At 43.3% G+C, this 72,089-nt stretch overlaps 3 protein-coding genes, 5 non-coding genes and 1 pseudogene across 9 annotated transcripts in view; 4 read left to right on the top strand and 5 right to left on the bottom strand.

Annotated features, from left to right (window-relative positions):
* Positions 1-8,581, bottom strand: part of efhd1 (EF-hand domain family, member D1) — a 16,670-nt gene extending 8,089 nt beyond the window's left edge. Inside the window, 2 exon segments of the mRNA NM_001146454.1 lie at positions 61-208; positions 8,202-8,581. Coding sequence (NP_001139926.1) covers positions 61-208; positions 8,202-8,509 — 456 coding nt within the window. The 5' untranslated portion in view covers positions 8,510-8,581.
* Positions 8,582-8,937: 356 nt separating this feature from the next.
* trnag-ucc (transfer RNA glycine (anticodon UCC)) lies at positions 8,938-9,009 on the bottom strand. The gene has a single exon. It is a non-coding gene; the product is annotated as a tRNA-Gly (tRNA).
* An 11,251-nt stretch (positions 9,010-20,260) lies between these two features.
* On the top strand, positions 20,261-20,332 carry trnaw-cca (transfer RNA tryptophan (anticodon CCA)). Its single transcript has one exon. It is a non-coding gene; the product is annotated as a tRNA-Trp (tRNA).
* Positions 20,333-20,563: 231 nt separating this feature from the next.
* trnap-agg (transfer RNA proline (anticodon AGG)) lies at positions 20,564-20,635 on the bottom strand. The gene has a single exon. It is a non-coding gene; the product is annotated as a tRNA-Pro (tRNA).
* Positions 20,636-28,405: 7,770 nt separating this feature from the next.
* On the top strand, positions 28,406-28,477 carry trnap-ugg (transfer RNA proline (anticodon UGG)). The gene has a single exon. It is a non-coding gene; the product is annotated as a tRNA-Pro (tRNA).
* Positions 28,478-31,678: 3,201 nt separating this feature from the next.
* trnai-aau (transfer RNA isoleucine (anticodon AAU)) lies at positions 31,679-31,752 on the bottom strand. Its single transcript has one exon. It is a non-coding gene; the product is annotated as a tRNA-Ile (tRNA).
* A 1,445-nt stretch (positions 31,753-33,197) lies between these two features.
* LOC106613174 (uncharacterized) lies at positions 33,198-34,844 on the top strand. The gene has a single exon (XM_014215168.2). It carries the CDS (start codon positions 33,439-33,441, stop codon positions 34,222-34,224), a length of 786 nt encoding a protein of 261 aa, XP_014070643.2. The 5' UTR covers positions 33,198-33,438; the 3' UTR covers positions 34,225-34,844.
* A 12-nt stretch (positions 34,845-34,856) lies between these two features.
* On the top strand, positions 34,857-37,050 carry LOC106613158 (uncharacterized protein K02A2.6-like; annotated as a pseudogene).
* Positions 37,051-37,716: 666 nt separating this feature from the next.
* Positions 37,717-67,851, bottom strand: LOC106613164 (ephexin-1). 2 transcript variants are annotated; one of them, XR_006771218.1, is made up of 16 exons: positions 67,370-67,851; positions 60,977-61,091; positions 60,195-60,563; positions 59,393-59,478; positions 57,932-58,167; positions 57,330-57,490; positions 56,957-57,109; positions 52,233-52,362; positions 51,993-52,067; positions 43,364-43,453; positions 42,885-43,048; positions 42,535-42,693; positions 42,323-42,402; positions 39,560-39,663; positions 38,957-39,379; positions 37,717-38,744 (listed from the first exon to the last, which is right to left on the bottom strand). XR_006771218.1 is itself a non-coding variant. In XM_045724737.1 (15 exons), the coding sequence occupies exons 1-15, from the start codon at positions 67,569-67,571 to the stop codon at positions 39,128-39,130; spliced, it is 2,373 nt and encodes a 790-aa protein (XP_045580693.1). In that variant the 5' UTR covers positions 67,572-67,849; the 3' UTR covers positions 37,717-39,127. The 2 variants fall into 2 exon arrangements, 1 of the variants encoding a protein (XP_045580693.1); XM_045724737.1 differs by having other exon boundaries at positions 37,717-39,378; positions 39,562-39,663; positions 67,370-67,849.
* Between the last annotated feature and the right edge of the window lie 4,238 nt (positions 67,852-72,089).

The raw sequence follows: 72,089 nt of genomic DNA, 5'->3' as shown, positions 1-72,089 counted from the left end.
AACAGGCCTGGTCAGGCATTGACTCACTCAGGCACACACACAGGGACACTACACACACACCTCTCTGTAGCTCAGCTTGCTGTCGAAGTCCTCATCCACCTCCCTGATCATGTTCTTGAGGCCCAGGTGGGTCTGAGGAGCTCCCAGCTTCTCCATCATCAGCTTCAACTCCATCAGGTCTATGAAGCCGTCCTTACCACTGTCAAACCTACAGAGAGAGGAGGGTAGATCAATGAACTTACATTATAACATCACAACTTTATGAAGCCCTCCTTACCACTGTCAAACCTACAGAGAGAAGAGGGTAGATCAATTAACTTACATTATAACATCCCAACTTTATGAAGCCCTCCTTACCACTGTCAAACCTACAGAGAGGTGTGTCTACATACAGCCAGGGAGTGAGGAAGGTACAAAAGACATTACACTACCTCACATTCAATTACCAGGAGAGGAAACATGTCAAGTCTGTCATAAAGGACAAAAGCGATGGCCATAGATAGTTATATAGCCAACAACTAGAGGTGTTTCTCATGGTCAGGTCAAATGCTCAGAAAAACCTCCCGGATCTAGTAAGATATTTGCCAAACCTTTTCTAAGTTCAGCCTTTTCTAAGTTCGGTCCGATGTCAGGAATAGTGATGCGAGTGGTTGACACTAACCAGACAGCTACCTTTGCTTGACTGACACACACAAACACCAACTTTCCCTGATCAATCACAGTTAAACACAACACACTCATTTGTCATCAGACAAACAACAGATGAATCAAGGCTTTTGGGGATCCTAGATAAACAGATCCAGGGAGTAATTGAAAAACAAAGAGAGATGACTGAGTGAGATAGAGATAGAGCAGAAGTGTGTGTGTGTGTGTGTGTGTGTGTGTGTGTGTGTGTGTGTGTGTGTGTGTGTGTGTAGGGGGGGCGGGTTGCAAGGAGTCTGTCTGTCTGTCTGTCTATCTGACACAGGAAGTATTTATAGATCCTTTCACACAGCTGGTCGAGAGGCACTGGATCTGGGTGTGAGTGAGGAAACACACTCTCCCTCTCTCACACAGACAGACACACACACACACTCACTCAAACACACACACACACACACGTGTGCTCCTATCTGCCGACGCCTGAATGGTAGGAGTGTAATCTGGTCAGACCAGAGACCAAAAAGAGAGAGGTCATTTTTTCAGGCTAACTCTTCAAAAGTCCAGAGGAACTAAACCCCCTCCCTTCAAAACAACCTGATTTAGGACTATTAACTTCCTAACAATCAGCCTAAAGATATCATCATCTCATATCATCATCTCAGTAGCACAAAGGACCACTGATTCGAACCCCACCCATCACTTTAAAGAGAAACCTTTCTTTGCTTACGCCTAACACCCATCCCAAAATAAATCACTGATACTGATGAAACCCCCAATGAAACACGTGTTGTCCTGTTGAACATCAATCTACACCCACCCAATACTGTTACCCACCCAACACTGTAACCCACCCAACACTGTTACCCACCCAACACTGTTACCCACCCAACACTGTTACCCACCCAACACTGTAACCCACCCAACACTGTAACCCACCCAACACTGTTACCCACCCAACACTGTAACCCACCCAACACTGTTACCCACCCAACACTGTTACCCACCCAACACTGTTACCCACCCAATACTGTAACCCACCCAACACTGTAACCCACCCAACACTGTTACCCACCCAACACTGTTACCCACACAACACTGTTACCCACCCAACACTGTAACCCACACAACACTGTAACCCACACAACACTGTAACCCACCCAACACTGTTACCCACCCAACACTGTTACCCACCCAACACTGTAACCCACCCAACACTGTTACCCACCCAACACTGTAACCCACCCAACACTGTTACCCACCCAACACTGTTACCCACCCAACACTGTAACCCACACAACACTGTTACCCACCCAACACTGTAACCCACCCAACACTGTTACCCACCCAACACTGTAACCCACCCAACACTGTTACCCACCCAACACTGTAACCCACCCAACACTGTTACCCACCCAACACTGTAACCCACCCAACACTTTAATTCCTGTTCATGTCCCTGTAATTCAGCACGCTTGACCTTTCACCATATTCATTCCCATCAAACACAAGCACACGCGCGCACACACACATTTCCTGCCGTCTGTGTTCAAGGACAGCTGGTTCCGTTTGGTCCTCCACAGCTGACCAGTATGACAACTGTTCACAGTAACTGATGACCACAGAGCAGCTTAGCAACTGTCACCTGTACATACAGGACTCACTCCACAGCTTAGTGACAGGTCCTAGTCCAGCTCCTCAGCGGGGCAAGTCAGTATCTCACAACAACAACATGTTATGCTGAAAGAACAGAAAACCTGCCTAGTCAGAGGCAGAACTATGATCATTAAAATACTACTCTGGGCTACTATTACCACCCCAGCTTTCTACCACAATCTACCGACCAAGAGTCTGACGAAAGCTTTGACGTAACATAGATAATGAAAGGCTGTCTGGCTATCAAAAAACTCAAAAGTGAAATGTTGCAAGAAAACAACAGTGTTGTGGAATGTCTTCCGTTGTAAGGGAGTGGTGCCACAGCTACGGTCCATGGTCAGGACTTATTGTCCCACAGCTAACTTCCTGCAGTATGGTAATTATAGATACCAAGGCTTTTGGCATGGACAAGGTATTTTTTGATCTTTCTCCCTCTCTCTCTCTACTCCCTCTCCCTCTCTCTCTCCCCCTCTTTCCATCTCCCTCTCACCATATCTCTCCCCTTCTCTCTCTCTCCCTCTCGCTCTCCCCCCTCTCTCTCACCATCTCTGTCCCCATCTCTCTCTCTCTCTCTCGCTCTCTCTCTCTCTCTCTCTCTCAGCAGGAGTGTATTCAGGTCACTCCTGCTGCTATAGGGTGTTCTAGTGTCTGAGTGAAGGTGGAGCAGGTAAGAGCTGGCTGATAGAGCTACTTCCTCATCTCTAATGCAGCCTGTTTTAGACAAGCGTCAGGCTAGTGCACGTGTCTGTGCATTTTCACCCCGGACACAGAGATACTTGTGGACTCTAAGGGAGAAAACAGAGAAATTTGTGAAAAAGCCATCCCTCAGAAATCACAGTGACTAACGCATTACCATCAGAGGCTGTTTTTCGATCAGTGACTCGATCAAAAGTCAGAATTGTGACTACACTCTCAGAAAAAAAGGGTTCCAAAAGGGTTCATCTGTTGTCCCCATAGGATAACCATTTGTGGTTCCAGGTAGAACTATTTTGTGTTCCATGTAGAACCCTCTGTGTAAAGGGTTCTATATAGAACTCAAAGGGATTCTACCTAGAACCAAAAAGGGTTCTCCTTCCTATGGGGAAAGCTGAAGAACCCTTTTATAGGTTCTTGATAGCACCTATTTTTCTAAGAGTGTAGTGTTGATGATGAGTATGAGTTATGCAGAGTTAAAAGGCAGGGAAGGGTTAAAGCCTCTGGAATGCAGAGAAAGTGGGTGAGTGAGTGGGGCAGGTGCAGCATCAGGGAAGAGAGAGAGGGTGAGGAGGGTAGGTACAGCATCAGGGAAGAGAGAGAGGGTGAGGAGGGTAGGTACAGCATCAGGGAAGAGAGAGAGGGTGAGGAGGGTAGGTACAGCATCAGGGAAGAGAGAGAGGGTGAGGAGGGTAGGTACAGCATCAGGGAAGAGAGAGAGGGTGAGGAGGGCAGGTGCAGCATCAGGGAAGAGAGAGAGGGTGAGGAGGGCAGGTGCAGCATCAGGGAAGAGAGAGAGGGTGAGGAGGGCAGGTACAGCATCAGGGAAGAGAGAGAGGGTGAGGAGGGTAGGTACAGCATCAGGGAAGAGAGAGAGGGTGAGGAGGGTAGGTACAGCATCAGGGAAGAGAGAGAGGGTGAGGAGGGTAGGTACAGCATCAGGGAAGAGAGAGAGGGTGAGGAGGGTAGGTACAGCATCAGGGAAGAGAGAGAGGGTGAGGAGGGTAGGTACAGCATCAGGGAAGAGAGAGAGGGTGAGGAGGGTAGGTACAGCATCAGGGAAGAGAGAGAGGGTGAGGAGGGTAGGTACAGCATCAGGGAAGAGAGACAGGGTGAGGAGGGTAGGTACAGCATCAGGGAAGAGAGACAGGGTGAGGAGGGTAGGTACAGCATCAGGGAAGAGAGAGAGGGTGAGGAGGGTAGGTACAGCATCAGGGAAGAGAGAGAGGGTGAGGAGGGTAGACCAAAAGATGATGGGGTGAGGCAGAGTGTAAAGGGGTGAGAGAAGAGGGATAATTTAGTATGGAATGGCCCGGCCCTGCCATCAATCTAGCCTACCCCCGCTTAGAACATTCCAAAGTGCCCCCTCCCTGGCCCTCATTCCAACTAGGCTCTGCCACCACGACTGCATCCAAGCAAACTTTAGGACACAGACAGACTGGCCACTGTCTAATCAGTGTGCCCCCGCTGAGCATGTGTCTCACCCACATCTAGGTTACCCACCAGTGGCTAGGTCAGAGGGTCAAGTACCCTGCATGCAAAGCTAAGGACAGCAGGGGGAGATGAAAGACGGCTTGGGTAGATAAAGGAAGGAGTGTCCACTCAGAAAATAATGAGTCAGGCAAAGACAGCACACCTGACCTCTCCGCTTCAGCCAATGAAAAGCCTACAGAGAAATGATAGGATATACTAAGGAAATGGACGTTTTGCAGCACTTCAACTCACTGTGGTCTAATTAATCATCAAGGTCTGAGCTTTGCACTGAAACCAAACTCTAAAGCATTGACAGTCTATACTTATGACACTTACGACACGGGTGGGTAATGCAGCCACACGTGTCTGTCATGGGTGGGTAATGCTGCAACACGTGTCTATCCTGAATGGGTAATGCTGCAACATGTGTCTATCATGGGTGTGTAATGCTGCAACACGTGTCTATCCTGAATGGGTAATGCTGCAACACGTGTCTATCCTGAATGGGTAATGCTGCAACACGTGTCTTTCCTGAATGGGTAATGCTGCAACACGTGTCTATCATGGGTGTGTAATGCTGCAACACATGTCAATCACGGACATATGTCTAGGAAGTGCCCCAGTGATGGCTATAGGAGAGATGGATAAAACCTGCCCCAGGCAGAACAGCTTGAGAGCCGTAGAGAGAAGAAGGAGAGAGGGGGCAAAAGCGATGGAGATAGAGGACACATTCAACCAACAGAATAGAGAATCTGGGGCAGTGGGTGTGTGGAGAAAGAGAGAGAGAGACGGAGAGAGAGAGAGAGAGAGAGAGAGACATGTTTAAAAAATGTTTCTTCATAAGCGCATCTAAGTGCATGTTTGTCAATGTGAGGCGTGTTCAAGTAAATGCACTCAATCAACCTAACGTCCTCCTAAAGAAAAAGGTTGATACCAAGCGCCCCTCCTCTGTGACCCATATCCCCCTCTACTTACTGAGTCTTCCATTCCAACTGTGCTGAGAGCTAAATTAGGCCAAACTCAAATGTAAAACTCAAGTTTAAATAAATAGTCCTGGAAAAACTGCAGTGTCACTGCATCAACCAACCAATCAATATCCTTCTCTACATTGTTTTCACACGCACCTGTAGCTACAAAGCCACAGATTAACTGGAACAAAAGTATTAAATGTCCTCAAGTTCAATGTCTCCAACAGAAATGCAAGTAGCCTCCCCTATAGCTCTGAAGTAGTCTCCCCTATAGCTCTGAAGTAGTCTCCCCTATAGCTCTGAAGTAGCCTCCCCTATAGCTCTGAAGTAGTCTCCCCTATAGCTCTGAAGTAGCCTCCCCTATAGCTCTGAAGTAGCCTCCCCTATAGCTCTGAAGTAGTCTCCCCTATAGCTCTGAAGTAGTCTCCCCTATAGCTCTGAAGTAGCCTCCCCTATAGCTCTGAAGTAGCCTCCCCTATAGCTCTGAAGTAGCCTCCCCTATAGCTCTGAAGTAGTCTCCCCTATAGCTCTGAAGTAGTCTCCCCTATAGCTCTGAAGTAGCCTCCCCTATAGCTCTGAAGTAGTCTCCCCTATAGCTCTGAAGTAGCCTCCCCTATAGCTCTGAAGTAGCCTCCCCTATAGCTCTGAAGTAGTCTCCCCTATAGCTCTGAAGTAGCCTCCCCTATAGCTCTGAAGTAGCCTCCCCTATAGCTCTGAAGTAGCCTCCCCTATAGCGCTGAAGTAGTCTCCCCTATAGCGCTGAAGTAGCCTCCCCTATAGCTCTGAAGTAGCCTCCCCTATAGCTCTGAAGTAGCCTCCCCTATAGCTCTGAAGTAGCCTCCCCTATAGCTCTGAAGTAGCCTCCCCTATAGCTCTGAAGTAGTCTCCCCTATAGCTCTGAAGTAGTCTCCCCTATAGCGCTGAGCAAATACAGTACATGGACACTACTAGGCTGTCCAGTCTCAATCTCCCCTCTCTCCCTCACCAGAGAAACACTGTATACAGTAAAGTCTACTCTCGTCAGTGGTCTCCCCCTCACACACACACACAAAGATGCCATTATCGCACAGGAGAGGGGGTGTCACTGGGGACCCAGTGTTTGAGAAGAGTGGCCCTTGTCCCTCCAGTGAAAAAAGACTGTTGCACAATGACTGTACAGTTCCATTGGCCCAGGAGAAAACATTATTCTGGCCTGGTACAGAGGATGTCAGTAAAGCCCAGTATAGCCCCATATCCACCCCACTGGGTCCACAAATTTCCTAAAGGGTTGGTGCTGCAGAGACTGGAGTGACAAAGCAGCCTCTAGACACACACGCACACACACACACACACACACACACACACACACACACACACACACACACACACACACACACACACACACACACACACACACACACACACACACACACACACACACACACACACACACACACACACACACACACACACACCAGGTTATTACAGTACGTAGTCTATGAGAGGATTAAATGAGAGGTAGAGAAAAAAGGGGGATTTGCCCTATACAATAATAACACTAGGCTAGCAACCTAGAGATTAATTATTGTCATGTAAGCTACATAGGGCCATGTATTATTCATATCTATTCATGGCAGAAATGGAAAGTGTTGAAGGCTAGATGAAGACCATTCAGTCTGAAGTTCCACAACAATTTAACTCCACAAGCAGTAGACAGAGGTCACTCAGCAATCTCAGTTCACCTTGTCAATTCTGTGTTCAGTAAGTTGTCTCTGACATAATATATAGGTGTCCTCTCTTTATCACAGTGATCTGAATCAATCCCTCATGCCCACTCAATACCTTGCCTGGATGTGACTAGCCTACAACATGCATAGTGGAGTCCAGGGAACAAAATAACACTTTTAGGCTTTTTCTTATTATGAAAAGGCTATTTATGTTAGATTAATAATATTTTATACAAACAACATAGATAAACTACATTTCTAAGACATACCAGTTTTACAATTCAACCGAAAGTGGTGGGAGTAAAATATTACAATTGACACAGTATCCGGGATGAAACGTAACAGGTTGCAGAGTTAAATGTAACACCGTCTTCAATGGTAAAAATGAAGGGCATTAAAAAAGTATTATTTGAAACTGATATTTTGATGATAATACACAAAAATGTAAAATAAATATTTCCATTTGATCTTTTAGGCATGTCACATTGACCAAAAAGGAGTAGCCAAAATGAATATATTTATATAAAGATCTTTTTAGCATTCAAAAGTCTGAATTTGACTTTCACTTTTTTTTTCTAAGGTATTATCTTAATTGTACTGCTAAACTTTATATAAAGAAGTGACATTTTATATAATTATGTGAATGTGTATAAATATTATGTACGATTTTAAGTACTGTGTTACATAAAAACACCTCCCACAAAATACAATAACAATTATTGTCATCAACTATACCAATCAAAAGACTCCATCTTACTGATAAAAGTATACATGTTTAAATACATGGAGAATGGTTCCACAGGCCTATTATCAAAAAAAGAGAGGCGGCAAGTATACACACTAAGCATGCATAAACACATTTCATAACATCTTTCTAAATAGTTTCTAATTTGAGTTATTAAACTGTTACAGTACAACTGATCCGCTGTTACTTTGTTCCCCAGTCTCCCCTACAGACAAAACTAAGGACACCTCTTTATCAAGTCAAGTCACAACATAGGCTATAACCATTGCCACAAGAATGATATTAGAATGATATTCAAATAAAAATAAATGATTAGCCTACCGTTTGAAAATGTTCTCCATGTCTTTGATCTGTTTGCGGGAGAATTCTTTGAATTCCGTGTAGGGGTTGAATACCTTGGCTTGCTTGGGCGCCGCGTTCCCATCGTTGATGTCAAGTCTCCGGGTGAGTTTCGCCGTGAGTTCGGATGTGGCATTATTGACAATGACCACCACCGCTTTTTCCTGCGGCTCAGGGACAGAGTCGCTCGGTTTCACCGGGGTCTCCTCTGGTGCACACGGGTTGAATTTGGGAGCCTGCTCTGCGGCCATCCTGGGCTGCAGTTTCCTCGCCAATTCGTCCGATGCCATGGTGCGTAGGATACTTTTTGACTTGATGCGATGGAAGCGTGTGCCTAGCACTCAGGGTGGTCAGCTGTGTCTGTCAGCTCGTGACTCAGAGCTCCTCTCACCCTGGACAGTTTCGAGGAGGCGGAGCACTACCGAGCATCAGCATCAAACATAAATGCAGCTAGCTATATTACAGCATCTGAAACCAACCACAGACGAGCCCAAACAAATAAGAGCATGAAAGGAGCATAAAAGGTGCAACACGAGCAGTCAAGTTGTTGTTCAATGAACTGCTAGATGGATAATTGTTTTGATTTTAGCTAGTATTTGAGAGACATTCTTGGTATGTTACTTGGTCTACCTTTTTATCGAACCTAATTATTATAGTGGTAAAGCAGGTACTAAAATGTAACCTCCATCAAAAAAGGAACGACGGAGGAAGAAATATCTGCGTTAGCCGGGAATCGAACCCGGGTCAACTGCTTGGAAGGCAGCTATGCTCACCACTATACCACCAACGCTCAACGGTTACAGAAGGAATCCTTTCTAACTTCATAGACGCATTGGAGTTGATCTGAACATAACTTCGTGGTTGCCATTATTGTTTACATGTTATATGCTCAAATAGCACGACTCCCATTACTGAAATAGCGGAGATATAATGTCAGTCAAACAAATGTGGGCTGGATTTGACAAACAAAACAGTAACGTTAGCCACATTAATAGCGAGGACCGGCTAAAATAGCCATGGCAGAGCGAACTCGCTAAATCTCAGCCTGCCAAGAAAGATGTATGATCTAGCTGAATGAAGAAAGGTCATCATCTCCTTCCATGTTCTGTGCAAAACAAACCAACATGCATGACAGGAAAATGTGCCCCTTGCCTCCCGCCTATATGTACTGGAGTAATAGCTTAATGAAAATGTACCATTAGATCTAAACTAGATGCCCTCAATCTCACACAAATTATCAAGGAACCTACCAGGTACAACCCTAAATCCGTAACCATGGGCACCCTCTTAGATATCATCCTGACCAACTTGCCCACTAAATACACCTCTGCTGTCTTCAACCAGGATCTCAGTGATCACTGCCTCATTGCCTGTGTACGTAATAGGTCTGCGGTCAAACTACCACCACTCATCACTGTCAAATGCTCCCTAAAACACTTCAGCGAGCAGGCCTTTCTAATCGACCTGGCCCAGGTATCCTGGAAGGATATTGACCTCATCCTGTCAGTAGAGGATGCCTGGTTGCTCTTTAAAAGCCCCATAAAAAAAATGTAGAACTAAGAACAGATATAGACCTTGGTTCACCCCAGACTTGACTGCTCTTGACCAGCACAAAAACATCCTGTGGCGTTCTGCATTAGCATCGAATAGCCCCCGCGATATGAAACTTTTCAGGGAAGTCAGGAACCAATATACACAGTCAGTTAGGAAAGCTAAGGCTAGCTTTTTCAAACATAAATTTGCATCCTGTAGCACTAATTCCAAAAAGTTTTAAAGTATCCGGGTAAATACTTCTCAGATAGAGTTCAGTGTGTCAAATCTGAGGGCCTGTTGTCCGGACCTTTGGCAGTCTCTATGGGGGTACCACAGGGTTCAATTCTCGGGCCGACTCTTTTCTCTGTATATATCAATGATGTCGCTCTTGCTGCGGGGATTCCCTGATCCACCTCTACGCAGACGCTGACACTACACATCCAAGTATATCAGACCAAATTATGAAAGACAAGAATTGTACTTTTGAATTCCGTAAAGTCAGTGTGGAAGAGGTGAAAACATGATTGTTGTCTATCAACAATGACAAGCCACCAGGGTCTGACAATCTAGATGGAAAATTACTGAGGATAATAGCAGACGATATTGCCACTCCTATTTTCCACATCTTCAATTTTAGCCTATTAGAGAGTATGTGCCCTCAGGCCTGGAGGGAAGCTAAAGTCATTCCGCTACCCAAGAATAGTGAAGCCCCCTTTACTGGCTCAAATAGCCGACCAATCGGCCTGTTACCAAACCTTAGTAAACTTCTGGATTTTTTTTGTTGACCAGATACAATGCTATTTTACAGTAAACAAATGGACAACAGGATTTCAGCATGCATAGAGGGAAGGACACACAACAAGCAGGGGCGAAAATCTGATATCAACTTTGGAGGGGACAATTACATGAAATTTTCTCAAGAGCAATTCCTGAGGGGGACACCAAAAGTAGTGCTGTAACACATAGCCTACATTGTAATATGGTAAATGTATATTGAGGAACCAAAGAAATAAGGTGTTTGCCGTACTCCTAACTACCGGTACCCAAAACTACACAACTAATCACAACAGCAATACCATTGCCTTTAACAAATCTTAGTTCAGTCACCAGTTTAAGTTGAGAGTGGGGGTATCCATGGCATTTTCCAATTATGTTCCTATTTTACACGTAAAAAACATTGAGAACCTTTCATAATGTTGCCAAACAAAGACTCAACAAACTTACCTGAGACTCCCTGTCTCTGCCAGTCTGTCCCTGCATATCTGTCCCCAACTCTGCTGTCTGTGTGCCATCTGTTGCCTGCTCTGCCTAATGACATCATTGTGAAACATTTTCATTAGAATTTAATTTCTTTCTTATGAACATTTTATCAACTAGTCTTTGAGATATTAGGCTACTAGGGTTCTTACTTTGCGTTTTGGTGTACTGAAAAATAATCTGTCTGTCTTTTATTTTTCTGCCATTTTTCTACCTGGCTGGCTGGCTACACACACACACAGTGTGTAGGTTATTTACAGTAGGAGATGGGCTTCTATCATCTTATCTTTTATCATTCTATTTGGGCTTCGATCTAAAAGGTAGGAAGCAAATGTGAAACGGATTAAAATGACAAGAGTTGACAGCTGTATGAGTTCACCATTTACACAACATATGCTGCAACCTTTTGTAATTTTAATAGTTTGTTTCATATTGGCTGGCTTCCAACAATAGCTGAATTTGCAAAGCTAGCGAGCACCAATTCCGTTTCAATGGTGTTTGCTATAATCTTTGCTACCCGGGTTAAATAAAGGTGAAATAAAATAAATAAATAAAAGTTCCCTTGCGACAATTTAGCTTTTGCAACGAGACCATTAAATATATTTAAGACAATGGTAGAAGAGAGTGTAGTTCTGTTCAGTTTGGACTTCATTTTATCGCTAACCTTATCACAGGGACTTTGAAGCACTAACTTACATCATCTGCATGCTGATCTTGGAATAAATTGACGATAGCAAAGATTCCATCTTTGACGAGGCCACATAAATGGAATAATTACTAGCTAGCTTAATAGTTAATATTTGCCCGCTAGCTCTGCATATTCAGCTAGTGTGTGTGCGCAATTGACTGGATTAACCTCACGTCAGTTACGTTCATTGAGTGCCTTTCAGACAGTGGATAACACCCCTCTGTTACCTTGCCAACTAAGGAACTGGCAGTGGATCAAACCATTGTGAGGCAAAGGGTGGGGGGGGTCGCAATCTTTTGAAACTTAAAAAACGCGCTATTAAGTGTCTATAATCAGCACAATTGCTTTCATTGCGTATTATTAATATTATTTAAATTACATAGTTATGTTTCAGTGATATATTGGGGGGGACAAATCATATTTTTCCCAGGATGGGGGGGTCGTGTCCCCCCCGTCCCCCCCGGGATTTCCGCCCCTGACAACAAGCATAGCACTTACACAAATGACTGATGATTGGCCTAGAGAAATTGATGATAAAATTATTGTGGGGACTGTCTTGTTAGACTTCAGTGCAGCTTTTGACATTATTGATCATAGTCTGCTGCTGGAAAAATGTATGTGTTATGGCTTTACACCCCCTGCTATAATGTGGATAAAGAGTTATTTGTCTAACAGAACACAGAGGGTCACGTCCTGGCCAGTATAAGGGTTAATTGTTATTGTAGTTTGGTCAGGACGTGGCAGAGGGTATTTGTTTTATGTGGTTCGGGGTGGTGTTTTGGTAAAAGGGCGTTTGATTTAGTATTTCCGGGTTTTTGGGTTATGATCTATGTTTATGTAATTCTATGTTTAGTCTAGGTAGTCTATTTCTATGTAGAGTTAATTGGGGTGGACTTCCAATTGAAGGCAGCTGTGTGGTGTTGCCTTTGATTGGAAGTCCTATATTAGTTGGGTGTGTTTGTCTGTGTGTTTGTGGGAGATTGTTCTGAGTTTAGCCTTGTCAGACTGTGTGTTGAGCGTTCGTTCTCTTTTGTTATTTTGGTGTTCATTTTGGAGTTAATAAACCTCTAGATGAGCTTACATATACCTGCTGCGTTTTGGTCCTCCTTAACCAACGACAACCGTGACAGAATCTCCCACCAAACCAGGACCAAGCAGCAGAGGAACGAGGAGGAAGGATGGACATGGGCCGAGTTAAGGAGGAGCGTTTCCAGGGTGATGGAAGAGTTTAGGAAATTCGAGAGACAGCCCCAATAATTTTTTTGGGGGGGCACAAGGGCAGTTTTGCGGGGCAAGAATGGAGCCCCAGGCCAGCTCCCCGCACTAGCCTAAAGGTACGTGTTCCCAGTCTGGTACGTCCAGTACCAGCACCACGCACCAGGCTTCAAGTGCGTCATCCCAGTCCGATGTCGCCAGGGCTGCCCGCCAGTCAACAGTTGCCAGAGCTGCCCACCAGTCAACAGTCGCCAGAGCTGCGCGCCAGTCGTACGTCGCCAGAGCTGCGCGCCAGTCGTACGTCGCCAGAGCTGCGCGCCAGTCGTACGTCGCCAGAGCTGCCCGCCAGTCGTACGTCGCCAGAGCTGCCCGCCAGTCGTACGTCGCCAGAGCGGCCCGCCAGTCGTACGTCGCCAGAGCGGCCCGCCAGTCGTACGTCGCCAGAGCGACCCGCCAGTCGTACGTCGCCCGAGCGGCCCGACTGCCCCGAGCTGCCAGAGCGGCCCGAGCTGCCAGAGCGGCCCGACTGCCTGGAATGGCCAGAGCCACCTCCAGATATAGGTGGGTTGGGGAGGGAGGGTGTAGCACAGTGCCGTCGTTGACGGCAGCCACCCTCCCTTCCCTCCCTTTAGTAGGGGGGAATTTTGTTTTTGTTGTTTGGGGTTGTTGTTTTTTTTGTTTTAAGGTGCTTCCGGGGTTATCACCTTTAAGGGGGGGTACTGTCACGTCCTGGCCAGTATAAGGGTTAATTGTTATTGTAGTTTGGTCAGGACGTGGCAGAGGGTATTTGTTTTATGTGGTTCGGGGTGGTGTTTTGGTAAAAGGGCGTTTGATTTAGTATTTCCGGGTTTTTGGGTTAAGATCTACGTTTATGTAATTCTATGTTTAGTCTAGGTAGTCTGTTTCTATGTTTGGTTAATTGGGGTGGACTTCCAATTGAAGGCAGCTATGTGGTGTTGCCTTTGATTGGAAGTCCTATATTAGTTGGGTGTGTTTGTCTGTGTGTTTGTGGGAGATTGTTCTGAGTTTAGCCTTGTGCCTTGCCAGACTGTGTGTTGATCGTTTGTTCTCTTTTGTTATTTTGGTGTTTATTTTGGAGTTAATAAACCTCAAGATGAGCTTACATATACCTGCTGCGTTTTGGTCCTCCTTAACCAACGACAACCGTGACACAGAGGGTGCTCTTTAATGGAAGCCTATCAAATATAATCCAGTAAGAATCAGGAATTGCCCAGGGTAGCTGTTTAGGCCCCTTGCTTTTTTCAATTTTTGCTAACAACATGCCACTGACTTTGAGTAAAGCCGAGTTTCTATGTCTGCAGATGACTCAACACTATACACGTCAGCTACTACAGCGACTGAAATGACTGCAACACTCAAGAAAGAGCTGCATTTTGTTTCAGAGTGGGTGGCAAGGAATGTTAGCCCTAAATATTTCTAAAACTAAAAGCATTGTATTTGGAACAAAACACTCACTAAGCCCTAAACCTCAACTAAATCTTGTTGAGATGACTAAACTGCTTGGAGTAACACTAGCTTGTAAACTGTCATGGTCAAAACATATTGATGCAGTAGTAGCTAAGATGGGGAGATGTCTGTATAATAAAGCGATGCTCTGCCTTCAGAACAACACTATCAACAAGGCAGGTCCTACAGGCCCTAGTTTTGTCGCACCTTGACTACTGTTCAGTCGTGTGGTCAGGTGCCACAAAAAAGGACTTAGGAAAATTACAATTGGCTCAGAACAGGGCAGCACTGCTGGCCCTTGGATGAACACAGAGAGCTAATATTAATCATATGCACGTCAATCTCTCCTGGCTGAAAGTGGAGAGATTGATTTTCATCACTACTTTTATTTATGAGAGGTATTGACATGTTGAATGCACCGAGCTGTCTGTCTAAACTACTGGCACACAGCTCGGACACCCATGCATACCCCACAAGACATGCCAGAAGAGGTTTCTTCACAGTCCCTGAGTCCAGAACAGACTATGGGAGGCACACAGTACTACATAGAGCCACATGGAACTCTATTCCACATCAAGTAACTGCAAAACCTGGACCCATACAAATCTGCTGGGCTAGACAATCTGGACTCTCTCTTTCTAAAACTATCCACCGCCATTGTTGCAACCCCTATTACCAGCCTGTTCAACCTCTCTTGCGTATCGTCCGAGATCCCAAAAGATTGTAAAGCTGCCGCAGTCATCCCCCTCTCCAAAGGGGGTGACACTCTAGACCCAAACTGCTATAGACCTATATCTATCCTGCCCTGCCTCTCTAAAGTCTTCGAAAGCCAAGTTAATAAACAGATTACTGACCATTTTGAATCCCACCGTACCTTCTCCGCTGTGCAATCTGGTTTCCGAACCGGTCATGGGTGCACCTCAGACACGCTCAATGTACTATACGATATCATAACCGCCATCGATAAAAGACAGTACTGTGCAGTCGTATTCATCAACCTGGCCAAGGCTTTCGACTCTGTCAATCACCGTATTCTTATCGGCAGATTCAATAGCCTTGGTTTCTCTAATGACTGCCTCGCCTGGTTCACTAACTACTTCTCAGACAGAGTTAAGTGTGTCATATCGGAGGGCCTGTTGTCCGGACCTCTGGCGGTCTCTATGGGGGTACCACAGGGTTCAATTCTTGGGCCAACTCTTTTCTCTGTATATATCAATGATGTCGCTCTTGCTGCGGGTGATTCCTTGATCCACCTCTACGCAGACGACACCATTCTGTATACTTCTGGCCCTTCCTTGGACACTGTGCTAACTAACCTCCAAACGAGCCTTAATGCCATACAACACTCCTTCCGTGGCCTCCAACTGCTCTTAAACACTAGTAAAACCAAATGCATGCTTTTCAATCATTCGCTGCCCACACCCGCCCGCCCGACTAGCATCACCACCCTGGACGGTTCTGACCTAGAATATGTGGACAACTATAAATACCTAGGTTTCTGGCTAGACTGTAAACTCTCCTTCCAGACTCATATTAAACATCTCCAATCCAAAATCAAATCTAGAATCGTCTTTCTATTTCACAACAAAGCCTCCTTCACTCACGCCGCCAAACTTACCCTAGTAAAACTGACTATCCTACCGATCCTCGACTTCGGGCAATGTCATCTACAAAATAGCTTCCAATACTCTACTCAGCAAACTGGATGCAGTCTATTACAGTCCCATCCGTTTTGTTATCAAATCACCTTATACCACCCACCACTGCGACCTGTATGCTCTAGTCGGCTGGCCCTCGCTACATATTCATCGCCAGACCCACCGGCTCCAGGTCATCTATAAGTCTATGCTAGGTAAAGCTCCGCCTTATCTCAGTTCACTGGTCACGATAACAACACCCACCCATAGCACATGTTCCAGCAGGTATATCTCACTGATCATCCCCAAAGCCAACACCTCATTTGGTCGCCTTTCCTTCCAGTTCTCTGATGCCAATGACTGGAACGAATTGCAAAAATCGCTGAAGCTGGAGACTTATATTTCCCTCACCAACTTTAAACATCAGCTATCTGAGCAGCTAACCGATCGCTGCAGCTGTACATAGTCCATCTGTAAATAGCCCACCCAATCTACCTACCTCATCCCCATACTGTTTTTATTTACTTTTCTGCTCTTTTGCACACCGGTACCTCTACTTGCACATCATCATCTGCTCATTTATCACTCCAGTGTTAATCTGCTAAATTGTAATTCTTCGCTACTATGGCCTATTTATTGCCTTACCTCCTCATGCCTTTTGCACACACTGTATATAGACTTTATTTTATTTCTACTGTGTCACTGACTTGTTTATTGTGTTATTGGCTTGTTTATTCTTTATTCCATGTTATTCCATGTGTAACTCTGTGTTGTTGTTTGTGTCACACTGCTTTGCTTTATCTTGGCCAGGTCGCAGTTGTAAATGATAATTTGTTCTCAACTAGCCTACCTGGTTAAATAAAGGTGAAATAAAAAAATAAAAATAAAAAAACTGACGCAAGCAGTAAAATTACATTTAAAAAACACCTTGTGGAACAGTGGGGACTGTGAAGCAACACAAACATTGGCACAGACACATGCACACACACACAGACACACACACACACACACACACACACACACACACACACACACACACACACACGATAACATACGCACTATACATACATATGGATGTACTGTAGATATGTGGTAGTGGTGGAGTAGGGGCCTGAGGGAACACAGTGTGTTGGGAAATCTGTGAATGTATTGTAATGTTTTAAAATTGTATAAACTGCCTTAATTTTGCTGGACCCCAGGAAGAGTAGCTGCTGCTTTGGCAGCAGCTAATGGGGATCCATAATAAATACAAATACTTCACAATTTTGCTAGTGTAATCACATTTTAAATCTGATAAGACTACTTCTGTCTTTGAAAATGAATGAAATGAGGCTATGTACACTGCTCAAAAAAATAAAGGGAACACTTAAACAACACAATGTAACTCCAAGTCAATCACACTTCTGTGAAATCAAACTGTCCACTTAGGAAGCAACACTGATTGACAATAAATTTCACATGCTGTTGTGCAAATGGAATAGACAACAGGTGGAGATTATAGGCAATTAGCAAGACACCCCCAATAAAGGAGTGGTTCTGCAGGTGGGGACCACAGACCACTTCTCAGTTCCTATGCTTCCTGGCTGATGTTTTGGTCACTTTTGAATGCTGGCGGTGCTTTCACTCTAGTGGTAGCATGAGACGGAGTCTACAACACACACAAGTGGCTCAGGTAGTGCAGCTCATCCAGGATGGCACATCAATGCGAGCTGTGGCAAGAAAGTTTGCTGTTTCTGTCAGCGTAGTGTCCAGAGCATGGAGGCGCTACCAGGAGACAGGCCAGTACATCAGGAGACGTGGAGGAGGCCGTAGGAGGGCAACAACCCAGCAGCAGGACCGCTACCTCCGCCTTTGTGCAAGGAGGAGCAGGAGAAGCACTGCCAGAGCCCTGCAAAATGACCTCCAACAGGCCACAAATGTGCATGTGTCTGCTCAAACGGTCAGAAACAGACTCCATGAGGGTGGTATGAGGGCCCGACTTCCACAGGTGGGGGTTGTGCTTACAGCTCAACACCATGCAGGACGTTTGGCATTTGCCAGAGAACACCAAGATTGGCAAATTCGCCACTGGCGCCCTGTGCTCTTCACAGATGAAAGCAGGTTCACACTGAGCACGTGACAGACGTGACAGAGTCTGGAGACGCCGTGGAGAACGTTCTGCTGCCTGCAACATCCTCCAGCATGACCGGTTTGGCGGTGGGTCAGTCATGGTGTGGGGTGGCATTTCTTTGGGGGGCCGCACAGCCCTCCATGTGCTCACCAGAGGTAGCCTGACTGCCATTAGGTACCGAGATGAAATCCTCAGACCCCTTGTGAGACCATATGCTGGTGCGGTTGGCCCTGGGTTCCTCCTAATGCAAGAGAATGCTAGACCTCATGTGGCTGGAGTGTGTCAGCAGTTCCTGCAAGAGGAAGGCATTGATGCTATGGACTGGCCCGCCCGTTCCCCAGACCTGAATCCAATTGAGCACATCTGGGACATCATGTCTCGCTCCATCCACCAACGCCACGTTGCACCACAGACTGTCCAGGAGTTGGTGGATGCTTTAGTCCAGGTCTGGGAGGAGATCCCTCAGGAGACCATCCGCCACCTCATCAGGAGCATGCCCAGGCATTGTAGGGAGGTCATACAGGCACGTGGAGGCCACACACACTACTGAGCCTCATTTTGACTTGTTTTAAGGACATTACATCAAAGTTGGATCAGCCTGTAGTGTGGTTTTCCACTTTAATTTTGAGTGTGACTCCAAATCAAGACCTCCATGGGTTGATGAATTGGATTTCCATTGATTATTTTTGTGTGATTTTGTTGTCAGCACATTCAACTATGTAAAGAAAAAATTATTTAATAAGATTATTTCTTTCATTCAGATCTAGGATGTGTTGTTTAAGTGTTCCCTTTATTTTTTTGAGCAGTATATTTTTGCAGCCATTCATGGACAGTTTTGAATAAGTCATACAAATAAGCATTGGATATTAAATGCTCCAGGAATCAAATGTAATTTTTGACATTCACGCTAGGCAGAGATGGTAGGGGGACTCACAACTGATTGTGGAATCATATTTTGTCTATGTAGAGTAATATGATGTCAATGATCTTCAACTTGATATTCATTACATTTTTCTTGAAGGTTGGGTGATTTTGAGAAATTAATTGTTATAACAAGAACATTTTCAAACACTAAGCACTCACTTGATCAGGGGTAGGAGGATTTTCTTTCAGGCCTATTTTAAAGAGATTACAAAATGTTTGTGTCCTTACCTTGAAAGCAATCTATGATTTGGTTACCCTCTACCATCAACTATTAATATACAAAAAAATCCTGTGCAGAACACCTGTTGCATACAACTTCCTACCTGAGAACAGACCTCAATCCCTGCTACCCACTGTTTCTAGCGTTTGCCTCTTTTTTTAAAATGTAGCCTTTATTTAACTAGGAAAGTCAGTTAAGAACAAATTCTTATTTACAATGATGGCCTACCAAAAGGCAAAGGGCCTCCTGCGGGGACAGGGACTGGGATTAAACACACATCAGGACAAGAGAGACACCACAACACTACATAAAGAGAGACCTAAGACAACAACATAGCACGGCAGCAACACATGACAACACAGCATGGTAGCAGGACAACATGACAACAACATGGTAGCGACACAACATGGCAGCAGCACAAAACATTGTACAAACATGATTGGGCACAGACAACAGCACAAAGGGCAAGAAGGTAGAAACAACAATACATCATGCGAAGCAGCCACAACTGTCAGTAAGAATGTCCATCATTGAGTCTTTGAATGAAGAGATGAGATAAAACGATCCAGTTTGAGTGTTTTTTTGCAGCACGTTCCAGTCGCTAGCTGCTGTGAACTGGAAAGAGGAGTGACCCAGGGATGTGTGTGCTTTGGGGACCTTGAACAAAATGTGACTGTCGTGTGTTGCGGCAGAACGGGTGTAGTATATGGAGGATGAGGGCTGCTGTAGGTATTTCAGATTGGGGCTAGCTCATTTCATTACTGTCTGAATGTAGTGTCAAAAAAATATGAGCATACTTAAAATGTCATCCCTCCAAAATCTCAATGTAACAAGTAGTTGATTTTTGAGTGTTCATTTAATGTTCAAAGCATCCTGAATACACCTCACCTGTGGATTTTATTTTTTTACTTTCCTGCCATGTTACATCTACTACCTAGAGCATTGCAACCAACGTAGCGAAATAGAGACATTTTCGACCAATATAACAGAGACCTCGTGGCGCAACGGTAGCGCGTCTGACTCCAGATCAGAAGGTTGCGTGTTCAAATCACGTCGGGGTCAATCATTTTCTTAGTATGTGTTGTCTTTGTATAAACTCCGGCTAGCTAGATTGTAAACTACCGTTATTCCTAGGTTTCTCTTTGAAAGCTAAATGAGAAGAGAGCGCTATCCGCCACCCACCTTGTAAAATAAAAACACATTTATACAACAGCGTTCGACTGTGTTTATAGTTGTAGATCTGCATGCTTTTCATGGCAAAATATTTATTTAGTATATTTATTTACAAGAAACGGGCTCGTCCGGGATTTGAACCCGGGACCTCTCGCACCCTAAGCGAGAATCATACCCCTAGACCAACGAGCCATGAATAAGAAGGAAATATTTAGCTTTATACGTAAAATCAGTACTGCAGGGCTCATCAATTATATGGCAGAGGAACATTAACGCAACATGTAACAATTTCAACGATATTACTGAGTTACAGTTCATATAAGGAAATCAGTCAATTTAAATAAATTCATTAGGCCCTAATCTATGGATTTCACGTGATTGGGCAGGGGCACAGCCATGGGTGGGCCAGGGAGGGCATAGGTCAACCCACTCGGGAGCCAGGCCGACCCACTGGGCATTTAGGCCCAGCCTATCAGAATTTGTTTTTCCCCACAAAAGGGCTTTATTACAGACAGAAGTACTCCTCAAACTATATAATTTGACTGTCCTGGCTTTTCATTTACTATTTTATTTCTACCTTTATTCATATACTGTCCATATTGTCCAGTGATGTAGTGCAATTTTTTTGGTGAGCGTTACAAACATATATTTTTTTAATGTCATAATTTCTCAATAGCATATTGCATATCATTGTATAACAACATTTTCCTATGCTCAGTGCCCACACATATTGTTAGAAAATGTCTCAATCAGTTTCATGGGAATATGTACTTAGATCTACTTTAACTACTGTTTTGTGGGCGAATTAAAGCAGATGGTGTTAACAAACTTTGAGCCTTCGTTGTAGGCCTATTTTGTTTCAATCAAAACTTATCCTGCTTGGACTGCTTTTTGATGCAACATATTATAGGCACACTATGCTACAGTAGCCTTTATAGTAATACATTTGGTTCTGTTATGTAAAATACTAATTAGCCTAATTATTATGTGATCTTGTGAGACATTGATTTTGCTTTGATCTAACTTTACTAAAATAGCACCATTGTGAGATGTGGTTATCTTCTATTTGTAATAATAATAATAATAAGTGATGAGTAGGAATCCAGGACCTCTATACCGGGCAGGCAGAGGAAGGCCCTAAAAATTGCCAAAGACTCCAGCCACCCTAGTATTAGACTGTTCTCCCTGCTACCGCACAGCAAGTGGTACCGGAGCGCCAAGTCTAGGTCCAAAATGCTTTTAACAGTTTCTACCCCCAAGCTATAAGACTGCTGGGAGCCATATAAGCTAGAACCACCACTGCCCCTGTATATATAGCCTCGCTATTGTTATTTTATTGTGTTAATTTTTTTACTTTAGTTTATTTAGTAAATATTTTATTAACTCTTATTTTTCTTAAAGCTGCATTGTTGATTAAGGGCTTGTAAGTAAGCATTTCACGGTATTCAGGGCATGTGACAAATACAATTAGATTTTATTTAAGCGATTTTAGCACCTTTTGTATCGTGTTGGTGAAAGGACTGAACCATATCAAAGTGGTCACATATCGTTCTGGGGTTCCACTGCGCAAGAGGGGTCCCGTGAAGTTTTATAAACATCAAGGCAGACACGCAGTGACTTTGGATCCTAGATCTCGTTTGTGTGATGATAAGGTTCATGTGGTGGATCAGTTTGTCTGCATACGCAATAGAGGTGGTGCTTTTCTATAAGCTAAACACTAGGGCGAGTTCAAGAGCGTCGTAGGCCTAAATTATCCCCAAGACCAACAAACTGTTTTGAGGACAGTCGTTTTAACCCCTGGTAGAGTTTTCTGTCTGTGGCTGTTCTTGTTACGTCGGATTTGGCCTGCTCAATGTGGTCAAGCCTCAGTCATCATCATGAATCATGCTGAAAATATGAAGAAAAATAGTGAAAAGAAATTATAGATAAAACGTATCAGTGCTCATCGGCCATTGGACATAAAATGTCACGCCTGCTCCCGCTCCCCCTCTCTGGCGCTTGAGGACGCCAGGCTGCCGTTCATTACCATCATTACGCACAGCTGCGCAATATTGGATTCACCTGGACTCTATTACTTTGTTGATTATCCCCTCTATATCTGTCTGCTCCTCTGTTTGTTCCGTGTCAGCATCGATGTCGTTATTTTCCCCCTGTCCAAACGCTGTTCCTGTTCTGTTTCATGTCCGTTGTTTATTAAATGTTCTCCCTGTACCTGCTTCTCGTCTCCAGCGTCGATCCTTACAATAAAAATTACAAAACATGTTGGAAATCGCAAATTCAACAATGAGTGGTTTGGAAGGAATCAGTGACAGTGGCTAACTGCAAGCATTGCAAACAATTACTAGCCTGCTATTCTGTGGAGTGGCTGTGTGGTCCCAAATCTGGGATTAAATGTCTCTTTTCCATGTTTATAATGATAAACATTCAACATTGGCCATGCTGTCAATGAAGCACGATTGGTGCCGCGCTCAAAACAGCTGTTAACTCGGAACTACGAAAACTTGACTTCAGTGAGTTCAAGACAACAGGAAATTCTGGAAAAAATTTGCTCCGACTGGGAAATATGTTTTGAACGGTCAACAAACTCGGAATTGTAAATTGGGAACTCTGGCCTCTTTCTAGAGCTACGACCTGAAGATCAATGACGTCATCATGATTCAAACTTGTTTTTTTCAGAGTTCCCAGTTGTCTTGAAAGCACCATAAATGCAGAGAATGCCAGACTTTGATGACAAAATTTGCCCATGAAGGACAACCTTCCTGTTCAAGTGAGCACAGCACAACGGTGAGTTCAAAAATGTCTTGTATGCTGCTGCATAAATGATGTAATATACCAGGGAGATATGTATACTGTAGCTAAGAAAGTAATAATTAGTGTATGTTGTGTAGTAAGCTGTTAGTAGCCCATGTGCCGCACCCTAATAATTTGGTCTATTTACCCCTCTTAATTTCGCCTACTGTTCTGACTTGGTGGGGCACATATAGCCTATAACCTGTTTTAGAGAAATGTAATTTTGTAAGAGCTTTCATTATCTACTTAGACTTGGTGTATAGGGAGAATATTGTAAGAACGGCCCATATTCTGAATTCTGACGCTGTACATTTAAAAAGTGCTAAACAAATAGTTATATTGACTACGGCCGTCCTAGCTCGCTCATTAATGCCTTAAATCAAAATTACGTATTGCCTCTTATCCACTTATCGTCCCCTTATGCCATAGTTTGTACATCCCAATTGTCATTAGAAACCACATTTGTTTAAGCAAGTCAGCCAAATCAGCTATGTTTTTTTTTTAAGGCAGTAAATGAGGCTGAATGAACTGTTTCGCTGCCAGACAAGGCTCCGCTGATAGCCATGTGTAGCAGTGGTAAGATGTTGGGACTGCAGTTCGGACAGCTTTATGTAGGCCGTTTGTCACCGTTATAGTGCAAATTATGTTTTCTTTAGTTTTGTGTTGTGTAGTGGCTTTGCTGGCATGCATCCCACTTTTATTTTTTGATTTTTTTTGCCCACCAAGATTTACATCGCCACTACATGAAGGCCTGATTCACACAGTCTCCTCTGAACAGTTGATGTTGAGATGTATCTGTTACTTGAACTCTTTGAAGCATTTATTTGGTCTGCAGTCTGAGTTGCAATTAACACTAATGAACTTATCCTGTGCAGCAGAGGTAACTCTGGGTCTTCCGTTCCTGTGGTGGTCCTCATCAGAGCTAGTTTCATCATAGACCTTGATGGTTTTTGCTAATGCACTTTTTTGCTAACGCACAAAGCGCTTGAAATGTTCCACTTTGACTGACCTTCTTGTCTTAAAGTAATGATGGACTGTCATTTTTATTTGCTTATTTGAGCTGTTCTTGCCATAATATGGGCTTGGTCTTTTACCAAATAGGGCTATCTTCTGTATACCACCCCTACCTTGTCACAACTGACTGGCTCAAATGCATTAAAGAAGGAAAGAAATTTCACAAATGGACTTTTAACAAGGCACACCTGTTAATTGAAATGCATTCCAGGTGACTACCTCACGAAGCTGGTTGAGAGAATGCCAAGAGTTTGCAAAGCTGTCATCACGGCAAAGGGTGGCTACTTTGAAAAATCTCAAATCTAAAATATATTTTGATTTGTTTAACACTTTTTTGGTTATACATGATTCCATATGAGTTATTTGATCGTTTTGATGTCTTCACTACTATTCTACAATGTAGAAAATAGTAAAAATAAAGAAAAACCCTTGGATGAGTAGGGTGTGTCCAAACTTTTGACTGGTACAGTACATATTTTTTTGTATTGATTAAGGTATTTGATTGGGGAATACATTTTTATGACGGGGAACTACAAAGCACTCCATAATACACACACACGCAAACAAACACTTACACACACTTTGTTTGTACTTGGACGGGGCCATGTACCGTCCAAGTATAACCAACTCTTATAACCAACTCTTGACTTGTTTGAATTATTTGTATCTAGTTATCATATATTCATTTTCTTTAACTCTTTAATTGTTTGTAGTTTGCATGTTTCAGTAATGATTAATATAGTTAAATAGTCGTAAATCTCTACTTGATTTAGCTTTTGGTATATTTGGAATTTTTATATATATTCTGTATTTCCACTGAAGAAAGCAATAATTCATTAACACAATACTGCAAATAAATGGACATACCTACAGTGAGGGAAAAAAGTATTTGATCCCCTGCTGATTTTGTACGTTTGCCCACTGACAAAGAAATGATCAGTCTATAATTTTAATGGTAGGTTTATTTGAACAGTGAGAGACAGAATAACAACAAAAAAATCCAGAAAACCGCATGTCAAAAATGTATGAAATTATTTGCATTTTAATGAGGGAAATAAGTATTTGACCCCTCTGCAAAACATGACTTAGTACTTGGTGGCAAAACCCTTGTTGGCAATCACAGAGGTCAGACATTTCTTGTAGTTGGCCACCAGGTTTGCACACATCTCAGGAGGGACTTTGTCCCACTCCTCTTTGCAGATCTTCTCCAAGTCATTAAGGTTTCGAGGCTGACGTTTGGCAACTCGAATCTTCAGCTCCCTCCACAGATTTTCTATGGGATTAAGGTCTGGAGACTGGCTAGGCCACTCCAGGACCTTAATGTGCTTATTTTTGAGCCACTCCTTTGTTGCCTTGGCCGTGTGTTTTGGGTCATTGTCATGCTGGAATACCCATCCACGACCCATTTTCAATGCCCTGGCTGAGGGAAGGAGGTTCTCACCCAAGATTTGACGGTACATGGCCCCGTCCATCGTCCCTTTGATGCGGTGAAGTTGTCCTGTCCCCTTAGCAGAAAAACACCCCCAAAGCATAATGTTTCCACCTCCATGTTTGACGGTGTGGATGGTGTTCTTGAGATCATAGGCAGCATTCCCCCTCCTCCAAACACGGCAAGTTGAGTTGATGCCAAAGAGCTCCATTTGGTCTCATCTGACCAGAACACTTTCACCCAGTTGTCCTCTGAATCATTCAGATGTTCATTGGCAAACTTCAGACGGGCATGTATATGTGCTTTCTTGAGCAGGGGGACCTTGCGGGCCCTGCAGGATTGTTCAAATAAACCTACCATTAAAATGATAGACTGATCATTTCTTTTGTCAGTGGGCAAATGAACAAAATCAGCAGGGGATCAAATACTTTTTTCCCTCACTGTATACCCGTAGTATGTGCTCTGTCTATGCACACTAGGTAAGACCTGGGCGGACCACCCCTTGTATTTTGGTTAGCGTGCCAGGTGACAGTAAGAATAGATAAGTAGTGGGTAGGTAGGTAAGGGGGCTCTTTAACTTTTACTTTCTTTGCTTTAGTTCCATCCAGCCACTTTTCCCCACATTACCGTGTTAAGAAAATAAATTCCCAGTAAACGGTAATATTCTCTGCCTCTGTCATCCTTACCCGCACCTACAATCACATACCTTTTTCACATCACAGGGAGTTGAGTGTAGCAGGGTTTTGCGTTCCCTCCTCCAAGAGGGGCACGTAAACAATAGCCTTAAAAGTGTGCTGCTGAAAGGCCAAGCAGTACCCTTCCTAAGGAGGGCTGGTTCCGACAGATAGAAGGCGAATGAAGGCATTCACATGTAAATACATTCATGATTTCAAACGTGTGGCAGTTTGTGTGCAAAGTATATGATTACTGTGAGAATAGTTTCTAAAATGTATAAACGACAAGTGCCTCTTTCTCTCTTTTTATCTCTCTCCATGTCACTGCATAAAAACCCACCATATTGTGTCAGTCCGTTAGGGACCTTTTTCTCATGTATTAAATGTGTATGTTATCCTGTTTATTATTTAGTTAGCTAGTAAATAAATAATTAAACCAATTTGTGTAGTACTGAATCATAAGTAAGGCTGGGTTTTTTGCAGATCCAAGGAGGTTATGACTGTTCAGAATGATGATATGATAAGTGGTTATAATTAATACGATGACTGTTTTATGGATGTGATTGATAAAGACCTTTAGAGTTTAATTCGGGAGATGGTAACTCTAAACAATCGCTCTCATGGTGGCCCAAATTCCTAATGAGTTAGTAGTTACATGATTAATTTAATTGGGTAACAATTAAACATAGTTGGTTGATTAGATAAATAACAGTCATCAGATTAATGAAAGTAAAGTCACGACAGTTAGTTTACACTTATTTACATTTTACATTTTAGTCATTTAGCAGACGCTCTTATCCAGAGCGACTTACAGTAGTGAATGCATACATTTCATACATTTTTTTTTTTTTCTGTGCTGGCCCCCCGTGGGAATCAAACCCACAACCCTGGTGTTGCAAACACCATGCTCTACCAACTGAGCTACAGGGACTTCCAAAGCCGTTTCATGATTATTACGTTCGTGTGAATCATGTTATATACTTAGGCTATTGTAACAAGGTATATGCCAGCTTTGTAGGCCTACTGCCTCTGCCCAGAGGAATACTAGGCTTTCATGGCAATGGCCGTTAGAGCTCACTTTACCACGTATGAGCCCTGGTTAGAGTCCCTCTTGTAGATTTCACTTTCTTCTGCTACATGTGTTGGGTTCACGTCCAGCTCACATCTAGTTATGTGATCTAGTGGTGGGAAGCATTGTGTTTTTCAACATTGTGTTGGGTGTAATTACATTCATATATCTAGTGAACAATGGATAAGCAACAATGGGTGTGATGGATAGAAGTGGTCACTACAAGTGTGATCAAGCCTTACATCAAAGTTGCCTGAAGCTGAATGAAAAGTGGCCAGTGTTTCAGAAGAAAATCCTCGGTGACTGTCTAATTTACATAAGTTAACTTACTACTTTGCACCAAAAACACAAACATTCTACACATTTACAAACTACACTATATACAGTTGAAGTCAGAAGTTTACATACAACTTGGTCAAATACATTTAAAATCTGTTTTTTACAATTCCTAACATTTAATCTTAGCAAAAATTCCCTGTTTTAGGTCAGTTAGGATCACCACTTTATTTTAAGAATGTGAAATGTCAGAATAATAGTAGAGAGAATGATTTATTAAATAAAGATAAAGTAATGTGACACTAACTAGCAAGTCTGCTAGCAGGAACGCCCCGAATTACGGGCTGCAGTTGAGTACTATTGGCATTTTCAACCTAAATTCCGTCTACCCTGATAAACGAATGTGGCGAGGTCGAGCAGGCGTCTTTTTATGCCTGGTAGGTTAGGTTACTATGGCAGTGACAGTTACACCAAATATAATTGAAATATACATTGCAGAACGTTTAGAAACTCTGGAATATCTTCCATCTTGAGCTTGCTACGTGCCACCAGGCGATAGATACATTTCTGTTGTTTCTCCCTATCAGCGATACAATCGCGTTTTGTGTTGTACTGGCCATACCGAGGAGGCATTTCGATTATTTTACGCATTTTGTAAAATATTCTATATCAATGTTTCAAAATGTGGATTATGTAGGTGGCAATGAAGTGGCTCGTTGGTCTAGGGGTATGATTCTCGCTTTGGGTGCGAGAGGTCCCGGGTTCAAATCCCGGACGAGCCCTGAATTTTGAGATTTTATATTTTTTCCGGTCAGATCAAGTCACATTTTATTGGTCGCAGATGTTAGCAGATGTTATAGCGACTGTAGCGAAATGCTTGTGTTCCTATCTCCAATAATGCTGTAATATCTAACAATTCACAACAATACACACAATTCTAAAAGTAAAATAATGAAATTAAGACATAAAAAAAAGGAGGAGGAGCAATGTCAGAATTCAGACTATCTATCTATATATACACACACATGTATATGTGATGGGATTTTCGTAACAAAAAGTACATACATTTATGCACTCACTGCTGTAAGTCACTCTGCTAAATGACAAATGTAAATGTAAATTTATGGACAGTATGTGGATAGAATATTTAGAATGACAGCACACAGTCCTCGGGAGCGTTCTGTACACAATTTGCATGTCGGCCAAGGTTACAGCAGTAATGTATACATTTGGGATATTGTATTATTATTTATTTTACCTTTATTTAACTAGGCAAGTCAGTTAAGAACAAATTCTTATTTAAAATTACGGCCTACCAAAAGGCAAAAGGCCTCCTGCGGGGACAGGGACTGGGATTAAACACACATGAGGCCCAGAGAGACAACACAACACTACATAAAGAGAGACCTAAGACAACAACATAGCACGGCAGCAACACATGACAACACAGCAACATAACATGACAACAACATGGTAGCAACACAACATGGTAGCAGCACAAAACAGGGTACAAACATTATTGGGCACAGAAAACAGCACAAAGGGCAAGAGCATTGGTGGCAAATCTGATGGCCGAATGGTAAAGAACATCTAGCCGCTCGAGAGCACCCTTACCTGCCGATCTATAAATTACGTCTACGTAATCTAGCATGTGTTGTAACGTTTGCTAACCATCTATCATTAATCAAATCAAATCAAATGTATTTATATAGCCCTTCTTACATCAGCTGATATATCAAAGTGCTGTACAGAAACCCAGCCTAAAACCCCAAACAGCAAGCAATGCAGGTGTGGAAGCACGCTGGCTAGGAAAAACTCCCTAGAAAGGCCATTACCTAGGAAGAAACCTAGAGAGGAACCAGGTTATGAGGGGTGGCCAGTCCTCTTCTGGCTGTGCCGGGTGGAGATTATAACAGAACATGGCGAAGATGTTCAAATGTTCATAAATGACCAGCATTAATGTGAAGACTGTTATATCAAATCAATTCTCTGTGTAATTATTACCTGATTAAACTTATCACGTAAACAGTAATTAACTAGGAATTCGGGGCACCATGGGAAAATGTTGTTTAAAGAGTCACTATTTCCCGAATTTAACTCTCTTCAGATATTTTCATATCTTATCGATTACAGTCACTTATTAATGTATTATTACCTCATCAGTCATATTCTGAATGTCGCAAACCTATGGATATCTGCACGAACCCTAGCATAAATTATGAATCAACGATATACAAAGTGGCTTAATTATTTATTTACTAACTAACAAAATAATCACACAGAATTACATAAACACACACAGGATAGGTTATAAATTGGTTACTAGCATGATGCAAAGAAAAGTCCCTAGTATACGAAACCGATATGACGGCTTGGTAGACAAAGGAAAGGGTTGGGGACAGTGTACCGAGAGAAGGACAGTGTACCGTCTAGCCATACTCCCAAGTACTTGTATGAAGTGACTACCTCAATCTCTAAACCCTCAGAGACAGTAATCACATCTGTGGGGAGAGGGGCATTCTTCTTACCAAACCACATGACCTTTGTTTTGGAGGTGTTCAGAAGAAGGTTAAGGGCAGAGAAAGCTTGTTGGACACTAAGAAAGCTTTGTTGTAGAGCACAATATTGCTTAGAATCAAGGGCAACAGTGACATCATTGAGGACCTTTAAGGTTGCAGTGACACCTCCATAACCTGAGCAACTACCAGATTGCATACCAGAAATAATATTATAGACATCAAGAAAGCCAGTCAGTTGATTATTTACATATTTTTCCCACCCTTTTGATAAACGGCAAAATAGAAATAGGCCTATCACAGTTAGGATCAGCTAGAGCTCCCTCTTTAAATAAAGGACGGACCATGGCTGCCTTCCAGGCAATGGGAACCTCCCCAGAGAGGACAGACAAGTTAAAAAGGTCAGAATTAGGATTGGCAGAGCCAGCAACCTTAAAGAAGAAAGGGTGTAAACCATCTGACCCAGATGTTTTTTTGGGGTCAAGTTTAAGGAGCTCCTTTAGCACCTGGACTCAGTGACCGCCTGCAGGGAGGACCTTTGTAGCGGAGCAGGGGAAAAGAGGGAGGAGCATCGGGGCTAGTCGCATTAGAAGGACTGGAGATGAGGAAATGTTGGACGGGCAAGGAGGCATGGCTGAGTCAAATAGGAATCCTGACTTAATGAAGTGGTGATTAAAGAGCTCAGCCATTTCCTTCTTGTCAGTAACAACCACATCATCAACTTTAAGGGACATGGGCAGCTGTGAGGAGGAGGGTTTATTCTCCAGGTCTTTAAATCGTTTTCCAGAACTTCTTGGGGTTAGACCCACAGAGAGAGAACTGCTCCTTAAAGTAACTCACTTTGGCCTTCCGGATAGCCTGAGTGCACTTAATTCTCATTTGCCTGAATGAGGGCCAGTCAGCCTGAGAATGTGTGCCGAGCCTTTCACCAAATGCAATTCTTGAGGTGGAGTAACCCTGCAAGATCACGGTCAAACCAGGGGCTGAACCTGTTTTTAATTCTCATTTTCTTTATGGGGGCGTGTTTGTTAACAATACCACTGAAAATATCAAAAAAGAAAGTCCAAGCATCTTCGACAGAATCAAGCTGATTCTATACCAATTTACAGAGGCCAGGTCATGAAGGAAGGCTTGCTCATTAAAGTTTTTTAGCAAGCCTCTAAGACAAATCAGGACTGGCCGTTTCACTGAGCAGCCATTATGAACACACGCTTTAGGACTTGGTCAGGTGGTTTAAGCATGTCCCAGTTTAGGTCACCTAGCAGGACAAATTCAGATTTAGTGTGATCTAGCTAGTACTCTCACTGAATCATATTGATTGTACAGATTGTAAAATTATTTGATGATTTGGTTAATACATACACAGTTAGCCTACCCTTGTTCTCATTGTCTTTAAACGGCCGAGATGGGTACTTCATTAAATGACCTCTGACGATGGTAAAAACTAGAATCTGTGGTAAAAGGTTCTGGCCAGTACGGGTATCGAACCCGCGACCTTCGCGTTATTAGCACGACGCTCTAACCAACTGAGCTAACCGGCCTTCTACACCTCACCTGTTGTACAGAATATAGTGATAATACGTACAACTACTGGAGCGTAGTTCTCACTAACTTGTTCACCACTATCTAGGTTTCCACCCAATAGGCAACAGATTTCCATACGTATATTCAAAAATCCGCCTATGTGCATTTTCACACAGAGGTTTCCATCAAATTGAGTTGTTGCAGATAAGAGATACTTCACTACATTCCCAAAGAAAAGTATTTTTATTCCATACATTTTCCCTGACACCAAAAAGTATTTGTTACATTTTGAATGCTTAGCAGGACAGAAAATTGTCCAATTCACACACTTATTTATCAAGAGAAAGGGGGATATCTAGTCATTTGTACAACTGAATGCCTTCAACTGAAATGTGTCTTCCGCATTTAACCCAACCCCTCTGAATCAGAGAGGTTTTCGAGGACATCCACGTCTTCAGCGCCCAGGGAACAGTGGGTTAACTGCCTTGCTCAGGGGCAGAACAACAGATTTTTACCTTGTCAGCTCTGGGATTCAATGGGGTTGCTGGCCCAATGCTCTAACTATTAAGCTACCTGTCACCCCCATCCCTGGTCATCCCTACCAGTGTTGCCAACTCCTCAGTAAGGAAAGTAGCTATTAGCTGTCCTAAAAGTCGCTAAATGACGTCATCGCCTAATTTACATAATTGGCAATGTGCATGTAATTTTATTTTTATTTCACCTTTATTTAACCAGGTAGGCAAGTTGAGAACAAGTTCTCATTTACAATTGCGACCTGGCCAAGATAAAGCAAAGCAGTTCGACACATACAACAACACAGAATTACACATGGAGTAAAACAAACATACAGTCAATAATACAGTAGAAAAATAAGTCTATATACAATGTGAGCAAATGAGGTGAGATAAGGGAGGTAGAGGCAAAAAAGGCCATGGTGGCAAAATAAATACAATATAGCAAGTAAAACACTGGAATGGTAGATTTGTAGTGGAAGAAAGTGCAAAGTAGAAATAGAAATAATGGGGTGCAAAGGAGCTAAATAAATAAATACAGTAGGGGAAGAGGTAGTTGTTTGGGCTAAATTATAGATGGGCTATGTACAGGTGCAGTGATCTGTGAGCTGCTCTGACAGCTGGTGCTTAAAGCTAATGAGGGAGATGTGTTTCCACTTAATTGTGACGGACGCTGTAGGAGAAAGGAAAAACGTTGTGGGAGAGACAAAAAGTGAGTAAAAAACACCCTAAATATGTTTAGAACTACAAATGAACTTTCTTCTGTCGATTCTTGGGTTTTTTTATGTCACAACTCCAACCCTCCTCCTTTATCCGGGCTTGGGACCGGCAAAAGTGACCCAAAAGAGACACTCTGGCGGAGTGTAATAATTACATGGTTATTATTGGCATTGACCGTGACCTTTCCCCTTTGATGATGTCATCACTAAGAGTCAGATCTATGCAATGTGATTCTACCACCGGTTGAGTGGGCTATATAGTTCTGCTATTTTTGTACCGTTTGTACCTGGCTGTACACCTTTTAGTTATTGGGTTGAAAGTAAAGGAAAGTCATATTGAAATGCGTGTGGGCATTCCTTGTCAAGTTACTACATCTTTTTGGCGACGAGGATAAAACTTTATCAACTTGTACAGGGCGAGGTGCTAGCTAGCTAAGAAACAGTGGAGGTAGTCAGTTAGCCAGCTAGCTTAATGAGCGACGGAGAGCAGGTGCCGCTGGACGGAAACGCCGACGGGGACAATCAGCAGCAAGTGAAAATCTCTAACGAGGATCAAGGACAAGTTGGCGTTATAATGGCAATGTTTGGGACTATCACTGAGTTTGTGGAAGAGAACGAGGACTGGACGGAATATGTGGAAAGGTTGGGACACTTTTTCTTGGCAAATGGAATCACAGATGAGGCTAAACAGCGCTCTATTCTCTTGAGTGTGTGTGGGGCTAAAACCTACAAGCTTATGAGGAATTTGGCTACACCACGGAGACCGGGAGAAATTCCTTTTGGGGATCTAGTTGCTCTCGTTCAGACTCACCACAATCCAAAGCCTTCAGTGATTGTCCAGAGGTTCAAGTTTAACTGCCATTTTCGGAAAACAGGTCACTCTGTTGCTAACTTTGTTGCTGAATTACGTGAACTCTCTGAACATTGTGAGTTTGGGGCTATGTTAGAGGACATGCTCCGTGACAGATTAGTCTGTGGCATTAATGAGGACAGCATACAGCGCCGGTTGCTGGGGGAAGCCACACTGACTTTCAAGAGAGCATTGGAACTATCTCAAGGGATGGAGATGGCCGCTAGTAATGTGAAAAATATTCAAAAGGCCAACAGTGGAAGTTGTGCAGTGCATCAGGTGACAAAAGAGGTGGCAGGAAAAAGGGAAAAGCAGTGGAATGTTTCAGATGTGGAGGAACACATTATGGTATCAACTGTAAGTTCATGGAGACTGTCTGTCACAATTGCAACAAAAAGGGACATTTAGCTAAAAAATGCAGGGGTCCTAGGAGCAAGCCAGAGGGTGGGCGGACTGGGCTGGGCAAGTTCACAGCACCAAAGCCTCAGTCAGCAGCGCACCACCTAGAGAGCACAGAGGAGGAGGAAGAGCATTGTTCCTACAACATGTTTAATGTGAGTGAGCCGTGCGCAGAGCCTATCTATGCTACAGTGGAGGTAGATGGAAAGCAGATGAGGATGGAGGTTGACACGGGGGCCTCTGCCTCTGTCATAAGTGAGGAGACCTACAAACAAATCTGGGGCTCAAGACAGGCTTCTGCCCTCACACCGGCAGGGATCAGACTGCGTACGTACACCGGGGAGACCATACCATTACTGGGGGCTCTAGAGGTGGACATTGCATACAACAGCCAGGAAGCAAGAGCACGGCTCCTGGTGGTGAAAGGGAATGGGCCTAGTTTACTAGGGCGTGACTGGCTAAACAAAATACAACTGAACTGGGGTGAGATAAAACACACCCGAGTGACTGAGGATGTCATTCAAAAGTACCCAGAGATTTTCAAAGATGAACTGGGCACACTGCAGGGCACTGCAGTTAAGCTGTTTGTGGATCCTCAGGCCGATCCTCGCTTTTTCAAGCCCAGGACAGTGCCTTACGCCATGAAAAAGAAAGTGGAAGATGAGTTGGAGCGGCTGCAGGAAGCAAACGTCATTACTCTCATTCAGTTCTCCCGCTGGGCAGCTCCTATCGTTCCCGTTCTGAAAAGTGACGGCACGGTGCGTATATGTCGGGACTACAAACTCACCATCAACAGGGCCTCTAAGCTAGACGCTTACCCGCTGCCGCGGGTGGAGGACTTGTTCGCGACACTGGCAGGAGGCAAGACGTTCTCAAAGCTTGACATGAGTCACGCCTACCAACAGCTCCTCCTGGACGAGGACTCAAAAGAGTATGTCACAGTCAACACGCACAAAGGCTTGTTCAGATACAACCGCTTGGTTTTCGGAGTGGCGTCCAGCCCAGCCATTTTCCAGAGGACAATGGACAATCTGCTGCAGGGGATCCCTCATGTAGCAGTGTACCTGGATGACATCCTGGATACAGGGGAGACGGAGGAGGAGCACCTCCACCATCTGGACCAGGTGTTAAAGAGATTATCTGAGGCAGGGCTGCACCTGAAGCATAGCAAGTGCACATTCCAAGCACAGAGTGTGACATACCTAGGTCACAAGATCACAGCGCAGGGTCTGTGTCCTGTGGAGGACAAAGTCAGGGCAATCAAGGATGCTCCAAACCCCAAGAATGGGTCAGAGCTCAGGTCGTTCCTGGGCATGGTGAACTACTATGGGGCCAGCACAAGAGAAAGCTTTCAAGGAAGTGAAAGCACTACTACAATCAGCACAACTTCTGGTTCATTTTGACCAAGACAAAGAGATCATCCTGTCATGTGACGCCTCGCCCTATGGCGTCGGGGCAGTACTCTCTCATCAGATGGAGGACGGGTCAGAGAAACCCATTGGATTTGCATCACGTACGCTGACGAGTGCTGAGAAGGGTTATTTACAGTTAGACAAGGAAGGTCTGGCCATAGTCTTTGCTGTGAAACGCTTCCATCAGTACCTCTACGGTCGTCATTTCACCATATGCGCTGACCACAAACCACAAGCCTTTTTAGTGAATCAAGATGCATTCCGCCCATGGCTTCAGCAAGGATACAGCGCTGGGCCCTGACACTGTCAGCTTACCAGTACACTATAGTGTATAGAGCGGTGAAGGACAATGCAAACGCAGACTCGCTCAGCCGTCTCCCGCTACCAGAGATGCCTGCCACAACTGTGGTGCCTCCCGAGACAATTTTCCTAATGGAGAGATTGTGAAATTTACCTGTGAATGCCAAAGAGATCAAACAGTGGACAGACTGGGCTCCTATCCTGCCCCAAGTGAAAAGATTCCTGATGCAGGGTTGGCCTCCTGTCATAGAGGATGATGGACTAAGACCTTATGCAAAGCGCAAAACTGAGCTGAGTGTGCAGGATGGCTGCATATTCTGGGGGTCCAGAGTGGTTGTTCCACCCCCTGGCCGTGCACAAGTCATGGATGAGGTCCATGAGGCTCACCCGGGTGCCTCTCAGATGAAAAGTTTAGCCAGATCTTACATCTGGTGGCCTAACATGGATCAGGAGGTAGAAGACAAAGTTAAATCATGTTCTGAGTGCCAGATCAACCAGAAGATGGCGCCGTCCGCGCCACTACATCTGTGGGAGTGGCCTGACCGCCCATGGTCCAGGCTGCACATAGACTTTGCAGGCCCTTTCATGGGTCACATGTTCCTTGTCATGGTGGACGCGCACTACAAGTGGCTGGAGGCGCACATCATGAGCAACATCACAGCGACCACAACCATCGAAAAGCTTCGGCAGGTGTTTGCAACCCATGGTCTGCCGGACTCTCTGGTGTCCAACAACGCAACAACGTTTACCTGTGACTTGTTCCAAGAATTAATGCGGAGAAACGGGTGAAACGGATGAAAAACTCACTACCTCTGGAAGTAACGTTAGCACAAAAACTGTTAGTCGGGAGCTTCATGAAATGGGTTTCCATGGCAGAGCAGCCGCACACAAGCCTAAGATCATGATGCTCAATGCCAAGCGTTGGCTGGAGTGGTGTAAAACTTGCCGTCATTGGACTCTGGAGCAGTGGAAATGTGTTCTCTGGGGTGATTAATTACGCTTCACCTTCTGGTAGTCTGACAGGCGAATCTGGGTTTGTCGGATGCCAGGAGAACGCTTCCTACCCAAATGCATAGTGCCAACTGTAAAGTTTGGTGGAGGAGGAATAATAGTCTGGGGCTGTTTTTCATGGTTCGGGCTAGGCAGCATACAGTGACATTCTAGATGATTCTGTGCTTCCAACTTTGGGGCAACAGTTTGGGGAAGACCCTTTCCCGTCCATACAGAAATGGTTTGAGATCGGTGTGGAGGAACTTGACTGGCCTGCACAGAGACCTGACCTCATCTCCATCGAACACCTTTGGGATGAATTAGAACACCGACTGTGAGCCAGGCCTAATCGCCCAACATCAGTGCTCGACCTCACTAATGTTATTATGGCTGAATGGAAGCAAATCCCCGCAACAATGTTCCAACATCTAGTGGAAAGCCTTCCCAGAAGAGTGGAGGCTGTTATAACAGCAAAGGGGGACCAACTCCATATTAATGCTCACAATTTTGGAATGAGATGTTCGACAAGCAGGTGTCCACATACTTTTTGTTCATGTAGTGTATATATAGTAATGCTCAATTTTTCAAGTAGTATGTTAAAAGATGGTTTAATGTTTATAAAATGTTTTGTAAACATGAATATTGTGTCAGCAAGACAGGGTTCTTATTCACCACCTGATAACCTTTATGCTGGTTAAATCACATCTCCATATTACCAGGAATTCATTCAGAGATTAACCTAAATCAGGGTTTAACACGTGGGTTAAATACCAGTCAAACCAGTTATCAGCAATGTCCATTTGAATTTCAGATTTAGATTTTATTAACAATAAATTACTTCTTACATAATTAAATTACACAATGTTTCAGTAATTATATATTGAACATTCAAGGCATACAGTATGTACACGTTCACATACTCATCATACACACACGTTTTGTCACTCGCATGCCATTCCAGTGCTGTCGGTGTGCTGGCCCATTCTGTGCAGATGCTTCAGGACCAGGTGTCTGTGGAGGGTTTTTGACGTTGGAGAAGTTGTGCAGCATTTACCCAAGTGTGTGTGTGTGTGCGTGCGTATGTCAGTGTGCATGTGTAAGTGGCATATCAGTATTGGCAAGGGAACTGGCCCCAAGAACACGTCCACTGATTAAGCAAGGCCTGTGAATCTGTAGGGCTCGTCTTCTCCAGTCAATTACCTCCAGCCCAATACTGAGCACTCTGTCATGTGATTGTTCTATTTACTGTACAGAATCATGAAACATTCACGGTTAATTTCCATTCAGTGCTGGTGGGCGGATTTTAAAACGTGCTTCTTGTATGGTTTCAATAGAGGAGTTGCTCTTTACAAAGGGGTGGATCGTCAAGCCATTGTTCTGGGGGAATTAAATCTCTAACAAAGAAGCTCTTCAAAAAAAATTTACAAAAATTGGCCCATGCAGTTGAGGCAAGGTTATGATATATTCACATGTTACCATCCCCTTGAGAACTGTTTCTGTGGTTTTCTTCTCCCATCACATGCATAGCTCCTGTTCCACCGGAGCCTTGTTTTACAGTTAGACTGTTATTGCTGAATCATTCCACTGGAAGTAGTGTAAGACATGCAGTGCGTTGGAGTTATGGAAGGAGTACTCTGATCGTAGGACCCTAAACCCTGGAGCCTGGGACCCTAAACCCTGGAGCCTAGGACCCTAAACCCTGGAGCCTAGAACCCTAAACCCTGGAGCCTAGGACCCTAAACCCTGGACCCTAGGACCCTAAACCCTGGAGCCTAGGACCCTAAACCATGGAGCCTGGGACCCTAAAACCTGGCACACCAAAACCACCTGCGAAAGGGAAACAGTTAATAGGAAATAATGTCTCTGATCTGATCGTAGGACCCTAAACCCTGGAGCCTGGGACCCTAAACCCTGGAGCCTAGGACCCTAAACCCTGGAGCCTAGGACCCTTAACCCTGGAGCCTAGGACCCTAAACCCTGGAGCCTAGGACCCTAAACCCTGGAGCCTGGGACCCTAAAACCTGGCACACCAAAACCACCTGAGAAAGGGAAACAGTTAATAGGAAATAATGTCATTGCATGATGCCACTTTCTTCCAATGCAATCCCATGCTCACATCACATGATCTCTGTCATTTGATCCATGTGGTCCAGTAAAATTGATGCCAGGGGGTTCCAACCAATCACTTTCAGGGTGGAATATCATGTGCTTCACTGTTCCTCCTCTGACTGGTCAGTCCAGGTACCGAAGAAATTTGAAACTTTGGGAGTTTTGGGGGTGCGTCTGCCACCCCTGGAGCCCAGCCTGGCCCCTGAGGAAGCGCCCCCTTCCTGGGCCAGGTGGATCCTCTGGCACTCCCTGAGGTTCTGGGCCCGCACTTCCTGGTTCTTGATCTCCTCTACTACCCGACAGGGGAACCAGCCCTTCTCTCCATCATGGAGCCTCTCACCCATCATCCAGTCTGAGGGGGCGAGAGGAGCAAGAGAGAGAGAGAGAAGGGAGAGAGAGGGAAGAGTGGAAGAGGAGTGTAGGTAAAGAAAGAAAGGGAGTAAAGGGAGAGATATTAACTAACAGGCAGCCTATTGAATCTGCACTAGAGATCCTAGTACTAAGATCTCTCAGGAGATATGTTGTCTGGTCTCACCATCTGTCCTCTCCAGGATGTTCAACACGTCAGCCATCTCAATGGACAGCTCATCTGGCTCTTGAGACGAGTATGACTGAATACACTGGACCTGAGGAGAGGCTGACCACACACGCACGCACACACACATTAATAACATATACACTACCGTTCAAAAGTTTGGGGTCACTTAGAAATGTCCTTGTTTTTGAAAGAAAAGCTCCTTTTTTTGTCCATTAAAATAACATCAAATTGATCAGAAATACAGTGTAGACATTTTTAATGTTGTAAATGACTATTGTAGATGTAAACGGCTGATTTTGAATGGAATATCTACATAGGTGTACAGAGACCCATTATCAGCAACCATCACTCCTGTGTTCCAATGGCACGTTGTGTTAGCTAATCCAAGTTTATCATTTTTAAAGGCGAATTGATCATTAGAAAACCGTTTTGCAATTATTTTAGCACAGCTGGAAACTGTTGTTCTGATTAGAAGCAATAAAACTGGCCTTCTTTAGACTAGTTGAGTATCTGAAGCATCAGCATTTGTGGGTTCAAGTACAGGCTCAAAATGGCAAGAAACAAAGCACTTTCTTCTGAAACTCATCAGTCTATTCTTGTTCTGAGAAATGAAGGCTATTCCATGCGAGAAATTTCCAAGAAACTGAAGATCTCGTACAACGCTGTGTACTACTCCCTTCACAGAACAGCGCAAACTGGTTCTAACCAGAATAGAAAGAGGAGTGGGAGGCCCCGGTGCAGAACTGAGCAAGAGGACAAGTACATTAGAGTGTCTAGTTTGAGAAACAGACGCCTCTTTAGTCCTCAACTGGCAGCTTCATTAAATAGTACCCGCAAAACACCAGTCTTAATGTCAACAGTGAAGAGGCGACTCCGGGATGCTGGCCTTCTTGGCAGAGTTGCAAAGAAACAGCCATATCTCAGACTGGCCAATAAAAAGAAAAGATTAAGATGGGCAAAAGAATACAGACACTGGACAGACGTAGATGGGGAAAAAAGTGTTATTGACAGTCGAATCTAAGTTTGAGGTGTTCGGATCACAAAGAAGAACATTCGTGAGACGCAGAAAAAATGAAAAGATGCTGGAGAAGTGCTTGACGCCATCTGTCAAGCATGGTGGAGGCAATGTGATGGTCTGGGGGTGCTTTGGTGGTGGTTAAGTGGGAGATTTGAACAGGGTAAAAGGGATCTTGAAGAAGGAAGGCTATCACTCCATTTTGCAATGCCATGCCATGGACGGCGCTTAATTGAAGCCAATTTCCTCCTACAGCAGGACAATGACCCAAAGCACAGCTCCAAACTATGCAAGTACTATTTAGGGAAGAAGCAGTCAGCTGGTATTCTGTCTATAATGGAGTAGCCAGCACAGTCACCGGAACTCAACCCTATTGAGCTGTTGTGGGAGCAGCTTGACCGTATGGTACATAAGAAGTGCCCAACAAGCCAATCCAACTTGTGGGAGGTGCTTCAGGAAGCATGGGGTGAAATCTCTTCAGATTACCTCAACAAATTGACAACTGGAATGCCAAAGGTCTGCAAGGCTGCAATTTCTGCAAATGGAGGATTCTTTGACAAAAGCAAAGTTTGAAGGACACAATTATTATTTCAATTAAAAATCATTATTTATAACCTTGTCAACATCTTGACTATATTTCCTATTCATTTTGCAACTACTTTCATGTATGTTTTCATGGAGAACAAGGACATTTCTTAGACTTGAATTCCAGTGTTTACTCAATGCTGATGAGTTCCTAGGTACGACTCATCTTCCTCACACCCTCGTTGCACTCCTTCACAATCTGACATATGCACAAATAAACCATTATATAAGGAACCTATCCCAACACTCCCTTGGAATTCTATATAGGCAGTTAAAGACATGCTCCGTAACTTTGGCGACTAGTATGTATTTTTTAAATCTCCCGCTTTGGGCTGGATGTATCAATGTGTAGTTTATGTAAGGGATAATCAACGAGGGTAATGCGTTCAATGGAAAATAATGAACGACGTAGAAGGTGTGTTCGGAACTGACCTACAGAGTTGCATTATTTTCCAGAGAACGCAAAGAGCCCCGAGTTGATTATCCCTTTTATACCATGGCTATAATTTAGCACATTTGCCACTAGAAATGTGTTCAAAATCCACTGAAGTAGCTAGCAAGTTTACTAGATACAGTTGAAGTCGGAAGTTTACATACACTTACGTTGGAGTCATTAAAACTCGTTTTTCAACCACTCCACAAATTTCTTGTTAACAAACTATTGTTTTGGCAAGTCGGTAGGACATCTACTTTGTGCATGACACAAGTCATTTTCCAACAATTGTTTACAGACAGATTATTTAACTTAGAATTCACTGTATCACAATTCCAGTGGGTCAGAAGTTTACATACACTAAGTTGACTGTGCCTGTAAACAGCTTGGAAAATTCCTGAAAATGATGTCATGGCTTTAGAAGCTTCTGATAGGCTAATTGACATCATTTGAGTCAATTGGAGGTGTACCTGTGGATGTATTTCAAGGCCTACCTTCAAACTCACTGCCTCTTTGCTTGACATCATGAGAAACCCTTGTCAACGTCTTGACTGCATTTCCTATTCATTTTGCAACTCATTTCTTGGAAAACAAAGACATTTCTAAGTGACCCCAAACTTTTGAATGGTAGTGTATACCACCTGTTATTTGGTACCTAAAAGTTCAGCTGTGAGTAGTGGATGTCATCTCTTTGTTGGTGTGTGTCATCTTTGTGTACGTCTCACCTGGTTGGTGGGCGCTGGTGGACATGAATCGCGTGCGGCGGTTTGGCGTGAGAGCACAGATCCAGCGCAGCTTATCACTCCTGGCAGCAGCACACAGGCACACGTGGGAGATTGTTCATAATGGATCAATGACATATAGAGAAGTACTGAGTACACTAGGTGCCGAGGGGGCTTGAGACTCATATATAATGCTGTTAGTTGTAGTCACTCACATGCTGGAGGTCTTGAGCATGTAGTTGGCATGCCTCTCCTCCTGGTTTTCTAGAAGTTTCAGGTTAAACACGTTAGCCAGCATCTGACCCTGGTCTTCCATGTCCTCAGTCCTCAGCATGGCCCGCGTGCACGAGTCCAGCACCTGGAACTTCTCACCACTGATGAAGACACACACATATACAAAGCCTCATGTGACAAAGGGCAGTTTGGCAGGTAGTAGATTTCAAAACTGCCTGTATACAAAATGATGTGTTGGGGGGGCAATAGAAAGTCCCAGACTGAAAGTGGGTGTGCACTGCGACCCCCAATGACCACTAGCTGTCTCTGTGTGATGATGTCATGTGCTGACCTGGAGCTGCGCTTGGTGATGAGCAGCAGGTTGTTGAAGAGGAACAGGTAGACAGGGTGGTGGAGCTTCTTACTCCGCATGGTCCTAGTGCTCTTTGGCCCGGTCATCTGCTGCACCTCACCCTTCTTCAGCAGCCAGCGGGAGTGGGAGATCACCGGCACCGACTGGAGGGAGAGGGTCACAGGTTCAACTCAGGGTTATTATAGATCATAGAGATCACTTTTTTACATCAGTTTTTTTGCTGTTGAAATGCCAACATTTCGGTCTATCGACCTCCTTAAAGGAATCAAACAAGCAATCAAATCAAATTTCATAGTTCACATACATATATTTAGCAGATGTTACTGAGGGTGTAGCCAAATGCTTGGAACCTAACTGAGATAGATAACCTTTGACCACGTCTGTTTGTGCCAGTCTGGCAATTTCACTGACTATACAGAATATTGACATGCTGTCACATGACTGGCGACTGCAGGTACCTTAGACTTGAACTCCAGTGTTTTCTCAATGCTGATGAGTTCCTCTGTACGACTCATCTTCCTCACACCCTCGTTGCACTCCTTCACAATCTGACAATCGGGCAAACAAACCATTATATAAGGAACACATCCCAACACTCCCTTGGAATTGTATATAGGCAGTTAAAGACATGCTCTGGAACTTTGGTGACTAGTAAGTATTTTTTAAATCTCCTGCTTTGGGCTGGATGTGTCAATGTGTAGTTTATGTAAGGGATAATCAACGAGGGTAATGCACTCTATGGAAAATAATGAACGATGTAGAAGGTGTGTTCGGAACTGACCTACAGAGTTGCATTATTTTCCAGAGAACTCTAAGAGCCCCGAGTTGAATATCCCTTATACCAAGGCTATAATTTAACACATTTGCCACTAGAAATGTGTTCATTTGCCAATAGAAATGTGTTCAACATCCACTGAAGTAGCTAGCAAGTTTACTAGATACAGTTTAAGTCGGAAGTTTACATACAATTACGTTGGAGTCATTAAAACTCATTTTTCAACCACTCCACAAATTTCTTGTTAAAACTTTTTAGTGACGGGCCAGTATTCGGAAATTCGGATGAATGACGTGCCCAAATTAAACTGCCTACTACTTGGGCTCAGAATGTAGGATGTGCATATTATTAGTAGATTTGGATAGAAACACTCTGAAGTTTCTAGAACTGTTTGAATGATGTCTGTGAGTATAACAGAACTCATATGGCAGGCAAAAACCTGAGAGAAAATCCAACCAGGAAGTGGTTTGTAGTTTTTCAAGACTGGGCCGTTTCAGTATACAGTGACTTAGGGTTCATTTTGCACTTCCTAAGGCTTCCACTAGATGTCAACAGTCTTTAGAAAGTTGTTTGAGGCTTCTATGGTGAACAGAGAGCGAACAAAGGAAGTTGGAAGTTGTTGACTCAGGAGTGGACATGAGTTCATTGGCGTGCATTCACGTGAGAGTTAGCTGTGTTCCATTACATTTTTCAAGACATTGGAATCGTCCGGTTGGAATATTATTGAAGTTTTATGTTAAAAAGGCCCTAAAGATTGATGCTATTCATCGTTTCACATGTTTCTACGAACGTAAATATAACTTTTTTTTAACTTTGTCGTGAAATTTTCTGCACGCTTCCTACATTTGGAGTAGCTTACTGAATGTGCGAACAAAAAGGACATAAATTATGGACTTTATCGAACAAAACAACATTTATTGTGGACCTGGGATTCCTAGGAGTGCATTCTGATGAAGATCATCAAAGGTAAGTGAATATTTATAATGCTATTTATGATTTTAGATGACTCCAAAATAGCGGGTATCTGTATTGCCTGCTGTTGTTTTCTGAGCGCCGTACTCAGATTATTGCAAAGTGCGCTTTTCCTGTGAAGCTTTTTTGAAATCTGTCACAGCAGTTGCATTAAGGAGATGTTTATCTATAATTCTTTGAATAACAGTTTAATATTTTATCAACGTTTATGATGAGTATTTCTGTAAATTGATGTGCTCATTCACTGGAAGTTTTCGGAGGAAAAGCATTTCTGAACATTATGGGCCAATGTAAAATGGGGTTTTTGGATATAAATATGAACTTTATCGAGCAAAACATACATGTATTGTATAACATGAAGTCCTATGAGTGCCATCTGATGAAGATCATCAAAGGTTAGTGCTTAACCTCTTGGCGTTCCCCTAGGATAGGGGGCGCTAAAGCGATTTTTGAAAAAAATTTGTGCCCATTTTAAACGGCCTCCTACTCAAACTCAGAAGCTATGATATGCATATAATTAATACTTGTGGATAGAAAACACCCTAAAGTTTCTAAAACTGTTTGAATGGTGTCTGTGAGTATAACAGAACTCATATGGCAGTCAAAACCCCGAGACCGATCGTAACAGGATGTGGAATTCTGAATTGTGGACTCAACTTCACATCTTTACCTATTACTCACACCGTGAGCTATGGTTCATTGAGCACTTCCTATTGCTTCCACTAGATGTCCCCAGTCTTTACAAAGTGGTTTGAGTCTCCTACTGTTAAAACTGAATGAATGAGACGCTGTTGAAATTGGTCACATGAGGAGGGCCATCACCATTATGACGCCGGCGGCCTTGTCTACCCTCCCCTTTCGAAACGTTTTGAAACACAATGCAATCGTCCCCCTCGAATCTTATTGGCTCTCTTGTTGAAACAGGCCCTGAAGATTTATGTTATAGAACGTTTGACATGTTTGAACGAACCTAAATGGAAAAAAAATGCTTTTTCTCGAAATAGCTGTCCCGTGGCCGACGGAAGTTTTGGAGCAGCCTTCAGACGCGCTAACAAGAACAAGCTCTTGGAACATAAAGGAGTAATTTTTTCGAACGAAAATACATTTGTTGTGGACCTGGGATTCCTGGAAGTGCTTTCTGATGAAGACAACCAAAGGTAAGGGATTATTGACAATAGTATACAAGACTAGATGTGATATGCGATTGTTCCAAAATGGCGCAGACCTATATTTACTAGGTAATTTTCTGAGTATCGCATCCCCTTTTATCGCAAAGTGTGATTACCCAGTAAAGTTATTTTTAAATCTGGTATTACAGGTGCTTTCAAGAGATATTCATCTATAAATCTTAGAATGACAATATTACGTTTTAAAAATGTTTTCGAATAGTAATTTAGTAAATTGTAGCTTTGTTTCATCGGATGCATTTGAGGGAAAATAGTTAAGTCAACGTTACGCACCGATGTAAAATGCAGTTTTTATATATAAATATGAACTTTATCGAACAAAAGAATGCATGTATTGTGTAACATGATGTCCTAGGTGTGTCATCTGATGAAGATTGTCAAAGGTTAGTGCTGCATTTAGCTGTTTTTTGGTTAGTTGTGATGCATGTGGTTGGTCGGAAAATGGCTATGTGGCTACTTTTACGATATACTCCTAACAATCTAATGTTTTGCTTTTGCTGTAAAGCCTTTTTGAAATCGGACAACGTGGTTCGATTCAGGAGAGGGGTATCTATAAAACGATATAATTTGAAAAAACATTTTTTTTTTTTTATTATTAAATTTTGTTATGCTAATGGCGATATGATTTTTCGCTGGCCGCACAGGGGTTAATTTTAGCTGTATTTCTGGTTTTTGTGATGCCTGTCCTTGCTTGGAAAATGGCTGTGTGGCTTTTATTTTTTAGGCACTCTCCTAACATAATCTAATGTTTTGCTTTCGCCGTAAAGCCTTTTTAAAACCGGACAATGTGGTTGGGTTAAGGAGACGTGTATCTTTACAATGGTGTAAAATAGTTGTATGTTTGAGAAATTTGAATTATGAGATTTTTGCTGTTTTGAATTTGCCGCCCTGCTATTTCACTGGCTGTGTCCCGCAGGTGGGACGCTAGCGTCCCACATAGCCCATACTAGTTAACAAACTATAGTTTTGTCAATCTACTTTGTGCATGACACAAATAATTTTTCCAACAATTGTTTACAGACAGATTATTTAACTTAATTAATTTATTTAACTTAACACTGTATCACAATTCCAGTGGGTCAGAAGTTTACATACAGTAAGTTGACTGTGCCTTTAAACAGCTTGGAAAATTCCTGAAAATGATGTCATGGCTTTAGAAGCTTCTGATAGGCTAATTGACATCATTTGAGTCAATTGGAGGTGTACCTGTGGATGTATTTCAAGGCCTACCTTCAAACTCAGTGCCTCTTTGCTTGACATCATGGGAAAATCAAAAGAAATCAGCCAAGACCTCAGAAAAACAATTGTACACCTCCACAAGTCTGGTTCATCCTTGGGAGCAATTTCCAAACACCTGAAGGAACTACGTTCATCTGTACAAACAATAGTACGCAAGTATAAACACCATGGGACCACACAGCCATCATACCGCTCAGGAAGGAGATGCGTTCTGTCTCCTAGAGATGAACATACTTTGGTGCAAAAAGTGCAAATCAATCCCAGAACAGCAGCAAAGAACCTTGTGAAGATGCTGGAGGAAACAGGTACAACAGTATATATCCACAGTAAAACGAGTCCTATATCGACATAACCTGAAAGGCTGCTCAGCAAGGAAGGAATCACTGCTCCAAAACCGCCATAAAAAAGCCAGACTAAGGTTTGCAACTGCACATGGGGACAAAGATTGTGCGTTTTTGTTAAATGTCCTCTGGTCTGATGAAACAAAAATAGAACGGTTTGGCCATAATGACCATCATTATGTTTGGATGAAAAAGGGGGAGGCTTGCAAGCCGAAGAACACTTCACAAAATAGATGGCATCATGAGGGAGGAAAATTATGTGGCTATATTGAAGCAACATCTCAAGACATCAGTCAGGAAGTTAAAGCTTGGTTGCAAATTGGGCTTCCAAATGGACAATGGCCCCAAGCATACTTCCAAAGTTGTGGCAAAATGGTTTAAGGACAACAAAGTCAAGGTATTTTGGAGTGGCCATCACAAAGCCCTGACCTCAACCCTAGAGAAAATTTGTGGGCAGAACTGAAAAAGCGTGTGCGAGCAAGGAGGCCTACAAACCTGACTCAGTTACACCAGCTCTGTCAGGAGAAATGGGCCAAAATTCACCCAACTTATTGTGGGAAGCTTGTGGAAGGCTACCTGAAACATTTGACCCAAGTTAAACAATTTAACCTCTTACATCTAGACGTTCCGCTAGCGGAACACCTGCTCCAATATCCAATGATGGGCGTGGCGCGAAATACAAACTCCTCTAAAATCCGAAAACTTCAATTTTTCAAACATATGACTATTTTACAGCATTTTAAAGACAAGACTCTCGTTAATCTAACCACACTGTCCGATTTCAAAAAGGCTTTACAGCGAAAGCAAAACATTAGATTATGTCAGCAGAGTACCCAGCCAGAAATAATCACACACCCATTTTTCAAGCTAGCATATAATGTCACAAAAAACAAAACCACAGCTAAATGCAGCACTAACCTTTGATGATCTTCATCAGATGACAACCCTAGGACATTATGTTATACAATGCATGCATGTTTTGTTCAATCAAGTTCATATTTATATCAAAAACCAGCTTTTTTACATTAGCATGTGACGTACAGAACTAGCATACCCCCCGCAAACATCCGGTGAATTTACTAAATTACTCATGATAAACGTTCACAAAAAACATAAATTATTTTAAGAATTATAAATACAGAACTCCTCTATGCACTCGATATGTCCGATTTTAAAATGGCTTTTCGGTGAAAGCACATTTTGCAATATTCTCAGTAGATAGCCCAGCCATCACGGCTAGCCATTTAGACACCGACCAAGTTTAGCCCTGACCAAACTCCGATTTACTATTACAAAAGTTTGATTACCTTTGGTGTTCTTCGTCAGAATGCACTCCCAGGACTGCTACTTCAATAACAAATGTTGGTTTGGTTCAAAATAATCCATCGTTATATCCAAATAGCGGTGTTTTGTTCGTGCGTTCAAGACACTATCCGAAGTGTAAATAAGGGTCACGAGCATGGCGCAATTCGTGACAAAAGATTTCTAAATATTCCATTACCGTACTTCGAAGCATGTCAACCGCTGTTTAAAATCCATTTTTATGCCATTTTTCTCGTAAAAAAGCGATAATATTCCGACCGGGAATCTGCGTTTAGGTAAACAGACGAAAGAAAACAAGGCATGGGGTCGACGCGGGCACGCGCCTGAGTCTCACAGTACTGTAACCAGCCACTACCCAAACGCGCTACTTTTTTTTCAGCCAGAGCCTGCAAAGCCACGATTCAGCTTTTTGCCGCCTTCTGAGAGCCCATGGGAGCCGTAGGAAGTGTCACGTAACAGCAGAGATCCTCTGTAATGGATAGAGATAATCAAGAAGGGCAAGAAATTGTCAGACAGGGCACTTCCTGCATGGAATCTTCTCAGGTTTTGGCCTGCCAAATGAGTTCTGTTATACTCACAGACACCATTCAAGCAGTTTTAGAAACTTTGGAGTGTTTTCTATCCAAAGCTAATAATTATATGCATATTCTAGTTTCTGGGCAGGAGTAATAATCAGATTAAATCGGGTACGTTTTTTATCCGGCTGTGAAAATACTGCCCCCTAGCCATAACAGGTTAAAGGCAATGCTACCAAATACTAATTGAGTGTATGTAAACTTCTGACTCACTGGGAATGTGATGAAAGAATGCACGTTGAAATAAATCACTCTACTATTATTCTGACATTTCACATTCTTAAAATAAAGTGGTGATCTTAACTGACCTAAGACACAGCATTTTTACTAGGGTTAAATGTCAGAAATTGTGAAACTGAGTTTAAATGTACTTTGCTAAGGTGTATGTAAACTTCTGACTTCAACTGTAGCTACAATAGTTGTCGTGGTAACCAAACAAACAGACTTGCTTAACCAAATCATCAGTTCAATCTTTCTATTAGAAAAATCAAATTCAATAATACCAATATGTTTTCAATTCGACTTTTGCTTTCAAAAGCAGCTCAAACAAAACATGTAAAAATGAACTATAGCCATTGAATTCTACCGTGCAAATATACCATGCGTTATAGGGAAATAATGCACATTCTAGAATGACATTCGTGCCAATCAGAAAGGAGTATTCAACAATGACATGGTATAATTTAGCGATCATGCCCAAGAAGCCGGTGTTTGGAGGATATATTGGCACGGGTGTTGTTAGGCCCGAGACTAGGTCGAGTGGCTCATGAGTGCCACTTTCAGAACTACTTCCAAAAAATTATATAAAAGTACCGGAGAATCTCTTTAACCTGTTGGGGTGTAGGGGGCAGTATTTTCACGGCCGGATGAAAAACGTACCCAATTTAAACAGGTTACTACTCTGGCCCAGAAACTAGAATATGCATAGTATTAGTAGATTTGGATAGAAAACACTCTGAAGTTTCTAAAACTGTTTGAATGGTGTCTGTGAGTATAACAGAACTCATATGGCAGGCAAAAACCTGTGAAAAATCCAAGCAGGAAGTGGAAAGTCTGAGAATTGTAGTTCTTCTTTTGATTCTCTATCGAAACTACAGTGTCTGTGGTGTGACGTTGCACTTCCTAACGCTTCCATTGGCTGTCAACAGCCTCTAGAAAGTGGTTTGAGCATTCTCCTGTCACTGGGCAGATAATAGGAGCTCAGTTACTAAGTGGACTGCCTGGCAACAAAGGGATTGGATATGCACGGTGACACGAGCGCGCCGTTCCTTCTTTTTCTTCTTGAATGAATATGCTATTGTCCGGTTGGAATATTATCGCAATTTTACGTTAAAAATACCATAAATATTGATTTTAAACAGCGTTTGACATGCTTCTAAGTACGGTAATGGAACATTTTGACTTTGTCTCTGGTTCCGCGCTCGCGCGTTATGCCTTTGGATAAGTGATTAGTACACTTGAACAAAACGGAGGTATTTGGACATAAATATGGAGTATTTCGAACAAAAACAAAATTTATTGTGGAAGTAGCAGTCCTGGGAGTGCATTCTGACGAAGATCAGCAAAGGTAAGACAATATTTCTAATACTAATTCTGAGTTTAGGTTGCCCCGAACTTGGCAGGTGTCTGTATATCTCGCTGTGATGGCTGAGCTATGTACTCAGAATATTGAAAAATGTTCTTTCTCCATAAAGCTATTCTAAAATCTGACACAGCGGTTGCATCCAGGAGTAGTCTATCTATAATTCTTTAAATAATTGTTATATATTTTGTCAACGTTTATGATGAGTATTTTTGTAAATTGATGTGCACATTCACCGGAGGTTTTGGTGGGAATACATTTTCTGAACATCATGAGCCAATGTAAAATGCTGTTTTTGGATATAAATATGAACTTTATCAAACAAAACATACATGTATTGTGTAACAATGTCCTAGGAGTGTCATCTGATGAAGATCGTCAAAGGTTAGTGCTTCATTTAGCTGTGTTTTGGGTTTTATTGACACATGTCCTTGCTTGGAAAATGGCTGTGTGATTATTTTTGTCTATGTATTCTCCTAACATAATCTAATGTTTTGCTTTGGCTGTAAAGCCTTTTTTAAAATCAGACAATGTGGTTACATCAAGGAGAAGTGTATGTTTGAGAAAGGTGAATTATGACATTTTGTTGTTTTTGAATTTGCCGCCCTGATATTTCACTGGCTGTGTCCCGCAGGTGGGACGCTAGCGTCCCACGTAGCTCATAGAAGTTAACAAACATTACTGGGAGGCAAAGAATATAGGCAAATTGTGAGTCCAAAGGAAAGATTGCTAAACCTGTTTCAGAGAGAACCAAATATTTATGTAGAGGCTATACTTGATGCTCCAATTAAAACCACATTCCTTTGTTTGTGGCAACTACAACTAACCTCATCATGACAGTCATCATTCCTTACAAAGCATAGAGATTCATGGCAAGACTAAGTCTTCCCAACATAATGATGGTGGTGATTGTTTTTGATGCAACACTCAACACCATGACACGCCCTGAGCCCATAATCACAACCCGCACTACTTCCTCGAACATGCCCCAGGCCAGTACTGAACCAAATCCAGTACTCTGTCATCTCTCCCAGACTGGTTTGGTACTGTAAACTGGTTTAGTACTGTAAATGGTTTGGTACTGTTACCGTACCTGCTCCAGCTGATGGTGAGCCTTGATGGCATTGGCCTCCATCTTTGAATTCTCCTCCGCCTTCTTCAGAATGTTCTGCAAGCAAACACAGCATCAGAAGCTCAACGCAAAACTTACATCCTGGATACTGATACTGCAATATATTAGCACACAGTGAAGCATTATCATAACTATTATTTGCGATTCAGAAATGCTATGCTCCCCCCATCTTGGTTCAGCCCACTCTCTTGCTCCACTTACCTGGACCAGCATTTTGAGTCTTGTGATCCTCTGGAAGGGGAGGATGAGGAAGGAGGTGAAGGAGAGACCTCGGACATGCGGCTGGTTCTCCAGCTTAGCCATGGCCTCACGGAATGACTGGTTTCCCTGTCTGGACAAAACACAGGCATGTTCGAACCACTACAAAGACAGCCAACTCAAAACACAGGCTGTTCAAACCACCACAAAGACAGCCAACACAAAACACAGGCTGTTCAAACTACCACAAAGACAGCCAACACAAAACACAGGCATGTTCAAACCACCACAAAGACAGTCAACTCAAAACACAGGCATGTTCGAACCACTACAAAGACAGCCAACTCAAAACACAGGCTGTTCAAACCACCACAAAGACAGCCAACTCAAAACACAGGCATGTTCAAACCAGCACAAAGACAGTCAACACAAAACACAGACATGTTTAAACCACCACAAAGACAGCCAACTCAAAACACAGGCATGTTCGAACCACCACAAAGACAGCCAACTCAAAACACAGGCTGTTCAAGCCACCACAGACTGAATCAATGAGGTTGTCTGACCACAGACGGCCTACGCAGAGAGTAGACAAGCTTCACAGAACTGCTAGATGTTGCAGCAGACTACTATTACTAATGCTTTATGATATTAGCGGAACTTTTACTCAGAGCAACAAATCACCACACTGACGTCATCCAGGCAGGTCCAAACACACCGACCACACAGATCCATCCATCAATACTATGTTCCCTGCGAAAAACCACAGCCGCCTGTTAACTATGTCACCTGTCTTGGCAGTACAACCAACTGCCCAGCAGAGGTCTCCCTCTCTAAAGCCTTATCTCTAGCTCAGCAAGCTTAGTTCTTTCCTATAGTGTTTTAGAAGAGTGAGCGGTGTTTTTTGCGATTGTTGCCCTCTCTGTGACTTTGCGATTGTTGCCCTCTCTGTGTGCAGTCTATCAATAATCTGTTTAGGAATGAGAGGCAGCAGTGAAAATCTCTTAAGAATCTCCCAGCCAGCCTTGAGGGGAGAATGCACTCACTGCAGAGCAAAACAGCTGCTCACACTAATGTCACCGATACCTAGGTGACTCACAGCACAGTCAATGACGCTCTGTATGTTGTTAATGGTTGTTAATGCTATGCTGATGATCGCTATTTCACATTATATGGAACATGTCAGTACAGTACATACAGGTAACTGCCAAAATAATGGAAACACTTGAGTAAATGAGGGATACAATGTATATTGAAAGCAGGTGTTTCCACACAGGTGTGGTTGCTGAGTTAACTAAGCAATTAACATCCCATCGTGCCTAGGGTCATGTATAAAAATGCTGGGCAGGCCATTATTTGGGCTACCATGGCTATGCCCCCATAGGATGACAATGCCCCCATCCACAGGCCACGAGTGGTCACTGAATGGTTTGATGAGTATGAAAATAATGCAAACCATGTGTCATGGCCATCTCAGTCACCAGATCTCAAACCCAATTGAACACTAATGGGAGATTCGGGGGTGGCGCCTGAGACAGCGTTTTCCAGCACCATCAACAGAACACCAAATGGTGGAGTTTCTTGTGGAAGAATGGTGTCGCCTCCCTCCTATAGAGTTCCAGACACATGTAGAATCTATGCCAAGGTGCATTGAAGCTGTTCTGTCTCGTGGTGGCCCAATGCGCTATTAAGACACTTATGTTGGTGTTTCCTTTATTTTGGCAGTCACAAGGTGTGAGTAAATGTAATGATGTGATATGGTAGGTGATGGAGTTCCTAAAATCTAGCCCCAATGCCATGGAGTTTCCTACCCTAAATCTCTTGGTACAGACCTACAGCATGTCATATTTTGGTATTGTTTCACAGCTCTAAACTCGTCTGGTGTTTGGTAACTGGCTCAGCTCCCAGTGCGTCTCTACCATCCACGCTATCTGTCCTGTAGGGCTGCCTGCATGGGAACGTCACAGTCGCTCTCTCAGGTATGTGGTGATGGTGGTGAGGGACAGGACAGGCATCTACGTTGACAAACAACCACACCCTGCTGCTGCTACTACGCAACGCAATCAACCTGCCATCATTATCAATACAATCCCTGTTCTATTCTCTCATTGAAAACACTAATACACACACACACACTCACAATCAGCCTGCCATCATTATCAATACAATCCCTGTTCTATTCCCTCATTAAAAACACTTATACACACACACACTCACAATCAGCCTGCCATCATTATCAATACAAACCCTGTTCTGTTCTCTCATTAAAAACACTAATACCGGCTGACACACACATATATATATATATGCACAGAGACAAATCCACCCAGACACAAGCAGGGACACATACTGTACGTTACAGAGATATACATATACACATATACATATACATATGCCACCCAACAACCTGCACACTTGACCCTATCCCCTCCTCTCTTCTCCAGACCATTTCCGGAGACCTTCTCCCCTACCTCACCTCGCTCATCAACTCATCCTTGACCGCTGGCTACGTCCCTTCCGTCTTCAAGAGAGCGAGAGTTGCACCCCTTCTGAAAAAACCTACACTCGATCCCTCCGATGTCAACAACTACAGACCAGTATCCCTTCTTTCTTTTCTCTCCAAAACTCTTGAACGTGCCGTCCTTGGCCAGCTCTCCTGCTATCTCTCTCAGAATGACCTTCTTGATCCTAATCAGTCAGGTTTCAAGACTGGGCATTCAACTGAGACTGCTCTTCTCTGTGTCACGGAGGCTCTCCGCACTGCTAAAGCTAACTCTCTCTCCTCTGCTCTCATCCTTCTAGACCTATCTGCTGCCTTTGATACTGTGAACCATCAGATCCTCCTCTCCACCCTCTCCGAGTTGGGCATCTCCGGCGCGGCCCACGCTTGGATTGCGTCCTACCTGACAGGTCGCTCCTACCAGGTGGCGTGGCGAGAATCTGTCTCCGCACCATGCGCTCTCACCACTGGTGTCCCCCAGGGCTCTGTTCTAGGCCCTCTCCTATTCTCGCTATACACCAAGTCACTTGGCTCTGTCATATCCTCATATGGTCTCTCCTATCATTGCTATGCAGACGACACACAATTAATCTTCTCCTTTCCCCCTTCTGATAACCAGGCGGCGAATCGCATCTCTGCATGTCTGTCAGACATATCAGTGTGGATGACGGATCACCACCTCAAGCTGAACCTCGGCAAGACGGAGCTGCTCTTCCTCCCGGGGAAGGACTGCCCGTTCCATGATCTCGCCATCACGGTTGACAACTCCCTTGTGTCCTCCTCCCAGAGTGCTAAGAACCTTGGCGTGATCCTGGACAACACCCTGTCGTTCTCCACTAACATCAAGGCGGTGACCCGATCCTGTAGGTTCATGCTCTACAACATTCGCAGAGTACGACCCTGCCTCACACAGGAAGCGGCGCAGGTCCTAATCCAGGCACTTGTCATCTCCCGTCTAGATTACTGCAACTCGCTGTTGGCTGGGCTCCCTGCCTGTGCCATTAAACCCCTACAACTCATCCAGAACGCCGCAGCCCGTCTGGTGTTCAACCTTCCCAAGTTCTCTCACGTCACCCCGCTCCTCCGCTCTCTCCACTGGCTTCCAGTTGAAGCTCGCATCCGCTACAAGACCATGGTGATTGCCTACGGAGCTGTGAAGGGAACGGCACCTCCATACCTTCAGGCTCTGATCAGGCCCTACACCCAAACAAGGGCACTGCGTTCATCCACCTCTGGCCTGCTGGCCCCCCTACCTCTGAGGAAGCACAGTTTCCGCTCAGCCCAGTCAAAACTGTTCGCTGCTCTGGCACCCCAATGGTGGAACAAGCTCCCTCACGACGCCAGGACAGCGGAGTCAATCACCACCTTCCGGAGACACCTGAAACCCCACCTCTTTATGGAATACCTAGGATAGGATAAAGTAATCCTTCTAACCCCCCCCTTAAAAGATTTAGATGCACTATTGTAAAGTGGTTGTTCCACTGGATATCATAAGGTGAATGCACCAATTTGTAAGTCGCTCTGGATAAGAGCGTCTGCTAAATGATTTAAATGTAAATATACACACATACATACATACATACATACATACATACATACATACATACATACATACATACATACATACATACATACATACATACATACATACACATACATATATATATATACACATACACATATAGAGGGGAAATGTGTGCTTCACCCAGATCAGGACAGGTGAACAGAATGTTATTCAATGCAGAGGTGTTCTGTTGTTATCATAGCCACAGCTCAAGGTTCTTTCTGTTCAGTTAATATGATAGACAGCCACTTCCCGTTGTGCTGAAAGTCATGTGTTATTCTGTCAGGTATGCTGTCATACAACTCACAGACCTTCATCTTATTCAGTCAGTACACACAGTACATAGGCCAACTGTGCATAAATCACATAGATGGTCTTACTCAGTTAAAGCATGATTTGAACTGTCAATTCTAAATTGATAATGATCTGTGATGGGCAACAGTTTGGCACAGCTACAATACCAACCACAACACCATCCCTATTGGACTACTGCACAGAGATGTTAACCCACATATCCTGTTACTGTAGACATTAGTTGGATGGGTACCCACAGAGAGGTTAACCCACATATCATGTTACTGAAGACATTAGTTGAAGGGGTACCCACAGAGAGGTTAACCCACATATCATGTTACTGAAGACATTAGTTGGAGGGGTACCCACAGAATGCGTCGGTAGTTCTTCTCCTGATACACCTGGTTGATGACGTAGGTGATAAAGACGTGGAAGTGATGGACTGCGTGGTGGTGGACGATGTCACACACCTCTGAGATCTGGAGGGACTGTTCGATGCGGTTCTCCAGGTCCATCAGGAACCTAAGGAAGGATGTATAGTATGACATCATCAGCAGGGGACAGTTGAATAAAGGTCACCATACAAGTATTACATTACAGTATGATCTGGAATGAAAGATGAATAAGGACTTGTTTACCTTTTACTTTCAGAAAGCTTAACACAGCAGTTTAGAGGGATCAGTAATCACACGTTGCAGAGAGGATGGGGGGCTTATTAGTCACACACACAGGCTTCTCTTACCTCTCACTGGCCTTCATCACCTCCTCAATGTTGGAGAACAGGAAGTGCATGTCTGATTGGCTGAGTGTGTTGACCAGCACAGGGTTCTTCAGGAAGTGGGTCTCCAGCACCTCCAGACTCTTGTAGTAGGATGCCTCTGAGGTCACCAGCTCAAACATGGCCTTGAGAACAGAGCAAGGACACAGGTCCTGTAAGAGTCTCTCTCTCTCTCTCTCTCTCTCTCTCTGTTGTGGAATGTCTTCCGTTGTAAGGGAGTGGTGCCACAGCTACGGTCCATGGTCAGGACTTATTGTCCCACAGCTAACTTCCTGCAGTATGGTAATTATAGATACCAAGGCTTTTGGCATGGACAAGGTATTTTTTGATCTTTCTCCCTCTCTCTCTCTCCCCCTCTTTCCATCTCCCTCTCACCATATCTCTCTCCCCCTCTTTCCATCTCCCTCTCACCATATCTCTCCCCCCCTCTTTCCATCTCTCTCTCTCTCTCTCTCTCTCTCTCTCTCTCTCTCTCTCTCTCTCTCTCTCTCTCTCTCTCTCTCTCTCTCTCTCTCTCTCTCTCTCTCTCTCTCTCTCTCTCTCTCTCTCTCTCTCTGACCCCTCACCTCTTGTATGATGACCTCTTTCTGCGGTAGCTGGGTAAGCAGGCCGCTCTGCTGCACGACCTCCAGGTTCTGCCACAGGCTCAGAGAGCGAGAGTTGTTCCTCAGCTGCAGCTGCAGGGCCGGTGGGGACGTCACCCCTAACCCCGCGCTGACCCCCGAGGTCAACCCATCCTGCTGCCGTCGATGCTCGATTTCCTGCTGCTTGGATGTGTCCCGGTACTCCTGGTACAGGAAGGCTGAAGGGACAAAAAGGGACGAAATAGAAATGAAAAAGGACAGAAGCAAGACAACATGAGTCATGTTTGGTTTGATAGCAATAAAATATTATTAGGGTTATTTAGCAGAACTTTAGTCCGAAGCCACATGACACAGTATATGTGGCCCATGGGGGAATCAAACTTATAACTCACTACCACTCTTTGTTATCTTTACACTGACCCCGTGACCCAGAACTAAAACATTCCCTTCATATTTGTGACATCGTGGAGTTGTAACTACATTAGTTATTGTGTAGAGTCAATTTGGAAAGAATGGATCTCATCTCATTTGAAATAATGGATCTCATTTGCTTCACATTTCTCTATCAGTCCTCTCCTTTCTTTCTCTTTTCCTCTCTCTCAGCCAGTTTCAGGTGAAGAGGGCTGGATACTTGCACATTGATAAGCAGGGTGGTTAGTTGCGGAGGAGAACATTAGCACTGTGTGTGTGTGCATGTGTATGTTCTGTCCTCTCACACTACATAGACATTAAGGTCATGTTGAACAACAGGAAACGGTTGCATAAGCCCCCTCAGTCAAATTCAAATGCTCACCTACTGTAGGTGGGCGTCTGGTATTGACACTTACATAAGAGAGGGAGAGAGAAAAGAAAGAGGGATATAAAAGACAGGGAGAGCGAGAGATGGAGAGAGAGGGTAAGAGAGGGTGAGATTGAGAGAGGAGAAAGAGGGAGGCATGCTTGAACCAACATGTTGACAAAAAGCACTTTCTGCTGAGTTATTCCAATAATGCATCCATTCAAAGGACATCCATTTATTTACATCCACAGATTAGATGTGACACTGCTCTGAACATCCCTATCTGAACTCATCTATACCCATTACTGTAAGTACAGAGAACAGAAGCCCGCCACACACTAAACACAGCCTTCAACCTTGACGGATGCACAGTGAAGTTTTAAGTGATAGATGGATGCAACTTCAGGCAAATCTTGTTCTTTTTAAGGCAATATTATGGGATATGTTGTTGTTAACAGCAGTGTGTGTGTGTGTGTGTGTGTGTGTGTGTGCGCGCGCCTGCATATGTTTGTGTGCACCACCTGTGCGTGTGTAGGTGGTGGAACAGAGAAGATCATTATGTCAGTGCAGCAGCAGCAGCTCTGGAGACTGTAGTGTGGGTGGAATATATATGTTACCTCCACCTTGCGTGGAATTGACAGTTCTACTGGCTACATTTCTCTCACCAACGTTCTTGACAATGTTGAGACTGTAGCAGATGGGTTCTACTTTCAATGGTGTTGAGCTCGCTCTTTCCCTGTTGCTCACCAACCTGAGTAGAGAGAATGAGAGAAAGAAAGATAGAAAAATGAAGATGGGAGATGAGCAAGGCGATGCCTTGACGTCAACGACAAACCACTTTTCATCCTATAATTTACAACAATTCAAGGACACTCATTGGATCATCCGGAGGTCTATAAGAGTCAGATTGAGAGCACTTCATTTCACATTGTCAAATATCATCTGTTCATTTTGTGTGGGCTGACTAACACCGCATTAGAAATGTTAGATATTCACATCTCAACAGACTACCAAGACATTCTGGTTCTCTCCATTCCTTATATTATGAGAGATTCCATCCTCAAGATCATTAATATGTGTTTTAAAAGACACGTTCTCATAAAATAAGACATATATTCATGCCCCAATATTTTAACCAGGGACTCCTTTTTTCTACCAAGATGGGTTTGATAGAAGGTGCAGAAATGCTGCAACTCCCACTTCCTCTCATTCTACAGACACACTTGTTGAAATGCGGTAAGAAAAATCTCCAGCCTGTCTAGCTCACTACGTACTGTTAGTATTTCACTGAGCACCTCTTCAATAAGCTCACCCTCTTCAGCATATTATTACACAGAAATACATGACCTGCAACATACTGCACTTTCAATAATCAATTACCAATTAGCACATAATTACAACTTATTAACTATTGCGGAGCCCAACAGTTCCTCTCTCCCCGACCCCACCCCACACACATCTTTTTACCTGAGTTTGACGCCCTCTTCATTGACTTCCTCCTCCGCTGGTTGCGGTGACTGTGTGTCCCCTCTGGGCTCCCGTACGGAGCAGGCGGTTGCAGTGCGTTCTGAGAGGCTCTCCATGTCTTCGGTGTGTGTGTGCATGCCGTGCGTCCGGTACAACCGAGCGCTAGAAACGGAGGAGGAGGAAGTGGAGCCCCCTCCACACTGACCGCGAGCTGGAGAAGCATCTGCACCCTTCCTCCCTCCTCCTCCTCCTCCTCTCCTAGTCCAAAGAGGGGAAGAGGCCCCGCTTGTAAGTGTGTGTGGGCTCCTGAGCTCCCCGTTGCTTGGCAACACAGGTCCGGAATGGAGTGGACGTGGAGAGGTTGGCGTACTACATACAAGAGATGCACAGTAATAAGCAGCTGCAATAACAATAAGCAAGAGTGATATCTCTACTTGAAGATGAGGAGGCAAATATAACTCTAACTGTACAAGAGTAACGGAATAGTATGAAAATGTATGCACTCAATACTGTAAGTTGCTCTAGATAAGAGCGTCTGCTAAATGACTAACGTAAATATAACTGTAGCGCATTCAGAAAACCGATATTCCTTTACTCAATATATGCAACAAAGAACAGTGTCCTGTATTGCCTTGCTCTAGGCTCATATGTCACTCAATGGAAAGGCAGCTCATAAAAGACAATGATATACTTGTTGCTCCTCAGTTTGAGTGTGTGTCTGCGTGCGAGTGTCTGTGTGTGTGTGTTTGAATCAGTCTGGGCTGGGTTACAGCGAGGCTCACCGTCGTGCCCGGGGAGATAGCGGAGGTTTCTGGAGATCAGGGACACAGAGGGAGCTGCTGCCTGACCTGCTGCCTGGGCTGGGCTCTGGACCAGGCCTCAGAGAGACTGCAGGGCCTGGAAGAGGGAGAGAGAGAGAGAAGAAGAGAGAGTGAGAGAGAGAAAGAAAGGGGAAGAGAGGGTGAGAGAGAGAGAGAGAGAGAGAGAGAGAGAGAGAAGGGAGGGAGGGAGATGATAAGTAAGGGTTTAAGGGAAAGGGATGAGTGGGCAAAGAGGGAACAGTGAGTTAAGGACAAGGAAATTGAAGTACTTTAGCTCTATTGTCCTATATATAACACACACACACACACACACACACACACACACACACACAGACACTGACTCTTGAGTACAGGGATGATTGGCAGGTAGTCATGACTTTGAAACCCACTTTAGACAGAAGAATGTGTTGCTAGGGGAGTCTCCTGAGTTGGATTGAGAGAGAGTGTGTTTTCAGCAGATTACTGTACCCCGGGACACGTGAATAACTGGGTTTTCCTCCCAGTGCTAAACTAGTCTACTTAGGAATTGTTTTTCAATGGCACTGTTTGCCTAGCAGCTCCATTCTGGTTCTGTATAAGCTGCTGCACCACTGACTAACACCGCCCAGACCTGCAAGCACTTGATTTTCCTCTGGCAAACTGGCACTAAGTGGGCGAGTTAAGAGACTGATTATCTCATGAGAACACTCGCACAGTGACGTTTGAATTAGTCAGTTATAAGCTCTTGATAAACAGCTGTGCGAATCCTCTACCCTTACCCTGACCTTAACCATAATCTTAACCCTTACCGTAACCATTTTAAATTTCAACTTCAATGGGGTAGGGATGTCCCAAAGATATGACCGATGGATATAGCTAGCCTTAAAACTCAGGTAAATCCCCCTCTGCTTTTCTGAGATTACCACCTGCTTATTCGGGGGCAAGTGCTTCCATATGCTCGAGGTTATTGTTGTAACAGAAGATCTATGCACCCACCCATTAAGTCAGGAATGATATGCTTCAGTTCAGTGGAGTTGCAAAGTGCCACCCTTTTCTGCTGATCTAAGGCTACATAGGCCATAGTCACATGATGTTCTATATATACAATATAATAGAATCCTTTGAGATAATCTATCCCTGTTCAGGTATTTGTAGCAGGATTCCAGTGAAAAATTTAAAATTCTTTCAAAACAGACTTTGTACTTAAAGACTGCTGGGGGTATTATGCATTACATTGGCCATTAGTCTTCTAATTAGTCATTATGCAATAGCCTACCAGCTTGGACAAAATAAGGCCATTCAATACTATGGGCACACACCTACCACACACTCTGAACACCTGTTGTACGTATTACACCCACAGAACAAACAGCAGGTTCAGTTTACATTCATACTCCTCAGTAGCTATGGAACAGCCAATCCAGTCCCACACACCTCAGTAACTATGGAACAGCCAATCCAGTCCCATACACCTCAGTAGCTATGGAACAGCCAATCCAGTCCCACACACCTCAGTAACTATGGAACAGCCAATCCAGTCCCATACACCTCAGTAGCTATGGAACAGCCAATCCAGTCCCACACACCTCAGTAGCTATGGAACAGCCAATCCAGTCCCACACACCTCAGTAGCTATGGAACAGCCAATCCAGTCCCACACACCCCAGTAGCTATGGAACAGCCAATCCAGTCCCATACAGCTCAGTAACTATGGAACAGCCAATCCAGTCCCATACACCTCAGTAGCTATGGAACAGCTAGTCCAGTCCCATACAGCTCAGTAACTATGGAACAGCTAGTCCAGTCCCACACACCTCAGTAGCTATGGAACAGCCAATCCAGTCCCACACACCTCAGTAGCTGTTACGGATACAGGTATCCTGTGTATGTATCCGGTGTGTGTTTCTTGTCTCTCCTTCTCCCCTCACAGGTGACAATCATCACTCCCCAATCAGTCATCAATCAGTCCCCAATCAGAAGACACCTGTTCCTTTTCCCTCAACCTATCACAGCCCCTTTCCCTTGGTTTAAAAACCCAGTCAGTTGTTTTCTCCCCAGATCAATCTTTGTGTTCATGCTCTCAATCTCGCTGTGTTCAAGCTCTCGCTCTGTGTTGATCTCTTTTGTTTTGAAACTACATGTCACTTTGTCCATCCCACCTTTGAGTATTGTTTTTGTTAAAGTGTTGACTGTTTGTTTGTTTGGTGAGAAAAGGGGGTACCAAGACAAGTCACCCATGGGCATACATTACCCGTAGGAATACTTTGTCTAAGTACCCTAGTTAGAACTGGGCGGACCACCCTCTGTATTTTTGGTTAGTTAGCTAGCTGTTGTGGAAATAGGCTAGTCTAACTTAGGGGTGTTTTCGATTATTGTTTCTTTGCTTGGGTCCAGCTCAGCCCCTTTTCTCACACCCCTTTACCGTGTGTTTAAAATAAACCTTTTTGAGTTTGACGGTAGATTTCAGTTGTCTGTGGTTTTTGGTTCTCTCTGTTCTTTATCACTATAATAATTTGCATGATTTATGTTACGGGTCTCGTATCCATCCCCCCCCTAGACTGCTGGGCCAAAGGGATTCGTAACAGTAGCTATGGAACAGCCAATCCAGTGCCATACACCTCAGTAGCTATGGAACAGCCAGTCCAGTCCCATACACCTCAGTAGCTATGGAACAGCCAATCCAGTCAGTCCAGTCCCATACACCTCAGTAACTATGGAACAGCTAGTCCAGTCAGTCCAGTCCCATACACCTCAGTAACTATGGAACAGCTAGTCCAGTCAGTCCAGTCCCATACACCTCAGTAACTATGGAACAGCTAGTCCAGTCAGTCCAGTCCCATACACTTCAGTAGCTATGGAACAGCCAATCCAGTCCCATACACCTCAGTAGCTATGGAACAGCCAATCCAGTCCCATACACCTCAGTAACTATGGAACAGCCAATCCAGTCCCATACACCTCAGTAGCTATGGAACAGCCAGTCCAGTCCCATACACCTCAGTAACTATGGAACAGCTAGTCCAGTCAGTCCAGTCCCATACACTTCAGTAGCTATGGAACAGCCAATCCAGTCCCATACACCTCAGTAGCTATGGAACAGCCAATCCAGTCCCATACACCTCAGTAACTATGGAACAGCCAATCCAGTCCCATACACCTCAGTAGCTATGGAACAGCCAGTCCAGTCCCATATACCTCAGTAACTATGGAACAGCCAGTCCAGTCCCATACACCTCAGTAGCTATGGAACAGCCAGTCCAGTCCCATACACCTCAGTAGCTATGGAACAGCCAGTACAGTCCCATACACCTCAGTAGCTATGCAACAGCCAATCCAGTCCCATACACCTCAGTAGCTATGGAACAGCCAGTCCAGTCCCATACACCTCAGTAGCTATGGAACAGCCAACCCAGTCCCATACACCTCATGTAGGTCGTTTACACAAAAATCAACCTATCTTTTTAAACTCATCGACCCATTACTGTACATCATTCCTGTAGATTCAAGATTGTTTTGAGAGAGTATGAGGAATGAAAAAGTTCATCAACAATTGTTGTACTACTCCTTTAAGAAAAAGCAATTGATCAGAGATATGATAAGGTTATCTACCAAACTGAAAGTTGTAACCAAACTGAAAGTTGTAACAACTTTGTTGCAGCAGGTAGCCTAGTGGTTAGAGCGTTGGGCCAGTAACCGCAAAGGTTGCTAGATCAAATCCCTGAGCAGACAAGGTAAAAATCTGTCGTTCTGCCCCTAAACAAGGCAGGTAACCCACTGTTCCTAGGCTGTCATTGTAAATAAGAATTTGTTCTTAACTGACTTGCCTAGTTAAAAAGGTTAAATAAAATTTTAAACCGCTTTTACTAGAGGTTAAATAATGGTTAGACTTTTTCTCAAAGGACTCAAAGAAAATATTGAGGGTTACAGTCTTTGAAGAGCATCTCTTTTCATCCTGTTTTATAATGGTCCCATAAATTTTACAACGTGCTCGTGTTTAACTAGGGCGCCTGACTCTCCGGACCTAACTGGTCATATATAAAGAAATGTCCTTCACACCCTAAAAGCCTATCCCACAGGCTGGGCAAAGTCTACCAGGGACCAGGAAATTGTCCTGGAGAAATGAACTGTCTGTCTATTCTTGGAAGCCTGCACCACGTACAGGTGTCACCTTTATTTGGGGTAAAAAACAAAAAGGGGAATGGCTGAAATAAAAACAGCATGCAATATCTGCCATAGAATGCACTGGTGTAGTCACACAGTTCTTAGTCCATTGGCCTATACATTCATGTATCTGAATACTTTGTTGACAATAGCAATATATTATGGTGTGTAACAACCCACTGAGCACAGACGTCAGTTCGACGTATAGTTTTGATTTTCACTTGGTTGAGTTGTCAACTAATGTGAATTCAACGTGAAATCAACAAAACATTTCACCCTTACGGGTTGCTGACTTTTTGAGAATCCAATCACCATTTCCAAGTTGATTCAACGTCATCACATTGCAATTATGTGGAAACAATGTTGATTCAACCAGTTTTTGCACAGTGGGAAGGGTGTATTTCCGTGACGGCAGCTCTCCTCCTCTCCAGCCTCAGGCTATATGAAGTGATAGGGTGGAGATTAAAAGGTAGTTGGCTAGAAGAACAGGCATCACTCATACAAATTTGTTATAAAAACACATATTATAAAACAATGGAACCAGTTCCTCTGGTTTCATTAGCTTTCATTAGCTCTCAGGACCGGCCGACCGTCAAGCCTGTGTTCACTGTGGAACAATACAAGCGCTGCTGTTCTGCGGTCTATAAAACACCACAGAATAACAACAATGATACCCCAGACTGACTGGCTGGATGATTTTAGGAAAGAGGTCAGGGGTTCCTGTGTCCATCAATGGGATATAAAGAGCAGTGGTGTAACTAAGTAAAAATACTTTGAAGTACTTAAGTCATTTTTTTGTGGTATCTGTACTTTACATTACTATTTATATTTTTGACCATTTGTAATATCTTACTTCACAACAATCCTAAAGAAACAAGGTACTTTTTGCTCCATACATTTTCCCTGACACCCAAAAGTACCCCTTACATTTCAATTGCTTAGCAGGACAGGAACATTTTCCAATTCACAGATTTATCAAGAGAACATCCCTGGTCATCCCTACTGCCTCTGATCTGGCGGACTCATTAAACACAAATGCTTTGTTTATAAATTATGTCTGAGTGTTTGTGCCCCTAGTTATCTGTAAATTAGAAAAACAAGACAATTGTGCTGTCTGGTATGCTTAAAGGAATACTTTGAATTTTGTCAATGAAGCCCTTTATCTACTTCTCCAGAGTCAGATTAACTTGTGGATACCATTTTTATCTCTGCGTGCAGTTTGAAGGAAGTTGCTAACTAGCATTAGCACAATTGCTAACTAGAGCAATGACGAAGTCAATGGTATCTATAGCACAATGACTTGGAAGTCTATGGTAACTGCTAGCATGCTACTGTAGTAGATACCATAGACTTCCAGTCATTGCTCTAACACTAGTTAGCATTGGCTCATGAAAATACCTCTAACTTCCTTCATACTGGATGCAGAGACATAAAATGGTATCCATTAGTTCATCTGACTCTGGGGAAGTAGATACAGGGCTTCATTGCCAAAATCCCAAAGTAACCCTGTAATATAAGGGATTTGAAATGAATTGATACTCAAGTAAATTACTTTTGATACTCAAGTATATTTTAGCAATTACATTTACTTTTGATACTTAAATATATTTAAAACCAAATACTTTCAGACTTTTACTCAAGTAGTATTTTACAGGTTGGCTTTCACTTTTACTTGAGTCATTTTCTATTAAGGTGTCTTTTTACTCAAGTAAGACAATTGGGTCGTTTTTCCACCACTGCTAAAGAGATCCATTTACCAAAGCAGCTCAGTTTTAAACTCCAGATTTAGGGCCTTACATGAAGTTAAATGTAGACAAACTTCAGAACTTTCCTAAAACTGCTGTACACATAGATTATCAGCATTCCATGCTACCTGAATCCCAGGTATTTTCAAACTGAATGCGTTATTGTATTCTCAAACTTAATGACTCTCTACTGTAGCAGACAAAAGACACAGATTTCTTAACCTTTATTTAACTAGGCAAGTCAGTTAAGAACAAATTCTTATTTACAATGACAGCCTAGGAACAGTGGGTTAATTGCCTTGCTCAGGGGCAGAACGACATATTTTTACCTTGTCAGCTCGGGAATTCGATCTAGCAAACTTTTAGTTACTGGCGCAACACTCTAACCTCTAGGCTACCTGCTGCCCCAGGTAGCGTATGCTTGGTGAAATTCAGAGCGGAAGGTAAGACGGGGGTTTTCTATTCTTACTTTCAAGTTGTTCTGACGAGGCCAGCCTCTTCTTCCTCATGGAACGGTAGAAGCGGGAGTTCCTGCGGATGGGGGCGATGACCCTGTCATCCTCCTCTTCCTCCTCGTGGTTGGTGGAGTGCACCGGTGCTGCGGGCTGCTTGTCAGGTGGCTCCTGCGACTTTTGACCCCACTTGCCCCTGAACAGGGCCGTCATCGCCATGGCAATGGGCTCCAGGCTCCGTGGGGTGTGTGTCCCCCTCCTGTTCTCAGATCCGGGATGGTGGGGTAGTTCCTGTCGGGTTTGGCTTCAGGGCAGAGGAGAGCGTAGAATCCATCAAATGTTAGCCAGAATCCAGGAGAAAATCCATTCCTGTCAATCTCAAGTCCCGGCGAGGCAACACAACAACAACACACACACTTCAGGGCTCAGTCTCATATAGGTTAGCGACTGCCCGGCACACTGAGGCCAAAGTAGCTCTCCCTAGTCTCTCTCTCCTCCTCTCCCCTCTCTCTCTACTCCTCCCTCTTCCTCCTCCCCCTGCCTGGGGGGCAGGAGTGTTGTTAGTTACTCAAACAGCCATGGAGCCAATCAGAGTCAGCCCCCTCTCTCTCCCTAAGCTGTAATGATTCTCTCTCTCTCTCTCTCTCTCTCTCACCCTCTGCCTTGCATTCATACTTTTGCAGCAGGGACCCCATTTCTTCTCCCAGAATTTCTGGGGACACCATTTTTTTTTCTCAAGATCCTACCCCACTCCAAATATAATGACACAACCTTAAAATCGTTACATTTCTATTTTTACATCAACAAATATCCTTCAATTAATTACATTTTCATCTCTTATCAAAATGAAAAGAAACCAAAAAATAAATGTATTCAACACATTTCTTTTTCTAATTATCTTTCTCAAAAACATTTATATATTGTCCCATACAACAATCTGTTCTCTTCATTTTTATTTTGCCGACCCCACTGCAGACCCCGACTTTGAATACCACTGCTGTACTGTCTGTATGGGGCCTGCTGAAAGACATTCCAGAGCCCGGCCTGGCCTTACCTGCATGCCAACTTTCTCTGCTCTGCTCTTCTGTGCTCTGAAGAACCAGAAAAGCCACTTACCTGTTCCAGGGAATTCAGCTTCGTGGGGATCACTGATCACTCCTTCAGCACTCCTTTTCTTTATATCCTTCCTCTCAAGATCTTCAGTGTGTTCCCCAGTGTTGTATACCTTGTATTCTCCTGTATAGGGGTTAGTCCCACCTCAGAGAACACACTAAAAGCCAGTACACCTGCCAGGACCTGTAGGTCCTCCAGTGTGGTACAGAACTGTGTGTTCAGATGATATGTAGCCTGTTGTCCTACTTGTCTTGTGGTGGATGATGGTCTCTCTAAATCCGCGCCCCGCTGCCTGATCAGTATAGTTCAACGTTTGTTCTTTGTTTCTCCATACAGCAACAGGAGAGAGAATTCCAGGGCTCCTTTATGCAGAGAATGGCTAAGTGAGGTCTTGTTGTATGAGCAGAGTGTTCGCCTCGCACCATCAAACTCCTTCCCTCTAATCAGACCAAATGGAGAGGGACTGGGGGTCAAACACATTTACACAACATCCAAAAGATAATTGAGGAAGGCTGACGGAGTAACAACACAAGCTCTCTGAAGCTGCATGTCTTATACAGAACTGTTTCTGTCTTGATCATCCAACTACAATAGTTATTGTGTCACTGGGAAAGATTCTCATATCTAATAATATATTAGAGGCACAATAAGGCACACCGATCTTCTTGACGTCTCAACTGCAGAAACAATCTCACGTCACATTGACAAAATAACAATGGAGATAGATTGAGCAAGGCACCACACTTTTCCAGACTCACCCTACTGACTCCTCTCCTCAGACGGGCGTGTTTGTGTGATTCACACAGCTTTGTTGACTGGCTCTACCCAACCAATCATATAGATCTCTATTACAGTAATGTTTCAATATAGAGAACGTGTATAGGGAGGAGAGGTACAGTAGAAAGAAAAGAGAGAGAAGTGAAAGTGTAAAGGATTTCTCAAATCAGTGATCAAAATAGGAATGTTTACTTATAGTGACTATATCAGTACTCTCATTCTCCCTTTGTCAAAGTATATTGAACAGGTTGGTTTAGAGAGAGAGATAGAGAGAGAGAGTTCCTGAAACACCCCTGACATAACAAAGATGACGGGTTTCGGGGCGGAATGCGTTTTGTACACTGAGCATTTTCCTTGAGCTCAAGTCAGACATCTGAGGTATGCAACATGTCCCTCCCTGAGGATGCAGTATTGTGTAACCTGGTTAGACATATTCCTACTCTCACTCTCTAAGTCCTGTCTTTCTAGTTCACAGGTCAAGAGTGCCGTTTGTAACTCCAACCACAGTGTGGTTATCTGAGTCGAGCGATGGATTTAATCTGCCTGCTAAAGGCATCGTTAAAATTCCACACCTGAAGCCTGTTGATAATAATATGACACCTACTGTGGTTAACCATTAACTTATGCTCTAGGATAGAACATGTCTACAAAGTGCTTTTACGGACTCAGTCATAATGTATATCAACTCAGCTTTTTGGATAGATGAGAAGTGGGGAGGAAGAAGCGAGAGAAGGAAGTAGAGAGAGAGAGAGAGAGAGAGAGAGAGAGAGAGAGAGAGAGAGAGAGATGCTTGCTAGTGTTTCACCTCACAAGGGGCTGAAATAATTAAGCTCAGTCAAAGCTGTAAGGGAGAGTGGGCTTAGTTGAGCCATTTTTTACATTCAGAATCACTCCATCAAGGGAAATATAGTATTCTTTCTAACAAAGATATCTACATATATTTCAGGATGTTGTGTATCATTGGAAATAATCAGAATTCATGTAAATATTACAGTTTAAAAAAACATAGCTTGTCCAAAACAAGTGGTCTAGTGGCACAACGAGAAAGGGTAAGTTAAGCCGCCTACACATTTCTGTACTGAATGAAATATTACCACTACCTTTTTAAAAACATGTCTTCTTTATTTCCAAAACACAATTCAACACAATCGCAATCCCTTTTTTGTCTTTTACTAATTTTAAGCAAATTTTAACACAGATTTAACACCTAACACACACTTTATACTTAACTTTTTTTTTTTTACACTTAACCTAAACCAGGCTCTGTTGTTACCTCATATCCCAACAATAATGCCTTGCATTATGCCTGTGAAGAAAACACTTTCATTTGATCAACTTGCCATTGGCTGAACTTACCCCATCCGCTGGGCAAAAACTGGTTCAATCAATGTTGTTTCCATGTCATTTCAACCAAAAAAATCTGTGTTGACATTGTATCAATGTGGAAAACTGATTACATTTGCAAAAAGTCATCAACGTAAGTGCATTTGTCCTTTTTTTTTACCCAAATTGTACCTAAATTCAACGTGTTGTTGATTTCACGTTGAATTCTTGTTATTTGACAACTCAACCAAATGTATATCCAAATTAGACGTTGTACTAACTAACGTCTGTGCCCAGTGGGAAAGGACCCTCAATTTACCCCTTTGGCTCAATTTACCCCTTTGGCTCAATTTACCCCACTCTCCCCTACTAATATGATCCATATGAGGGATTGTCACTCCCATTTATCCTAATCTGATTTACTAATCTATCCACTAGAGAGAAATCTAATTTATTTTAATCTGATTTACTAATCTATTCTCTAGAGAGAAATCTCATTCATTCTAATCTGATTTACTAATCTATTCACTAGAGGGAAACCTAATTTGTCCTAATCTGATTTACTAATATATTCACTAGAGGTAAACCTCATTTATCCTGATCTGATTTACTAATCTGTCCACTAGAGGTTAACCTAATTTATCCTAATATGATTTACTAATCTATCCACTAGAGGTTAACCTAATTTATCCTAATATTATTTACTAATCTATCCACTAGAGGTTAACCTAATTTATCCTAATATGATTTACTAATCTATCCACTAGAGGTTAACCTAATTTATCCTGATCTGATTTACTAATCTATCCACTAGAGGGCATTTGGTATTTCATTAGGATCCCCAGTAGCTGTTACAAAAGCAGCAGCTATTTAGGGAAACCTTGTTCACCCTAATCTGATTCACTAATCTATCCACCAAAGGGAAACCTCTCCCCAACAAACAAATGTGTTAAATAATCTTATTGTGCAAAACTGTTTTTTACAATCATTAAAGATTAAAGTCACAATTTCCATATGCTATTGACTAACCAAAAAGCATTACTATTGGTTTAGTTTAGGCCTGGATTCAATCAGGTCAAGCGTTAACCAGCATAGCTGATGTTTTGGCTTAATCATGGTGGTATCCACATGAATGTAGAAGTGTTTAGAAACATATACTATTCTTATTTACAGTAAAAGTGACTCCAGATTGACACAATACATTATTTACCATTCATTTCTATTGGGCACAAAATAATCTGAAAGACAACAAACAGCAAATGCATCCAACAAGTTTGTAATGTCACAAGCTTGACGTAATCATTGCGTGCTAGGAATATGGGACCAAATACTAAACTTTTGGTCCCAATACTTTTGGTCCCCGAAAATGGAGGGACTATGTACAAAAAGTGCTGTAATTTCTAAACGGTTCACCTGATATGGATGAAAATACCCTCAAATGACAGTCTGCACTTGAACCTCATAGTCATTGTATCATTTCAAATCCAAAAGGCTGGAGTACAGAGCCAAAACAACAAACAATGT

The sequence above is a fragment of the Salmo salar genome, chromosome ssa09 (genome assembly GCF_905237065.1).
Source record: "Salmo salar chromosome ssa09, Ssal_v3.1, whole genome shotgun sequence".
NCBI lineage: Eukaryota > Metazoa > Chordata > Actinopteri > Salmoniformes > Salmonidae > Salmo > Salmo salar.
Note: the sequence above shows the minus strand (reverse complement) of the source record. Positions and strands in the feature narration are given on the sequence as shown.

What these genes read in the sequence shown, in the direction of transcription:
- LOC106613174 (XM_014215168.2), top strand. Translation starts at nt 33,439, where the DNA reads ATGAGCGACGGAGAGCAGGTGCCGCTGGACGGAAACGCCGACGGGGAC.
- LOC106613164 (XM_045724737.1), bottom strand. Translation starts at nt 67,571, where the DNA reads ATGGCGATGACGGCCCTGTTCAGGGGCAAGTGGGGTCAAAAGTCGCAG. An exon ending in GAAGAGGGCGTCAAACTCAG is followed by an intron (nt 59,479 to 60,194) that starts GTAAAAAGATGT and finishes CTCTCTACTCAG; the next exon opens with GTTGGTGAGCAACAGGGAAA. An exon ending in GTGATGAAGGCCAGTGAGAG is followed by an intron (nt 57,110 to 57,329) that starts GTAAGAGAAGCC and finishes ATCCTTCCTTAG; the next exon opens with GTTCCTGATGGACCTGGAGA.